The sequence below is a fragment of the Phallusia mammillata genome, chromosome 3, assembly GCF_965637545.1.
Source record: "Phallusia mammillata chromosome 3, kaPhaMamm4.hap1.1, whole genome shotgun sequence".
NCBI classification, from domain to species: Eukaryota; Metazoa; Chordata; class Ascidiacea; order Phlebobranchia; family Ascidiidae; genus Phallusia; species Phallusia mammillata.
The window spans coordinates 12,417,311-12,489,399 of NC_137254.1; the positions used below are offsets into that span (position 1 = coordinate 12,417,311).

A 72,089-nucleotide genomic window follows, 5' to 3' on the forward strand; every position below is an offset into this window, starting at 1 on the left:
GCCCACAATCTACAAGAACATTGAGGCACCTTGCCAAGCAACTTTTGCACTTTGTTGGCTGTGACACAATAAATTCCGGAACCAACCAATTTAGGTTACGAACAAGTGAATGCTTCAATGGTGACTTTTCCAACAATTTTTGTAAAATGCTCTTGATAAAATTTCTGCATTCTTTCTTAAAAGTAGCAGTCTGTAAGTCAGTGACCTTCTTTCGTAACCTTAGGTCCCGTATGCCTTTTTTTGCTATAAAGCCTACATCGACATTGGAAACGTCTTTGTAAATTAGCTCATCTTTCAAATCAACATGGTCTAAATCCAAAGGTTTTTTCACATCTTTCAGAACACTATCTTTAATTATCCGTGACAGCAAACTTTTTACCATCTTAAAAAAGTCAAGAGCAAGCAAAGGCAAAACTGGAGCATCGGTTTGATAATCTTTTAGGAAAGGTTCGACCTCCTTAGCTATTGAAAGAAATGCTTGTGCCTTTGCTTCAAACAGCAAGTCCTTCACAGTTTCTTTTACAGATAAAAATGACTTGTTTTTTGGAACAGGTACTTTTGCAGACAGTGCACCCGCTACATACTGCTTTAGGAAAGGCAGAATTTCCAAGGCGCGTTCCATCACTGACACATTTTCCAGCCAGCGATGTTTGCAAAATTTTTTTGGCATAAGAGAACATCCCGTAAGAGATTTGAAGTCTTCGCATCTAGCTGGGGCATCTTTGAACAGCCAGTATATGCTTGAAAGTTGTTCCTCAATAAACCACCCACATGTAATGCATCCTTTGCGAAATGCATTGTGGACAATATGGATACCACAACTTCCAGTGTTTAAAAGCTTTTTAGCGATATTATCTTTTTCGATTTCCGCACTAAGCTTATTGAATACCAACCAATTTACGTTAGGTCCGTCCATTGACAATTGAACCAAATTTTTCAGACCTAAGGTTTGAACTGCATCAATAAGATGCTGATGTATATCAGCAGCACAAGAATGTCCCAAAAATTTTGACCTAACGTATCTAGTTTTAACAGTGTCAAAGTCCCAGTAACGCACATGGATGTCCAACTGATTTTCCTGCATTGATTTATTGAGACTTTCATCGAAAAGAAGGACATACTGTTTGGCTTTTTTAATTCTGTCTGTCAAAAGATTTGATACGTATGGTGCAATGCCAAAAACAGCAAGGTAGTATGTTTTGTTTTCTCCACATTTAAACGTTTGGGCCAGTTCACTGTCTGGAAACATTGAAGCGAAAAGCTCATTGGCACCTTCACTAGAACGAAACGAAAAGTGTGATGTAACTACTTTTAAAGTCCACAGTATTTCTGTCTTCAGTACATCTGACCGAACATATTTGGCGAGTGGCAAGCGTGCATCAGCAGATTTTGGAGTCGAAAAACAATCTGTGACCTTTCTTACACTGGATGCTGCTTTGTGCGCGAGGTTTGATACGTGTTTCTTTCCTGACTTATGGCTTTTTAGGGCAGATTCACCCATGTTGGAAATGTCAAAAGTCGTCAGGCAAACTTTACAGCGGGCTTTATGTTTGCAGCTTTCCACCTTTTCTAGCCATGCTACATAATCCTTATTTACAAGCCACGAATTTTTAAACATGCACTTTCCAGGCATTGCAATCAAGAAAATAAGCCTAAGACGACAAACCAAAGTTAATCACAAAACGGAAGGAAAACTGATAAAACACAAACTAATGAAACTTTTAAACGTTAACTCTGCCTGCAACCTTCGCCACCCAAGACTCTACTTCAGACCACTAATGTATGAACTGTGCCCGTGTTCTAATTCCAACAATACTGTTAAACCACAAAGGCATTTATTACGTCACACATATTGTGACAAACTACTTTTGTTCCTTTGTTACCCTTCTGTTACAGTAGGCTAGCAAGTATAGCCGGCAACTAATTAATTGACCACGCAACACGAAAAGTTTGACTAGCGGTTTAGCTGCAGTGCGTATGGCATCTTCTCCACTGATTGAGCCCGTTACTCGTCACCCTTTAAACCAGGGGCGTAGAACTGTTTATTGCAGTGGGCCACGACTTACAGTTAAAAAATGCTGAGGGCCAGACAAAAAAGCAACACACACATTTTTAAAATTTTATTTAATGGCAAAGCGCACATAATCAAGTTAATGGGATATATGCTAACCTTTTCGTAGAATAAATCTCAATATATTTGCTGCACCTATAAATCATGTTAAATCAAATATATTTGCTGCTATCATCCAGCCGATTTGTTGTTGAGGCTCTATTTCTCATTATAAATCCTCTCTGACTCGGCTACTCTGAAATATGCAATCTGCTAATGAAACGTATAAAATGCTGACGCTTAGTACACCTTCGTATGCCGAAACCGTAAACTGTACTTCGAGACATCCAAATTCCATACCTTTTCAAGGACTTTTGGAAAATTCGTTTTTTTTCAAAACATTTCCAGGCCTTAAAAACACAAAATTAAATTCCATAACTTTTCCAGGTTTTCCATACCCGCGGGAACCCTGTGTACGACTAAAAGAAAACAGATTTCAGACCAAAAGCAAGATAGTTGTGTACCTGTCGCATAGGCGCCCACTTGCCAAAATCGGCGGGGAGGCAGAATTTTATAACTTGGTAAAGACAGAAATATTTCCCCCCGGTCGTCACCTAATGTCGCAAATTACACTCTTTGCCGCGTGTTTCTCTTTTTAACATACATAAGCAGCTGATTTCAGCTGAACTATAGTCTGTTTATTTTTATGCAACAACGCGAAAACGCGTGTAAATAAGCCATATGAATCGTTCACATAAATCGTTTACGTTTCTAGGTCGATTGGTACGTTTAAAACGTGTTGTCTATTATAGCAATGAGTTGTATGTAACGCATTTTTAGCTTTTAAGTTTAGTTTATTATCATAAATCAGGAGTCACCAAAGTACGGCTTGCGAAGATATTTTTTATTCATACATATATATCTTGGAAAAAAACGAGTTAAACGTTGAACATTAATTTGCTGCGAAAGTATTCCCACAACAACATGTGGGATTAAGTTTACCTAGTTTTACACTTCACAGGACGCATAACAATGATCTAAAGGCAGTTTGTTACATCACAGATAAGACTATAGGCAACAATGCTTTCGTTATTTTGCGCAAACAATTGCCTTTATTTGTCAATTGAGTAATGCCAGTCGGGGAGATAATTTATGCCAAATAATTTCGACAGTAGCGCTATCTGACTCTAGATAATATTGTAGTTTCTGATGGTCTAGTAAAGGCGCTTTGTAGACCATAGTTATCGAACGGCGCTGCGTTAGGGCTTGCAAGCTTTGTGGCCATCGAATGTCATTTTCTTATTATACAGCTCGCCGTGAAGTAAACTTGTTAACCCTTGCTTTCAACGGTGTTATGTTGAATTTGTGTCGATGTTGCTGACTAAGTTTTAGTAAACACTACTTACATGGTTTTACCCAATGGCCCTACATATAACGCTTGAAGTACGTACGTTTGTGACGTAACAAAATGCGTTTTTTTTTTCTTCAGAAAGGCCGTACTAGACAGTCGTTGGCTGAGCAGTAGTTTCAGTTAGAACAAAACCGTATGCGCATCATTTTGTAAGTTAACGCAAAACTTGTTTATGACGTAGTAAGCGACGCAGATACCCGGGGAGGCGGCGCCTCCCCGCCTCCCCATAAGTGGGCGCCAGTGACCTGTCGCATGCCGAGAAAATGTTTGGCGAGACGCTGCTGTGCTGACAAGTTTATACCACATTTTTTAATGAATTCTCAAGATTATTCGGATTTGCTGCAAGCAGATGAATGGTTAGGTGATTCGCACATCGACTCGGCAATGTACATGTTGGCACAGCGGTTTCCAAATGTTATGGGTTTGCAAAGTTGTTTGGTTTTCTCCAAGTTTGCTGACAATAACCTCGGTATAAACGCCCACAAACAATTTTGTCTCAATCGTTAATGCACACGGAAATCACTGGGTAACTGTATCTAACATTTTTTCACCAAACAAACTATTGTTGTTTAAGACAGCGCCCCTAAAGCGCAATGTAGTCCTTACGATCAAACTTGTGAACAAAAACAGTTTGCAGCCGCTTTGTGTATTCCTCCAAAAAATGTGCAAGTCGGCAAAAAAGTGTCTTGGTGGCTTCAAAAGACACAACAGTACAGAAGAAAGACTTAGTTAAAAGGAAAAGTATTTCAAAGAGGGAGGCTTTCGATTACTGTATACTTCCGATTACATAGACCAAGTACTTCAAAACTCTGGCGGCAGTGGATACAATTTGTACACGGACAGATTTTATACCAGCATAAATTTCGCCACAGTACTGCAAAAACGAGACATTCATATAACTGGCACTATTCAGAAGCACAGGATAGGGCTCCAGTAGAAGTGAAAAAAATAAACATGAAACATGATGGCTCTTGGGTGAGACTGATCCTAATGGTCAGTACCTACCACAATGCACTAAGCTTCACTCGCAATACTGAAAATGAAGGCGAGAGCAAATCCAAAAGCCAGTGGTGGTCTGTGACTACACTTCTCACATAGATGCTGTGGATACGGCGGATCACTACTGTGCTTCCTGCTCTTTCACAAGAAAAACTCTCTGCTGGCAAAAAACTTTTTTAGGATGGTTGAATTGTCCATAGTAAATTCCTTTCTGCTACTCAAACAACTATGACACACCGGCAGCTCGTCATCTACAGTTCCGAGAAAAACTGAAAACTACAGCTTGTGGGAGAAGTTCGAAACACTTCGAGACGGGGAAGAACCAGCACAAGTGACGATTCTGACCGACTGAAAAAGGTAGCCCACTTTATTACCTAGGCAGCCAGAGGACACGAAAAGATTTGCTTGGAATGCAGTAAGAGATGATAAAAAATTCACAGACTACAGCAAAACATGCGAAAGAAAGCCTGGGCTTTATCCTGGGGATTGTGTTGAAACTTTGACTTATATTTTCAAAGCAATATTATCAATTTCGATTATTGGGGTTCTTTTTTATTGTATGGTTTTTGTTTATTTTGATTATAACTGCAACAAGCTTGGTTTGGTAAAAAAAAAGACTGTTTTAGCACCAGCTACACATATTTGAAATGTCTATTTGAAGTGTATGCGCATAGGGTATTTTCAAACGCAGAAATCAAGTGGATCTCTGCAAGACATGTCGGGAAAAAATATGATCTCAAGACTAAAAAACCAGGGTACCTAATGAAGATATATCCAAACAAGTTGTTTATGCAATAGTGGTTTCACTACTCGTTACATTGCAAAAATTTTGTCAAACCTGCTGACCAACAATGCAGATCTTTCCTATCATTTTATTTGAATACCTACGGCAAAAAAAATGAAGTAAATATATAAACTTTTGCTGTTAAAAAATATGTCACCTTCAACACCAAAAAATAAGCTGTATCAATTTCAACTAAAGTCGATGCCTTACTGCAACAAGTTTCAGCAAACATTGAAGAGTTTAGTGATAAACTCAATTCAGAGCTATCTGAGTTAAAAAAAATCAAGAGTTTCTGTCTTTTTGTCCAAAAAATATGATGTATTGCAAAAAAACTCAACTAAACAGAAGTAACAAAATCTATAACTAAAGAGAACACAGAACTGAAGAATTGGTACTTAGCACAAAGGGCGTTGCCACCTACAACGGCATTTATCGCATGGTGATAAAGTTCCATTTATTTGTTGAGTTTGCTATAAACTGATCGTCAGTTTCAGAGACGGCTGATGGCGTGTCCACCGCTCGACAAGTTTAACAGGATGAAGTCTATCGCAAAAGCAGTTATGGCGAATTACTACAAGCGTAATGATCGTCGCTCCCCAGGTCTCTTTGGCTTGAAACGGAGAGTAATTTTAGCAAACGCAGCATAGAAAACCTGATCGAACTTGTATTCCTGCGCTTGAAAAATGCCATTCTTAAACATGGAGATAAACTGGTGACAAGCATTCTGTATCGCTCGCCAACATTGGCGTTTACTATATTACGATTCAGGCAGCGTGCTTTATCAAAAAGACGGAGCTGTTCATGAGATTTATCGACGACATACTTTATCTCTGTTTTGGCTATGACATTTTCATAAAACTATTAGTGGTATCAAGAGAGTATTTTTGTTTGAAAATAATACCACAACTATATAACAACCACCCAAACCGAGGACCATGCTTCATTTCTTGATGTGAACCACGCCATTAGCCGTCAAAATAAATTCAAGTTTAAACAACAGACTATGTCAAAGATACCGCAACATGCCAAACGGATGGTTTTTAAGTCGATAATACATGCAAACGACTACGAACCTGAACTTCCTTCTATATGGCCTTCTCGTGCACGTCTTTGACTTAGTAAGTAGAAACTATTTTTGATTCCAATCTAGTGTTCAGTGAGCATGTTCGTTTTACGCATACCATTTCAGCACTTGGACCGGAACAAATCGAAAAGGTAAGCCACTTTATCATAAACCGCGACGTTGACTTTCTTTAAAGTCCGCTTTGCTCAAACTCTTTGAATCTAACGTAGTTCAACGTTACGCTTACTTCTAAAGCAGATGATATTATGATGCTCCAGTCTTCCAATTATTTTGTTGCCAGTTCCCGTTGTCAATAACACCGCCATCATCAGTCGACTCTCAAATGTTGGTAAACTGAAGAATTAAATTCGCTTACAAATTCTCAGTCTTCCGCCTCCGCTGCATTATCTTCGGGCCATAGTTTTCCCATTTCAAATCAGTAATATCCTTCTGGCTTTCCTCATACGAATTCATCCAACAACCGCTTTCCAGGACTAAATGTACCCTTTTCGCTTTGCTTCCCTACGCAATCTCATCCAACTCCATCCGTTCAGTAAGAGCGCCTCGTAATAACTCCTGGCAAGTTCTAGTCAACCACCGTTTCGATAATCCCAGCAACAAAGCAATCGTCGATATCCTCCTTCTGATCTTGGTGTGCGTCATGATGCGTGGAGTTGCGTCCAGCCATGCAAATGGCACGATCGTTCAAAAGAACGAAAGGGAAGAAGTTTTAAAACAGAATGGGAAGAAGAGTTTGCTTTCACTGATAATGGAGGCAAACCTGTGTATCTGATATGTCAAACTTCGCTTAATCAACATTATAAAATGAGTAACTTGAAACGCCATTACGAAGCTAAACACAAAACATTTCCCATCAATTACCCACCTACGTCGGCGTTACGGAAAAATAAGTTTAATGAGTTAAAATTCTGCCTAAATGGCCAGCTGAAAGTGTTAACAACTTTCTGCAAGGAAGACGACACAAATACTGAAGCCAGTTTTATTGTATCATGGAATATTGCCCGGTCCAAATCCCCATATTCAGATGGTGAATTCGTTAAAAAGAATATATCTGAGGTGACTGCAGTGCTAGATCCCAAAAACACAAAACTTCAGCGGCTAATATCGCAAACTCCAGTTTCAAGACACACAGTTGAAAGACGGGTATCTCTGATAAATGTTAATGTCGAAGACCAATTGCAAAATGTTTTGAAAAAGTGTACTGCGTTCAGTTTAGCTTTAGACGAGTCAACAGATGTGCAAGACAACCCGCAATTGGCTCTATCCTCAGCTGGAAGATAGCAAGTGGATACAAGACCTTATGTTTTTTACTGACGTAATATATCATTTACCAAGTTTGAACTTGGTACTCCAAGGCAAAGATCAGTTTGTTTCAGACCTTTCTCAAAAGATTTTCAGTTTTCAAAATAAACTCAGACCAAAGAGATTATAAACCATGAAATGAAACTCGGGCCAGTCACGTGACTATTTGCATTGTTAAGCTGAATTTAGTTTCGTGCGCCGTTCCGCTTCAGTGCATAGAAGTTTTGCACGTTTTTCGCTGAAATTGTATGTACTTGATAGCAGACTGCAAGTTAATAATAAGTGCAATAATCGGTCGTCAGGAGTTAGGATTTAATTGTTGGCCGAAGAATGATGTTATATTTGCCTTGTAGTTGTAGAATTTTTATAAAATCCATAAAAACTGCGATATAAGATGGCTATATAATGTGAAACGAGAGACAAAGTTTCACTGGGTCACTGGGTTGTTTTTCTACAATAAATCATCTCTGGTATTATGACAAAGTTTTTCAGTTGAAACATTTATATAGAGTGGTTTATTACGCATATAAAGTGACAAGAATGTGGCAAAATTCACATGTGGTAGTTTCAAATTGGAGACAATGAGTTACCTTGCAATGCAATTTGTACATTTTTAACATCCTTTGGTGTGGCTTGTTTCACAACATATTTAACAGAAAGATGGTGGACAAAGCCATGCCACTGTAGAACTTGTGTTTTTTATATTTTATTATTTTTATAACCAACAAATATATAGTTTGCCAGGCATGTAAGAATATGAGGGGTTATATTTTTAAGACTTGTAAACAGTTTAGATTATGAAAACAAAAAAATGTGACAAGAGTGCATAATAACTGGTTGTTTTTTTATTCAGCATCTTGTATCAAATTTATACTATGGTAATACTGTGTTATTTTTTTGTTATTTTACAGATACTTCTGTCTTCTGTTGTTGTCAAATCAGATCTAAATATGAACAGTTGGAACATTGTGTGAAGCCTGTCACACAAATGAAATTAAAAGCCATGAACTGTATGATACATACAATATAACCAAGGCATGTTTAAAATGTTTCATGTAAAACAGAACGCTGAACTTTTTACCAGTTTCAGTGGCTCGCTCATGTTGGTAGTGTAAGTGTAAGGCTGTTACCGAAAACTGTGCTTCATGGACTAAGTGCCTCATGGTGATATCCCTGGCATGCAACTTCTCAATATGGCTGTCTTTTCCTCTAAACTGCCACTCACTCCAAGTTCAGAATAAACAACAAACAAACACTTGTTGAACTTGGTCATCTTTTAAGTACAAATTAACTTTGACGTACTGTTATACTCCTGTAAGGCCGTTAAAGAGCCTGAACATTTTTAAAATTCAAGTTTGAATCACTTTATTTTGTGCTGGTTGTTGCCTAAACCTTCTTAACATTGTTTACTGTTAATGGGTTTCCATTCTTTGGGTTTTGTTGCTGTCTTCCAAGAAATAAAGCAAAAATCATAAACAATTAAATGGTTAAAAAAACAAATACAAACTTCAGTGTCCGACAGCTGTGAGATTCACGAATCCACACTTTTTTGAGCAGCTTTGAATCCGTTGGTCCAGCCTATATGTATGTACAATATTTTTTTGTTTAGAAACTGAGATATTTTTTTATCTTTTGCAAGTAACATTAAATAGGCCTATTTGACATAATGTGGCATACAACAGAGTTTAGACACGTTTAATGAAAAATTAAAGTAATTGAACTTTTTCGCCCTGTTAGAGCTCATCAGACTGCCTGGCAGGCAATGAAACTTCAAGAATGGTAAAAAAAAACTTACCTTTGCGGTTGCAGAATTGCAGAAAGATTATGAAAATTATTTATGAAAGTCATTTTGCACGAAAGTTATATTTAACACGAAATTTTGCTTTTTTTCGAAAAAACCTTAAGCATGTAAACACAAAACTTAAGCAAAGACCTAATTCGCTTTATGTTCACAAAGTATTTTTTTCATAGTTTTGTAATATGGATTGAGTCTTTTTGCTTTATTGTATGCAAGCGTGTATGCACTGAAATCAGCAGTGGCTGTCTAAGTGAAATCAAGGTTTTTCGCCACCTCGTCCGTAAAAAGTGCGAATAAACGAAACTAAACTACATTTAGTACCACCATACTGCCATGGCAAACTCGCACTAAATTCGAAACATGCGATGATAATTACAAACACATATGGCTCGTTTTGCGCACTTTACTATAGCAAACTACAAATAAAATGTTGAACAAACTTCTATGCACTATACCGTGACGCAGGACGAAGGAAAACCCAAAAAAATCCATTGTTACGTCAGAGGTTCCACTCGCGTTTTCTATACTCTTTGCTCAGATTTGTTCAATTAATTTCTAAAACATTCAATCACTTCCCTAATCTCAAAAAGATAAATGTCGAAATAGAAGACGAGAAAGTGAAAGAATACAAACTTCAACAACTTTTTAATGATTTTCAATCTAGGTTTAAAGACTTGCAAATGCTGAAACCCTGTTTTTCCTTTCTTGTAAACCCGTTTGCTGTTGATGTGATCCACAACGGATGTCCAATTTCCGTACCGTTTGTATCTGAAGCATCTGCTGTGGAAATGCTGTTAACTACAGGAAGATGTCGCCTTAAAAATGGTACACAAATCTCTGACTACAGTTGAGTTCTGGAAACAAGTCCCAGAAGCAAAGTACCCGAACCTGAAGAAAACAGGAATCCGTCTGATTTCTATTTTCAGCACGACATACTGTTGCGAGCACTGATCTCTATAAACCCTGGATTGCGCTACTGGTCGGTTGAAGCAAATTGAAGCGTAATGGCGGCTGAAAAGGAAGCCCCAAAAATGCATTGCGGGCAATGGGGAGAGAGTGGAAAAATAACGATAATTCTTGTTTTAGGCATTTGTATAGCGATTCTTGCAGATATGATTTGCAGATTAATAGGACGCATGTATTCCAGTGTGTAATAACCTATAAATATGCGTAGATTGACTGTGATGTGTATTAGTGTAGGTGTACTGGATATACGTCATTAAGTTAGTGTTGAAATCAATCATTACTAAGTGAAAATAAATGTTTTATTATTCAATATAAGTGGTTTGCGTGCTTTTTTAAGTATTTTAGACATGAATCCAACAAGATGGCTACTTCCTTGATGTAATTCTTTGTGTCACATTACCTTGTGCTAATCCAAACTGCTGTTTTTGACTGTTATCAAAGTTCAGGAAATTCTGACCAACATGTGGAATAACGTTTCAATTAAAATCACAAAAAAATAAAATAATATTTCAGCTATTTGACTTTTTTTTCTCGATTGAGTTTGGGTCTTTATTATCTTGCCATGGTGATATTATGAAATTTTGCAATTCCATTTTACATTTATGATAAATTTGTTTCCAAACATTTCAGACATAATAGGGTTTATATTTCTCCAAAAAGCAACCTTCATTGTCTCTGGTAAAATTCCACTGGAATGTTTCAGTCTCCTCCCAAACCCTCAAGCTTTATGACACTGCAAGATTACAATCCAGCCTTTTTCGACAACAAATACACTACAGAGGGATTGAAATCAGATTAAATATTTGTTGTGTTCTACTTCCACTGTGTATGTTTTGTAATCATGTCTGACACTGCCTGTAACATGATATGCTGCACATTTTAAACTTAAACATCTTTGAGTTGTTGTTTTTTTTGTGAATGCACCATCTGTTATAAGGGTGGTCATCTGACAAAAAAATACAGGATATCTGTATGAACTTGGCTGGTGTATTTGTTGCCTTCAGTCCTGTTTAGCAAGAATTTAAGTGATAACTGGTGTACAGGTGTGTTTTGCAGAAAATTGCTTATTAAAAAGAATAAAAACAATATTTCATGATTCTGACTGAAATAGTACATAAATAGGCAATACTGCTATGATGTCTTAAATGCATTTATATGCACATGTATCCCTTTGAGATATTAGAATTTTGTTAGGAGTTTGTTGTTTGAGAATTCACAACATTAGAAAAAATTTATTCAACACATGTTGGTTGCAAACTGAAAAGGCTAGATTAAATGAGCTAATTGTGAGCTTACTAGATTTATGGTTTGTAACATAAAAGCAAAATAATGTTGAACCTACTACAAAAAAACTTTTAAATAGCCATATTTTAGCTCCAAGATTTTGCTGACAATCAAAAACAGCAGTTTGGATCAGCACAAGGTGATGCTAAATAAAGTATCACATCGTCTTGTGTGAAGAAAATAGCCATCCTTGTTGGATTTGTGTCTTAAATATTAATAAATGCATGTAAACTACTTATATTGCACAATAAAACATTTATTACCACTTAATAATGATTTATTTCAATATTAACTGAATAATGTATTCCCAGTACACATACACTAATACACATCACAATCAATCTACGCATATTTATTGGTTATAATACATGCGTCCCCTATTAATCTACAAATCATATCTTAAAAAATCGCTACACAAATGCCTAAAATAAAAATTATCGTCATTTTTCCACTCTCTCCCCATTGCCAGCAATGCATTTTTGGGGCTTCCTTTTCAGCCGCCATTACGCTTCAATTTGCTTCAAAAATCACCCAACCGTTCAGCGGAGTAGCGCAATCCAGTGTTCATAGAGATCAGTGGTTGCGAGTCAATTTATTTCGCGATGAAATTTGTGAAGTCAAAACATCGTTCAATTTTGACAAACCAACACTTGAAGGAACTGCTTCGCACTGCTTTAACGTCCTATCAGCCAAATTTTAAACACCTTGCAGCCCAGGTAGAGGCTCACAATATCACACAACAAAAGTTGTTATTTAATAGTCTACATTTTGTTGTGAGTGAATAAATTCGTTTTTGACTTTTTTGTGTTGCGGCTCTTTTGGAACTAAGTTTTGTGATATGCGGCTCGAGCATGAAGCCGGTCTGGCCACCCCTGTTATCCAGTGCATCTACAACGCATCTAATATTGAATTTGAAACGAGAACATACAGTCAAGCGAGGGACCGGGCCTGTTCGTAATGTAAAAAAATGACTGAGCGTAAATTTTTTTACTGAAATTACTTTTTTATGCTTCACATTAGTTTAGAAATATAATCATTTTTCTAAATGTTTATAAACATACGCATTTGATCGCCATGTAACATTGTGCTACATATCGTAATGTGCCGTTTTTTTTAGTGTTGCCTTTAAAATATACAGGATAGCGTGGTGCATTATTATTACTGCTTGGTACCTTTAAAACTCCTTTATATATCTTGGTGCACCTTTAAATAACCTGGTCACTGTTCACCATGCAAGTCTTCCTAGCTCAGTTGGTAGAGCGCAAACGCGAAAGGTTCGTGTCGTGGGTTTTAATGATTGATGACTGCTGATTCGGTACAACGCCTTTGTTAATCCTGACGTACTATGATTTTAGACCAACCGCCACGTGTAGATCATTTCCAGTTGGTTTGTCAGTTAAAACGCTGCGAGTTCTCTGCATAAATACAGACAACTTCGCATCCATCACATGAATTCCACTGACAAAAGTCGAGTTCTCCCACCAGCAAAAATAGGCCCTATTTTCCGTTTTTATTACAAAAAGGTAGGTGCGTCAAATACTTAAGGAGGCTTGACAAGTTAAGGGTTGTGCTCTATAAGGAAGAAAAAGACACAACACGGGAAAGATCGCGTACTTTTGATCAATTAAAAACTTCTCAGTAAACAATACTGACATTACTTTCAGATAAGTTGCTTTTACCCAGTCGCCTCCCATGTCATAATTTGCTTTGCTTGTCGCATTAAAGTGCACGTGGACATAACAAAATACGATAAATAAAAATACGATGTGTGAGAGAATTCCAAATAATGTTCAAACGGCTTTGTACATTGCTAAATGTATTCTCAAAAATAAATATGCCTTTACTGTTGTTATCGTAAAAGTCGACCGAGTTTTAAAATACAGTTCATTAATAAAATGTATTTTCACAGGAGAATATAATTTGGTAAAGAAAATCGAAGATAACCCAACTTGTGGGGGTGTCAGAAGTGCACTTGAACGTTGATGATGAATCATCTATTGCTTTTGCTAATATGCCATATTAAATATGGGCTTTCTTTGTAACAAACTAAAAGTGTTACTCTGTAACTCTCTCCATTAACTTTTTATGTAGTGTATCAACACGTGTCTTTTCAAATGTTCACCCCGTTGAAATGTTTTTTCACAAACGTCACATCGATGGGGTTTTTCATTGGTGTGCGTCAACATGTGTCTTTTTAAACTTCCAATAAGACCGAATCTGTTTCCACACACATCGCATTGGTGGCGTTTCTCTTTGGTGTGAGTCAACATGTGTTTTGTCAAATCACTTCCGCGCCTAAATCTTTTGTTACAAATGTCACATTGATGTTTTTTCTCGTTGGTGTGAGTGAACATGTGTGTTTTCAACGTTCCTCTCAGACCAAATGTCTTCTCACAAACATCACATCGATGCGGTTTCGCTTTGGTGTGAGTTATCATGTGCGTTTTTAAATTTTCACTGCGACTAAACCATTTGTCACAAACATGACATTGGTGGTGTTTCTCCTTAGTGTGAGTCAACATGTGTATTTTCAAGAGTCCCTTTCGGCTAAATCGTTTCTCACATACACCACACGAAAGCGGTTTCTCATCGCTGTGAGCAGACATGTGTCTTTTCATATTTCCTCGACGGTTAAACAATTTCTCACACACCACACATCGATGAGATTTGTCCTGGTCAGTAGGCCTAAACAGTGTTAAGTAATCATCTGACTTTTCGGCATAATCAATTGCTTGCTCAACATTTCTTTCTCTGGAAAGTTTTAATGGACGTTTGTGAGGTTTATTGCAAGAATGTTGAGGAATGATCGCAAATAAACAGAGTTGATTTGTAGAATCCGGAAATTGTTGATTCGCAAACTTAGAGATCAAACTCAGCCTCATTGTAAATTTCTTTCGTTAGTTTTATCAACAAAAGAAACAACTTTACGTGCATGGTTATCCAGTGTTCAACTCAGCAAGCTATTTTACAGGCCTGAAGTGTTACATTGACAGCTGTATAATGTCAGGAAATCGTTGCCATACGGCACAGATTACTTCGCTATTCATACCACAAAGATTTCAAGCGTTTGGCCCGCAGCTATGTTTTCATATGAGTTGATTATCATGTCGTATTTTCTAAATCATATTGGGGCCAACCTAAATCATATTGGTCCAAGTTTGGCGGAAGAAAGCCTGCACCTTTCCACCGTGTGTGGGTTTCCTCCAGTCTGAGTGCATTTTAAGTACTAATAAGGCCATGATATCCTGGCTGCTACTAATTTCCAGATTAAATAATACATGTCTTCACGGCATTGGCTGTTGTTACTTTATTGCATTATTATATGAAATAAACATACCTATTTACCTGTTTTCCATATCTAAGCTCTATCTTAGTTGCCTCTTCACGAACAAAACAGATTATCTTGTATGTTCTGACGGTCCAACAAAGATAAACTAGTGCAGTGACTCGTTACCTACAGCCTTGTTAAAAAGAAAAAAAGGGATTACACCGTTGTTCATAAGTCTGGTTCTCCAGCAGTGTAAACGTATTTAGTAAACCCTTTTTCGCCAGAAGTGTTTTATTTTTTATTACTTATTTCGAACAGAAAATATTTTATTTCCTGTTTGGGGTGACACGACCATTGACAATTTCTAGTCTTTAAAAACGGTTTGATTTTAAAACGCTTGAACTAATTGCTTTGATTTCAGATAAGGTAACGATATCATCGTATTGCGCTTTCAGTTGTCAATGCAGCACTAGCTAACATAGGGGTGGCAAACCCTTTACATACTGTGCGTAAAATATTTGACATACGGTTTCAGAAGCGCCATACATTCCTTGTCTACTTCTGTATATATGGCCAAATTGGTCAAAGAAAAAAAATGCTTAATGCATGTATTTGACCAGAAACAAGGATTTTTTCAAAGTGAGTAGTACATGCAACCTGCAGCTGAAAATGCTCTCTGTAATCATTATCCAGTTAAACGTGTTAAACCTTGAGGTTAAAAAATAAAACCGACAGCGGTAAACAAGTCCACACCATAATTCCAAAATCCACGCAAACGAAAACACTTGGGGTACATATCGTCCACAGGCCCGAACTCGAGTGCTTTTTTTCTTTCGGTTACGGCTCAGTGCATCTGTGTTTGCCTTGCGGCGGCGTGGCCTGGTCCTTTGACAGACTTCGGGTAGCCAAGCATTAGTTTTGTAAATCTTACACGAAAGTGACAAAGTAGTTACCACCATTTTAGCAACGGAGAAAGTTGACAGAAGGTATTCTAGAATTAATGAAGTGAGCATTTGGTTTTCAAGAATAATTGGTAACTTTTGAACAAAGATGACCCGTAGCTGACTTACAAGCAAAAGGACATGTTGCTAGTCTTTTTGAATCGTTTCGTTACTGATTAGTATTCTTGTTTTTGAACACTGTAGATGTGTTTTGAATTAAACATATAAGATTGTTAGACAAACCGACAGTCAACAATATATGTAAGGCCGAACGGTTACTGCAAATTTAATACAAAGCACTAGTCCGACAAGTGGCTTCACTGCTTGTGCTAAGTGCCAACCTCAAAAAAGTGAAAGCGAATTGGTATTCAAACTAAACGTTAACAGAAAATCATAGTAAGTCAGGCCCATTGAGGACGCTATACCGAATTACCCGGTCAATAAGCATTCCCATATAACAGGGGTGGCCAGACCTGTATCATGCTCGAGCCGCATATTACAAAACTAGTTTAAAAAGAGCCGCAAGACAAAAAATCAAAAACGAATTTATTCACGCAAAATAAAGTCTACGGCTCTACGCTATTAAATAATGATTGTTGTGTGGTGATGCTGTGTGTCTCCACCTGGGCTGCAAGGTGTTTGAAATTAGGCTGATATGAGGGGAACGGTTTTGTGTTTATCTTCGTAATGACGTTTCAAGTTACTAGTTTTGTAATGATTGAGCGAAGCTGGACAAATAAGACACACAGGTTTACCTCCATTATTAATGAATGCAAACTCCTCCTCCCATTCGGCTTAAAAATATTTTCCTGTTTATCTTTTTTTTTTGCAGTTATTTCTCAACAATGTTTTTTTTGCTAAAATTTGCAGTGATTGCATGTGCAACATTAAAGAGCCGCATGCGGCTCAAGAACCGCAGTTTGGCCACCCCTGCCATATAACAAGGTGTAGGCGTTTTTCTAGTCTGTGGTGATTTTTGAAACCAAGACACCGGCCTTTCCAAGACACGCGCTCTACTATTAGCACGTCAAAGTCCAACACCGCAGGAAATCGTTAGATTGGCCAGCAATCAGTTAACATGGTCATGGCACACTAGTTTCTAAATCAAGGTACACCAGGATTAATCATTCCCGTATGGTAAGGCGTGGGTAGAAAATTCTAGTCTGATTTAAACCCATGACACCAGCCTTTCGGGTTTGCGCTCTACCAACTGAGCAACACAGACTTGGCAATGAGCACGAAGACTTTGATGGGCATGATGAACATAATAATGCACCACGTTATCCTGTACATTTTAAAAGCAACACTTCTTAAGGTGCAATGAGGATAAAAGTGAACTTTTTTTTAAGATTGTAGATTTAAAAGTTTAGATTAAATTCTTGCTTTATGCTATAATTTAGTTCGACGATTTGGTTATTCCTAACTGTTTACAACTTTATTGTTAAATTGATTGTTGCTTTGTACATTATAGGAGTACAAAAGCCTGACGCGTGTGACTTTACAGCCCAACTAAATGCATTTAGATACGTTTATCAAGCCAAATGTGTAGCCAAGAGTTAAATCAATTCTTAGCCGCCATTTAACATTAAAATAAAAGCATGAAACAGAGAAATGTCACTTATTGATGTTTATTTTGCAGAAGAATAGAGTTGACAGATGACAATGGCGACACTACAATTTAACATCTAGCAAATATATGCTTTGAAGTTTTAGATTCGAAGTAATTTACTTTTTCTATGTGCTTTAAACAACATTCTTGCATGGAAATGGAACAAACTTGAACCACAACTCTGCCAACACCGCAAAGACGGGAAGTTAATGATCGCACTTAAGTGGAATCTGGTTACTGTATTGTTTGTGAGAACCGATTTGGCAAAAAGGGACATCTAAAAAAGCACATAACCCAAAGGGAGAACAACCTCATCGATGCAAAAGTCGACTTTTGAAAGCACACATGTTGTGCCTCACGCTAAAGAAAAAAACATCGATGCAATGTTTGTGAGAAACAGTTTAAACGAAAACACACTTTAAAAACCCACGTGCTGACCCATACCAACGAAAAACCTCATCGATGCAATATTTGCGAGAAAACGTTTGGCCAAGGTAGACTTTTAAAATCACACATGGTGACTCATACTGAAGAAAAAACCCATCAGTGCATCGTTTGTGAGAAACGATTTCGCCCAAGGGGAAATTTAAAACTACACATAATCACCCACACTAAAGAGAAACCACATCGATGTAATGTTTGTGAGAAACAATTTGCCCAGCATAGCCAATTAAAAACACACATGTCAATCCACACCAACGAGAAACCGTTTGGATGCACTGCTTGCGAAAAAAGATTTCGACGAAGGAGTCATTTGGATTGCCACATTTTGACTCACACTAGAGAACCCACCAATTAAACGTATCTGTTCAAAATGTTGTTGCTTTTGATTATGGAGCGCAAATAAGCCGTAATTGTAAAATCCCACCAAAAAATGTGTTACGTAAATATGATATATGTATGCTGTTTCATCCTAATATATTGTTTTTAGTGACTACTTGTAAAATGATAAACACAATAAATTGTGTTTAGGATGACATTTCATGCGGACTTTGCCCCATAGTTGCCTCCACTCCACGTGTCATTTTATCGCATTACAAAAAATAAAAATGCGTATAATATTCGTTGTTGGTTTCATGCATACACCAACTTTTGGTTTGTATTAGTTCGTTAAGATAAATACAGTAGTTGCTAGACTTTTCGTAGTTTCCCCTTTACCCACACCGTTTTACGTAATATCTGACACAGTTCTTGACAACAAAAATGTTACATTGTAGCGGCCTCTCTCACTACCGTTATCGTGTAAAAACCGAACAGATTGCCTTCTTTCTTTGACTCTCGTCTTATGCGGCGTATTCGCACATTGTTTTGTTCCATTAAGATGTATCTCAAATAAACACCTAGCTACAACATAATATATTCATGCCATGAACTACCAAAAAGCTGTAGTTTAATAAATACTATGTGTAAAAACAATGGTTTTACCAATTCTTAACAGGTATGCCGTTACGATCAACCAAAAATGCTTTATTTCTAGCAGTCAGTAATATAAAATCTATGTTAACTCTATGGTCGGACAAAGTACTTGGTCCGTGTTAAACACGTAGCTATTAAAAATGTTCGCAGGCCACACGATCTTTTTTAATGTACAGCAAGGTAGATTATTTTGGTTTCTGAAACATGCACAAGTTTTAGGATAAATTTATTTGCGACGCGATAAAAGAGTATTGATTAGGGTTACAATATTTTCTTTAAATGTGGTTTCACAATAAAGTTTGACGATTGTAAATATTTTCCAACGTAAACAAGCACCTGCAAAAGAACAGGATTGGCGTTTTTAAAAGATTTTTTGTCTTTTCAATCTTCACACCTTGCTCCACATCTCAACAATCAGCATTGGAAAGATTTCAACATCGTTAGAATAAATCTCCACCAGTTCCCACAACTCCTTTGTCGTCTCGGCGCTAAAAGAATCTTAAAATTGAAACAGTTATGTCGCTGAAAGCACAAAAACCGTCAACCTAATTAAATTCCAAGTTGATGAATCTAAAAAACGATCTGACGACCAGTCTTAACTGTTTATGACGTCATAATAAAGATTGTGACGCTTAGTGTATCTGTTTTGGGGCATTGTTTACACACAAAAGGTTACAAACAGTCTGTGGTTACTGGGCTGGTTATCAGTTTCATCATGAACATTAACGAATATTATTTTGCAACAAATTAAACGTATTTCACTGCAAGTAACAAATCAAAGTCTTGTCAGTCCACAGTTTAATATTAACTTCAAATATATTAGTTGGTTTAACTATCACAATGTTCAACATTTGCTTTTCTGAACTTTTTAACTATAAGATAAATTTAAAACGCCCTAAATCTGCAGAAAAAATAATTTCCAAATAAAAATCTAAAGTCATTAAACGTTTTACAAACAGCTCACAAGCGTGTTTTTAAATGTCTATTCGTGCTAAAAAATATTTAACAAGACACAAGCCAACACAAGTGTGTGTCAACAGGTGTAAGTTTCCACCTTGGGGCGTTTGCGGGAAAGAGACCATATGGTTGTGTGAACTGGTCCCCTATTTTCAGTGCCTTGCCTTCACACAATATGCTTAAACAATGGGTGTCGGAAGAAAGTACAAAGCAACATCCAGATTTAGAACTTGCAGTCAAGCACATGGAAAAAATATTATCTGCAACAAGATCTTATTGACAAAATGTTGCAGTAAAAACTGTCATAAATGAATGGCCGTTTTAATAAAAGGCAGAATTTCTTTTCTAACACTACTCTTTGCTAATGAACAAAGGTGATGCTCAAAAGCAAATGCTCGACAAAATGTGTGGCAACATTCAAGTTATTTACAGGTACCAATGTGGTTTTATCTCACACCAGTTTAAAAATTTGCTGCAGTTTAATGGGTGGTGTTTTTGCAGAGCATTAAAAATATGCACTAAACCTTCAGTGAAGAAAGTATACAAACAAATATATCTAGAAAAAACAAACAATGGAAAGCAGTCTTCCGAAACTTATCAACATAATCAACCTTTTGGCCGCATATTTCATGGAGGATGTTCAAGTTCTCTCCAAATGCTTTCTTGTAAGTTATATTTCCTTGCTCTATAAATGTCTGGGTTACAACAGCCAGTAGCATTAAAATTAGGTGAATGCCTAAATGTTTATGTAACAAAACTCTGTATACAAAACAATATTTATACATGTGACATAAAGTATATCTTTTGTAATTAAATAATATTGTTGGATCTTAAAAATCATTTTTTTGCACAGGGATCTCGTATGGATTGGGAACAGAATTTATAGTTATGTATGAAGGATTGAAGTTGATTTCGACAGACAACTTTTTTGAGGTCCTTGCCTACTGCTTTTGCTGTTAGTACCCTGTCCAGGTTGTGGCCACCCTGGAATTAATCGAAGGTATGTGGGTTAGATCAAAAACTTAAAAAATATCTCAAAACATTTTTGTAGCTTACGGTATTACACAAACTGAACTGTTTTGCATTTTCTTTCGGGTACTTGATAGGCATAAATTATCCTAGCAGCAAAAACTTGAAGAGTAAAAAGAATACTACTCATCCTAAAGTTTTCCATCTTGTACAGCTAATTAAGCAACTGCAATGATTGTGCCAAATACAATTTTCCAGAAATGACATGTTAGTGTGTATTAACCAGTGTTTCATACCGGAACGGAACGAAATCAAATAACGTTCTGAGGAAATTATTCGTTCTAAGCAAATTATTTATTTCGTTCTGGACCGATAAATTCATTTCGTTCCGGCCTGACCGAAATAAATTTGGAACGGTATTTCGGTCTCAACGAAAGAACATTTTTGTGGTCTTTACAGCTATTAAGCGAAAAAATAAAGAAAGTTGCAACACCCAACAATTACTGTCGGTAGTTGTTACGTCACATAACATTTGTCAATGATGGTCAAACGGATGTAAATTGTGGAGCTTCAATTTTTATCATAGTTCAACGGCGCGAAATTTTCAGCAATTGTTTCATGATAAACGTCCAGAACGGAACACCGGAATAAAAAATAACGGTATTTCGTTGCGTTCCGGTATCTTGAATATTTTTTTATTTCGTTCCGGTGTAACGTTCCGTTTCGTTCCGGTATGAAACACTGGTATTAACTATGTATCTGGATCAAAACAGACAGGACAGTAAACGTATTTTGAAATTACGAAACAAACCAAAGGAACTGCTGCCAGACCGATTTCAGTTAGTTCGTTTTACCGACTGCGTTTATAAAAAAAACTGGAATTTTGTACGTAATTTTATTTTACGAAAGTAGATTGTTTACTGACCCGTTGCCGTAAAAAGATCAAAACATTGGAACTGCTGCAAGACTTTTTCCAATACATTTTTTTTTTGAAAGTGTAAGTTTATAAATATTTCTTGGAAAAACATTATTGGTAATTTATTTCCAATATCTCTTAATTCCACATTATGACGTCAAACTTCCATAAAAATTGCCACACTTTCAACCACTTGCTATATTCGTGACTTATTAGTCACTCGATTGTCTGTTCTTGCAGTAACAAATCATTTGTCATGTGCTGTTAATTTTAAAAAGGCGATCCTTACATTGTAATTAAAAATATGTATTTGGAAAACAAGACAGATCGGTAATGGAGCTAGGGGTATCCGAAAAGAATGGATAAACTATTTTTTTAGTCGAAATAGGTAACAAATCTGCATGCCTTGTTTGCTGCAAACATGTAGCAGCAAAAAAATCAAACCTGTAGAGATGATATATAAAACCACTTGTGCTTTGGGTATTTTTACGCGGAATTTGAAAATATAAAAAATTTGTTCCGCACGAAAATGTTGTGCAATTCATGCGGCATGCAGTAGTAAGTAGTTTCCTTCCTGCCTTAAGTTAACCTTTGGCATTTAGCAAATGAAAAATCGCCATTTTTTGGAGACTATAGAACCCTAAAGTTTAACGAATATGAGTATGTGTGTTGTACTCCAATAGACCTTCGTCGAACCCCTGAGTCAGCGTTAAGAACCACTGCTGTAGTGTTAGTTATTTTGAAGCGAGAGAAAACGTCAGAACAAACTCTGTCAAATAAAGTGTTAGTTTACTTGCAGGTATTTTTAAATGTCTACGCAAACCTTCAATAGTTAATTTTCAATTGTTTCTGTAATTTGTGCTTCCTTACGGATGAATCTCGTTAAATAATGTCTTGAAGAAGCATACAAAGTTAGTGGCTAAGTATGGTAAAACAAGCGGACGAGGCGCTAGTAATAAATTGTTAAACATTTTTGGGTTGACATAACTCACGCATGAACAGTTGACACGGGTAAATCATGATTGCGACGATTGTAAGAGTTTTTTTTTTTCATCAGAAGCAAAACAAAAATTAATTTGCCCCTGGATTGTTTTTGTTCTTTTTAATGTGGTTGCCGCAATAGTGTACTGCAGTGGTTCTCAAACTTTTTTTGTTGCGACGCCTCTGGAAAAGTTTTCTGGACTTGCGACGCACCAGCAAATCAAAGTTAATGGGATAATTATTATTAAAGTTGTGTTTATAAGTACAACAATAAAAAGTTACGAAACGGAACTATTCTGCGACGCCCTTAAAAAGTTGAAACGACGCAGCAGAGCGTCGCGACGCACAGTTTGAGAACTACTGGTACAAACAGATACAAACATGTTTAGAAATCTATGGCATGTGATTTTACATACATTATTTGTCTGCCTTGTCCCCAGCTGGCGATGCACCTGTCCACTCCTGGAAGTTGATCGTCCAGTAAGTGTTACAAGTATTAGCACTGACACGTCCGGTTTGTTGCCTTGATAATTTAGTAACAACTGAAGTCAACCGATTTACTACTTCTCGCAAGATAGCTAAGTTGCGACAACTTAGCGTCGCAAGTTGGCTAAGTTTCGTTGCAAGTTAACGCTAAGTTGCTTGTTAGCTATCTTGCAGCAACTTAGCCAACTTGCTGCAACTTAATTTGTTCGACAACGGCGCCCCATATAGAAGAATGGTGATAGTAGAGTGCGAAAGCCAGAATTGTTCGGGTTCAGGAGTTTATTGAATTTTAAAAAGTTGACAATGGCCTTGTGAAGAAGTTTTTTAATTACTTTTGAAACTATAGTTGTCATTAAATGTTCTTAAGGCTAATTTGTATCGTCCCTATACGTGCTAATGAGAAGAAACGTCTTAAACAGTTTCTACCCATGTTATATTTGACGTTTCTAAAATCACTTAATGAATAATTACGGTTTTGAACTTGCTTAATCTTTTTGGAAGCATGTGTTTACAACTATGCGCTCATATTAATCTTGTGCGCTTAATAAGTCAAACGTTTCTAAAGCAAAAGGGGTAATAGAGTGCATAATAGAGTTATGTAGTAACTTAACTAAAGTACTCGGCGTCATATAGGTTTACTTAAGCTGCGTTTGGCTTGTTTCAACAAAGAGTTAGATCAGTATTCAGTACTGTTTACTGAGAAGTTATTAATGAAGTACAAAACAGCAAACGTTTCATAGTAATATTACCCATGTTGCCATTTTCTTTTCATCCTTGAAAAGCATAGGCCTTAGTTTGTCAAGCCCCCTAAGCATATGCTGCACCTTTCTTTATGTGCAAACGTACTAAAACGGTGGTACATAATCGCAGCGTTTTAAACCCAACCGGAAATTATCTACGCATGGCGGTCGGTTTTGAGCTCTTCTGCGCCTTTAAAGTACCCTTGCATTTAGGTTCGGCGATATTTTTTTCCGTTCTACAACCTGATTCGTGGTACACCACGTTTGTACGAAAGTGAATGGATAAATGAAGCGATATGTTGGCCCAGGGTATCGCGTTTTATGTAAATTGATTGACCGCACATCACAATAATTTTTAACTGGACATTTGACGTGTACAGAGTACGGCTTGCTGGCCATTGCAGTCGTGATTTATTAAACTGACAACACACATTATTTACCTGGCTGGCTGGTACATACATACGATGTTAAATAATTACGTACATATAGGCATAAATTATGTTCACTACTTTACGACTCAAACCTGAAATCATTTGTGACAAAATAAATTCCCACGTACATACGCGTCCATAACGTTAGTATTGCGGTGCAGATTTTGGTCTGTTCGAAATACAATAAAACAGCAGGTTATGGTAGGGCAGACATCTCTAAACTCGCGTGAATAGACATTTAACTGACTTTCTTCACTTTACTTCGATTAATGTGGTAAAATTTATTCCAAGGGCACCCACAGACAGAGTATAAAAAAATACACAACTGCTCTCAACTTTGTATGTACATCATGTAACATGGGACCGTTTTTACACAATTATACATCCAACTACATTACCTGTTTTATATGAGTCAACATATGTCTTTTTAGGCTTCCAAGCTGTCTAAATCTCTTTGCACAAACATTACATCTATGCAATTTCTCTTCCATGTGCGTTAGCATATGTATTTTCAAATTTCCTTTAAATCTAAATGTCTTTTCACAGACACGACATCGATGAGTTTTCTGTTGTGTGTGAGTCAACATGTGTCCTTTCAAAGTTCCAGCCAATCCAAACCTTTTCTTGCAAATATCGCATTGATAAATCTTCTCTTTGGAATGAGTTAACATGTGTAGCTTTACATGCCCACGGAGTGCAAATGCTTTGTTACAAACTTCACATCGATGCGGTTTTTCTTTTGTGTGAGTCAACATGTGTGTTTTCAAACTTCCAGCTTGACTAAATCTTTTCTCACAAACATCACATCGATGTGGTTTCTCTTTTGTGTGAGTCAACATGTGGGTTTTCAAAGTTCCCCCCTGACGAAACCGTTTTTCACAAACATGGCATCTGTGTGGTTTTTCTTCAGTGTGAGTCAAAATGTGTGATTTCAAAGTTGACCCATATCTAAATCTTTTATCACAAATATTACATCGATGTGGTTTTTCGTTTGTGTGAATCAACATGTGTGCTTTCAAATTACCATCAAGCATAAACATTTTCTTACAAACATCACACCGATGGTTTTTTTCTTTACTATGAGTCAACATGTGTCTTTTCAAAACTCCACTTTGCCGAAATTCTTTTTCGCATACGTCACACCGATGGATTTTTTTCTTAGTGTGAGACATGTGTGTGTTCAAAACTTCCTTTTGACTAGATCCTGTTTCACGAACATCACACCGATGAAGTTGTTTCCAATTTCCAGTTTGGTGTAATTGCTCATTCATGTCCCAGCTAACACACATTCAAAGTAGTTGGTTCTCATAGGTAGGTGCCAGCGCACTACCCGGCGGTTGCTTTTGCAATATTCTAGATTACGCTGTAATAAATCAGGGCTGTTGAATTAACTTGCTTTGCCAAATAGTTTGCTGTTATAAGGTAATAAATCACAATCAAACACGCATCACAACAGATTAGAAAGTTTGAATAAACAAATTACTCGACTACACCTAAATGTTATCACAAACTAATTTCACACAACCGGTTCAGAAACAACGAAAAAACTAATTAAATCTTGCCTAGCGAGCAATTCACCAACGATTTTTTTGTTTTCCTGCATCTGTCCACAGCTCTTTTTGTATTTTTGATTCCCACAAATAAATCGCTGTATGAACTAAAAAAACGTGAACTTTTAATAAACTGACAACAGAAATAAATTCTGCTTGAGAAAAAAAAGTCACCCGAACAGCAGAGCTAGGTAAGAACAGAACAATAGTCTGACAACGTTTTACTTACATACACATTATTGTGTTGCACCGCATGCTGCTGTTGCTGTTGACCAACTACCACTACATGCATTCAAATAAATAAAAACCGCTCGTAGTCGGTAGATGTAACATTACTAGCTAATTTCTGCGCGAAACATCCCGAAACGCGTCGTGAATGTTAAACTGGGCCATGCGTGGCAGCGAAAATTAAGTGTGCAGTGAACCGTAGCTGAAAGAAAAAGGCAGTCGTGCATTGCGAGTGCGCAGACAATCAGACATACGCGTTCCACTGATCTCTATAAACCAGTGGTTCTCAAACTTTTTTGACCGCGACCCAAATCTGAGTTGTATGAACATCTCACGACCCAAGCTTCAAACATTAAAAAATGTATTTTTTTCTTATATGCATGAAAAAGACGCAGACAGCCAGTTGTAGTACACAGTACTATGAAACAATGATTAATTAGAAACAAATGATTGATTTATTGTAGCGTGTTTCATTAAATTGAATTTTTTCTTTCATAAATCTTCAATGCACGGCTCTATTTTTCATTCAAGAGATCACTTGATATTGATATTCAGTAAAAGGTCTGTGATTCGACCTTAACTGTCCTGTTCGACAACGAAACGGATTGCAATTTCGAGGCCACGTCGTCGTCGCAAAGCATGCCAAAATTCGATTCGTTCGAAAACACTACATAACACAACACACATTGTGGCTTTGCAGCACCATGATCGTTGATAGAAGTGAATCCCAAATCTAAACATGTTTCGTTGTACGAATACTTGTCCTATTATTCCCCGTGTTACGACGTTACAATCGCCATGTGCGTGACAGTAAAGTTGGAAGCCTATTGTCGTCTGTATATGGTAAAGATTGGTTTACTTTACTGTACATCGTGGTCGAGTGAGTTGACTTTGCTACTGCATTAAGTAAGTTTGTTTGTGTTTACTTAATGCAGTAATAGTTCGTTCAGAATTGAATCACCATAGCGCGACCCATTTTTTTTACCCTGCGCGACCCATACTTTGAGAACCACTGCTATAATCCCTGGATTGCGCTAATCCGTTGAACGGTTGGGTGATTTTTGAAGCAAATTGAAGCGTAATGGCGGGTGAAAAGGAAGCCCCAAAAATGCATTGCGGGCAATGGGGAGAGAGTGGAAAATGACGATAATTTTTATTTTAGGCATTTGTGTAGCGTTTTTTGCAGATATGATTTGTAGATTAATAGGACGCATGTATTTCTGTGTGTAATAACCAATAAATATGTGTTGATTGACTGTGATGTGTATTATTGTATGTGTACTGGTAATACATTATTCAGTTAATGTTGAAATAAATCATTATTAAGTGGTAATAAATGTTTTATTGTGCAATATAAGTAGTTTACATGCATTTATTAATATTTAAGACAGTGCTTCCCAACCGGTGGTCCGCGACGAACTTTCTGGTGGGCCGCGAAGCTTTTCAAACTATTACCATACCACTATAGAAGTTAAAAAAGTTGCACAGTATGTGCGAACGTACTTTCAATTTTAACATTTTTCTCAATAATATAATATTACTCACTATGAAAGCCGGGTACGATTTCAACTTAAACAAACCTTTATTACACAAACAAACTGCAATTGTCGCGTCACAACAGTACTTGTACTAGTTGTAAAATCTTGATGCTAGAACTGTCTTTGTTAGCTTTATTTGGTCTTTGACTAGCTACAAAATTAATGAAGCAAGGAAAGTAAAGAAAGAAAAGAAAAAAATCTCAGAAAGTAGTAGTGATCTCATCATATGAAATCAACAAGCTCAAGCTCCACATTAACAGAACTATTGCTTGTGTGGTTATTACTTTTCTGTCTCAATTTTAGTTATTTTTCCATTGTGGTTTTGTCGCAATGTTAAACGGTGCTCCGCCCCCCCAAATTTGTTTTGAAGTGGGCCGCGAGCTGGAAAAGGTTGGGAAGCACTGATTTAAGACAAAAATCCAACAAGAATGGCTATTTTCTTCACACAAGACGATGTGATACTTTATTTAGCATCACCTTGTGCTGATCCAAACTGCTGTTTTTGATTGCCAGCAAAGTCTTGGAGCTAAAATATGGCTGTTTAGTTTTTTTTGTAGTAAGTTCAACATTATTTTGCTTCTATGTTACAAACCATCAATCTAATTAGCTCATTTAATCTACCCTTTTCAGTTTGCAACCAACATGCGTTGAACAATTTTTGGTAATGTTGTGAATTCTCAAACTACAAACTCTCAACAAAATTCTAATATCTCAAAGAGATACATGCTTAAAAATGCTTTCAAGACATCATAGCAGTTAGGGTGGAGAGGTTTAACTACCCAAATGAGTTGCCTATTTATCTACTATTGCAGTCAGAATCATTAAATATTGTTTTTATTGTACTTAATAAGCAATTTTCTGCAAAAACACACCTGCACACCAGTTATCACCAACACTACAGGCAGGGTTGCCATACCGTCGTTATTTCTAAGATTTGTCCTTATTTTGAAGGGCTATGTCTTTGAAAAGTTCATTGTCCTTATTTCTAAGAAATGTCCTTATTTTTGACTGTGGTCCTTATTTTGTCTTATTTTCAACAATTACTTTAGTCAAATTCCCAGCTACAAGTGGAATTGAACCTAGATTCGGCCTGTTGTGAGATGCACTTAGTATTTTCTACGAACAACCAGTTGCTGGAACAGATTGTTTCTTCTCAAAATATTGCAAATATTATGTCATGGCTCGTATAAATGCAAAGATTTCTTCAAAAACGTTTGTTTCGTTTCACATAAAAAAATGTTTTCTCGGTTGTCCTTATTTTTTTTTGGTTTTAAGTCGATGGCAACCCTGACTACAGGACTGAAGGCAACAAATACACCAGCCAAGTTCACACACATATCCTGTATTTTTGTCAGATGATCATCATTATAACAGATGATGCGTTCACAAAATAACAACCTCAAATTTGTTAAGTTTAAAATGTGCAGCATATCATGTTACAGGCAGTGTCAGAAATGATTACAAAACATGCACAGTAGAAGTAGAACAGTATACACACACAAAATATTTAATCTAATTTCAGTCCCTCTGTAGTGTATTTGTTGTCGAAAAAGGCTGTATTGTAATCTTGCAGTGTCATAAAGCTTGAGGGGTTGGGAGGAGACTGAAACATTCCAGTTGAATTTTACCAGAGACAATAAAGGTTGTTATTGGATGAATATAAACCCTATTATGTCTGAAAATTGCAAAATTTCATAATTTCACCATGGCAAGACAATAAAGACCCAAACCAAATGCACTTTAATCAAGAAAAAAAATTCAAATAGTGATAAAATAGTTGAAATATTATTTTAGTTTTTGTGATTTTAATTAAAACGTTATTCCACATGGTGGTCAGAATTTCCTGAAGTTTGATAACTGTCAAAAACAGCAGTTTGGATTAGCACAAGGTAATGTCACACAAAGAATTACATCATCTTGTGTGAAGGAAGTAGCCATGTAATCTGCGCATATTTATAGGTTATTACACACCCAAATACATGTGTCCTATTAATCTACAAATCATATCTGCAAAAATCGCTATACAAATGCCTAAAACAAAAATTATCGTCATTTTTCCACTCTCTCTCCCCATTGCCCGCAGTGCATTTTTGGGGCTTCTTTTTCAGCCGCCATTACGCCTTAACCGTGACGCCAGTAGCGCAATCCAGTGTTTATAGAGATCAGAGACGCGTTCGTTGCGCATCCGATTTCGCTACGGATATTGTTTTTCATACTTGACGGTCAGATAAAAATCTTACATGAAGTGTTCACTGTATCATCGCCATGTAACAGATTAAAATTTAAGTGTATGTCGCGTTTTTTGTTAAAACGTAGGTTTCTGGTGTGTTTGGTCGCAGTTTCAACAGCAGACTAATTTGTTAACTTGAAATAATTAGTCTGGGAAAGTAGCATAAAAATGGTGTACTTCTTTCACTAATCGCGTCTAAACTAGGGTTGCCATACGTCAGGATTTTCCCTGACATGTCAGGGAATTTGGGGTTTAAATCTGCGTCAGGGAGAAATGTTAAAATGTACTTAAAAGTCCGGAATTTAAGAAAAAATATAGATATACTATGAAATTAATGCACAAATGGAGAAATTTCTAGTAGTTAGCTACAACCGCGTCTATACCCTGAAACGTAGAGGTAAACTGGCGGCAGGCAGGTTAATGCTAACGCACAAGGTTACTGGTTCGTTTTGCAGTGTGTTTGCGCGCGTAACAATATCTGTTTGTTACTAGTTGTCTAACAATACCAGTTAACTACAGAGAAAAATCCGCGTCTCACGAAAACACAGCGTTCGATGCTACGTGGGAAGTTCCATTTGCCTTAACTGTGTACCTAATATGCAAGGAACTAACTAACAACAAAAAGTCGAATGTCGTGAGATATAAAAACGTGTTTACAGTGACATTTAATTTATAAAGGTCTGTAAAAGGGCGGCTCCCAGTGTTTTTGTTTTTTTTTTTGTTCTGAAAAAAAGTGAGTGTCACTCATTCATTCATTTATATCTGTTCTCTCGTCATCGTTTTTTTTTTTATTTCCTCACGCAGCCTATTTTCGGTTCGTTTACTATTTATCCACCCGCTTTCTACTTTTTGTATACATTTCGCTTTACTTATTTCGCTACTGCAATGCAATTTTTCTCTTTTCATCCGCGTGCTCTTGTCATCGTATTTCTTTTTTCTTTCGTCATCGTATTTCATTTCCTCACATATTTTCGGTTTGTTTATTATTTATCTAAACGCATTCTATTTTTGTTTACACTTTGCTTACTTAAGTTCTCTACTGCAATGTTGTTTTTCAGTCCATCATATAAAGTTACGGTTAGCAGTTTTTTATCAATTTTTCCTCTTCCTTCGTCATCTGTTTATCTGCTTTCCTTTTTTATTTCCTTATGTGCTTTCGGTTTGTTTATCATTCTTTCACCTGTACTTCTTTTCATAATCACGCCCTCTCATAATCACACACATTGTTTTTTGTTCTATGCGTATTTTTCCCCATTTGTCACCGGTTTTTGCTATCGTAGTTCGTTGTTAGCTGATCTTTTTCACTCTGGTTTTCCTACCACAATCGTCTTTTTCGTTCCGTGCCCTTTTTCGTTTCTTCAGTACATTTTGTAGTACACTTGCTTGTCGATCCATCTCTTTTTCGTTTTTGTTCTTTGCTTAAATGTAAATAGGCAAATTTTTCCGATGGCTGATTCTTTTCTTACCTTTGTATGTTTTCTGTTTTGTTTATTCATTTGATTGCCTGTTTTGAAATCAAGGGTGGCTGACAAGGTGACCTTAGGGTCTTTCGCCACCCTGCCGCTTAAACAGCGCAAAATAAGTTACGTACTTACTTCAGCGAGGGTCACTTTGATGTCTTTTACAACAATATTAATGGTGGCATGTTTGTAGCAGGTAAATTGCAGCACATCTGCAAAAACAACACCTTATGAAAACATATCAAAGCAAATTATATTGAAGTCCATAAGCTTTATATGCTCTTTGTTTATATATTCCTATGTATCAGCCATCACTGTTATCTATCACGCTTCATAAAAAAAATCTTTGACAAATCCAAGTCAAGAATACAACAAAAAGGACATACTTACGAAGTAATAGTTCGTTAAGTTTATGTCCTTTGAAAACTTGCTTTGTATGTTGTCTTTTTGGACCAAGACCCGTCCGTGAAAATTTCATGGCCAACTCACGAGTCATAAATTATCTAATAAAGTTCCTCACAGTGGACCTTAAGTTCTCTCTTTCAATTCTTTTAGCAATTTGTGCACAATCCTGCAAAACAAGAAACAATGTCACAACAAACCCTTCACTGACAAAAAAAACTTAATTCTATGAGGTACATACTTTGACATTTTCTAATAAAGAGTTTAGTTCAATGTCATTTTTGGCTGGGCTAAAGGTCTGAAAACGTATTTCTTCCTGTTTGCTTGTAAATGCATCAAATTGTTTTCCAATCGATTTGCTGCACGCAATATTTGCGCCAATTGTGCCTTTATTTACATCATTTCGTAGATAATGTTGTCAGATTGGTGGAATTGGGATTTGAGCTGGTTTCAAAAATGTTCTGAAACAAAAATACCTAATTACAAATACAAAAACACAGCCAGCAGTAAAGATTTGCACTAAAGCTTGCAGTTTGGAAGTTGAAGCACAGGTGCGCAAAAGAGTTGGTACTTTGTTTACTTCTTCGATCAATTGGCTTTCATCCGAGGAAGAAGGTACATCACTTATAGAATAAGCTTTTTTCAAGCAGCGGTCATATGAATCTGCAAATTGTAACAGAGTAATTTTCATGTATTTTAATAATCAATAAAAACACATACTTGATTCACATAAGACTTGACAATTGTAAGATTTCCAATCTCCGGGCAAACAACAGTTTTCTCGCCATTTAACACCCCCCTCCTCAGGCCATTTGCACTTGGTTTCATCTAACATCCATTCTCTACAGACAACATCTGTAGAACCACATCCCACAAACTTAACACATACATACTTTTTCATGATTTTGTTTGCAACAGTACTGACATGCTAAGTCCTGTAAAAAGTAAATCACATGCACAAAATGGTGGTTTAAAAAAGTTGCACCAACAAACCTATGAAAACATTACAATATAATTGTATATGAGCAAAGGAATGTTGCACATATGTTAATCTATGGCTCTATGCAATGGACAATTTCTATGGCTTCTATTTGAATAAGGTTGCCTATGTAGCATTATTTAAATACAAAAAAGTGATCTGCTGAAATATTGTGTGAAAACTTTGGAATATGTCTCAATTAAAGAAAAAGAAGGAAGAACAATCTTTGGTTCTTGAGAAGATAGAATCCCTGAGGGATGAGGTTCGGGAGAGTAAAACCTCCACTGACTCAACCCTAAAAGAACTGATCAACGAGCTAAGGGAGATCCGCAAGAGCCAAAAATTCTTGCAAGATCAATATGAAAATGTTAAAACTCAGCTGGTAAAAAACGAAGCTGAAATGAAAATCTTAAAAACTGAAAATAAGGAACTAAAAAAAGCTGTTAAGGATCTACAGGCGCAAGCCACCTCCAATGCCGAGAACCTAAATGATCTCGAGCAATATGGTCGGAGACCGTGCTTGGAGTTTAAGGGACTGCCATATTTGGAAAATGAGTGCACAGATGATTTAGTCATCTCTGCAGTAAAGAGGTTAGGAATCACCATCTCCAAACCTGACATAAGCATCTCGCACCGACTAAGGAGATCTACTAAAGATCATCCCCGTCCAGCAATCATAGCTAAGTTTATGAGCCGGAAAGTGAGGGATGCAATATACTCTAACCGGTACAAATTAAAACATTCCAACAAAGGTGTAGCCCCGGTCAATCAAATCTTTATTAATGAGAGCCTGACAAAGAAGAACAGGGAGAGATTTAATAACTGTCTCCGGTTCAAGAGGGAGCAACACTTCAACCACATTTGGACAAGAAACGGAGTGACATTCTTGAAGAAGGATGACGACAGTAACATCATAGCCATCCGGAGTGACAAAGACTTGGTAAGGCATAAGATTTATTTACAATAGTTGCAGTTTAATCTACAAAATTCCTTAATCCTTTTCTCACATGAAATGTAACAAATGCGCAAGTGATCTCAACAGCAACAACCCATACTTTTGTACCCGATGCCTATTGTCCAATTTACCCTTCAGCAATATCAGTAACTTAGAGCTAGTACATGTAATTTCACCCAATAAAACTACACATCCACCCTGTTTACTAGCAAACATTAGTCACAGCCATTCAGACTACTATGATTGTGCATCCTTGAACTGTACTCTGAAGCAACATAGCAACAAAGATATGTATATATTGCACACAAATATTCGAAGCCTAAGAAAAAATAAACCTGCCTTAGAACTATTCCTGTCTGATATGGTCAGATCCCCTGACATTGTTATGATAACTGAGACTAGAATAACCCTTAATGGCATAAGCACTGATGCTGATATTATGGGATATAACTTTCATCACACTGATACTCCCCATAGTGCCGGAGGAGTTGGAGTATATATAAAATCACATGTTGCATATAGTATAAGACCAGACTTGGAAATTACTGTCCCAGATACTGAAAGTCTTTGGGTCCAACTTAAATTGAAAAACAAAAATGTTATTTTGGGAGTAATATACAGACATCCAAAGCATTCATTTGAAGTGTTCCAGGATGCACTATCATCTACATTGCATAAACTAAATGATGCCAACCAAACTGTTTATTTATGTGGTGATTTCAACATAGACCTCATGCAGCACAAGGAAGCAAAAGGCATTCAAAACTTTTTAGATTCTATGGAAATTTATGGTCTATCATCATTAATATGTCAACCCACACGTATAACAAACCATAGCCAAACACTCCTTGACCATTTTTATACCAACAATCAAAATATTACCTGCAAATCAGGAATACTGACTGTAGACATTTCAGACCATCTTCCTGTCTTTGTGTTATTGCATTCAACTTGTGGTGATAGAACAGAAAAACTCTTAAGCAGAAATGAGACCTCATTTTGCAGTGAAGATTTTATTTCAGACATTAAAGATGCTGTTAGCAACATACCACTACCAAGTGAAACCATATTGCATAAATTCACTTCATTTAATCATTTATTCCACGAAATACTGGAACGACATGCACCATTAACCACAATGACTAGAAGAAGAAGGAAATTGGCCAAAAAACCTTGGATAAGCAAGGGAATTTATAAGTCAATCAAAATAAAAAATAAAATGTACCATGCATTATGTAAGTCAGGCTTCTCAAGTACAAGTAAATACAACCAATATAAACAGTACCGTAACAAGCTTAATCACATTTTACGAGATGCTAAGCACAGGTATATTGAAAAAGAACTAACAGATCATAGAAATGATATTGGTGAAATGTGGAAAATCATCAATAGATTGTTGTCCCGAAAACAAACTTTACACAAAGCTCCAACTGAACTAAAACTAGATGGTACTGCACATTGCACTACTGACCCAATCACTGTGGCCAGCAAATTTAACCAGTTCTTTGCCAACATAGGAGCAAATATGGCATCATCCATTCCACAGCCAGTAATGCCACCACCCGATATTTCCCTCACAACAAAGCCATCATCCTTCTTCTTCTATGACACTACCCCAGATGAGGTGGAAATGTATATATCCACTCTTGACAGTTGCAAGTCTGTGCCCAGTTATGAAATTCCTATTAAATACATCAAAATGGTTAAAAGCATTATTTCACCTTTGCTTTCAGAGACTTTTAACTGGTGTATACAGCATGGGGAATACCCCACTGAACTTAAAATTGCGGAAGTAATACCAATTCATAAAACAGGTTCACAAGTTGAATGCACTAACTACAGACCAATTTCATTACTGTCCCCTTTCGCTAAGATTTTTGAAAAAATTATATATCAACGTCTGTACAACTACGTTGAAAAAAATGGAATGTTAACAACTCACCAGTATGGTTTTCGATGCAATCGGTCCACATCCCTGGCAATTTATGACATACATGAAAGAGTGTTAGCCGCCCTTGACCAGAAGAAATATACATGTGCTATTTTCCTAGACTTATCAAAAGCGTTTGACACAGTCGATCACAGGGTTTTGTTGTGGAAGTTGGAGCATCAGTATGGAATACGGGGAAGCCCCTTAGAACTGTTCCGTAGCTATTTAAGTCACCGCAAACAATGTACACGCATAGAAAACGTAACATCAAAACTGCTAAACGTTACCTGTGGCTGCCCTCAAGGTTCGTCACTGGCTCCTTTATTCTTTTCGCTTTACATAAACGATTTACTCTAAATTCACAACGAAACTCTGCGGATGACACGTGTTTAAGCATGTCATCAGAGTCTCTGACTGATCTACAGGCCAACGTAAACAAGGAACTCGTTTATGTTGACAACTGGATGCGCCACAACAAACTATCTCTTAATACGAGTAAAACAACGTATTTACTGTTTTGTCCTTCCAAGCGCTTAAACACGCAGCAGTTTTCGATTTCCATAGGATCTCAGCAAATACAGCGATCAACAGAAACAAAATACCTGGGAGTTTATATCGACGATCAGTTAAAATGGGAGAAACACATAGCTCATGTGGAACGAAAACTAGCACAAGCCTGCGGTATCATGTACAAGCTGCGTGACTACTTTGGACAACAGTTTCTCCGTATTATTTATTACTCTTTTGCGTACCCCTATCTGCAATATGCGATCGCGGCGTGGGGTAGCGGATACGCTGCATCAATTAAAACCCTTAACATCAAACATAACAAAATTTTGCGAGCTATTACTCGCAGCCCTTACCGATGTCGCGCTACTCCACTATATCATGATTTGCGTCTTCTAAAATTTAAAGACATTTACAAACTTGAGGTAGCCAAACTGCTGCATTCGTTTCATACTGGTGCACTACCTTCCACATACAACTCCCTTTTCACACCTATTACGTCAGTACACCATTACAACACCCGAAGGGCTGAAAACCAGAACTACTTTCATCCACGCGTAAACACCGCGTTCGGCACAAGATCAATTTGTCATCGAGGTCCAAAAGTATGGGAAGACTTACCACGCGATATTAAGTCTCTGTCACGCTTGTCCTCTTTTAAGAAACAGCTTCGCCTGTATTTATTAAGGCAATATCACCCCTCAACAATTATTTCACTTTCCTGTCCTCGCCTATACCAGAATTCATATAATACAGCTTGTTCTCCTACGTCATAACTACCAGTTTTCACTTTTTTTCTTTCGTGTTTTTTTTTGTGTGTGTTTCAGTTTTATCTTAGTGTGATTTTACTTTTTGACTTTTTATTCCATACTATTACATCATTAAACTGGATAACTTGGTCACATAAAAAGAACAAAATACTGCCGTAGGATTCGGTTTTTTCAGATCAGCCATCCGGGTCGAAGACAGTGCAGCACCTTCCCCAGCGAACAACATCAGAGATCTCGAGATCGATCTTACAAAAGCAGAGGAGGAGATGCTCGACGACAACAGTTTCATCGTCGCAACGAACTGTCCTCGGGACACCCGGGTCTGCCTACGGGATCACAGGAAACGTTCCGAGGAACCGAGCTGGTGTTTCCGTTTAGGCGGGTTTCATTTGGCCAGCAGAACCTGCGGGTTCAAACACCGTCTTATGCAACCGGACGTACCCCGCCAGGTTCGTGCGGTCGGTTGCGATCCTACGGCAGGACATACCCAAAACGGAATTCAACCACAATTCAAATAACAGGACACTTGACTCGATAACCTACGGTTTTTTCGGTGTCCTTGCTGTTTACGTATCCGTTCAACAATGGAACTGTAATGATGAAGTGACTATGCAAATAAAATTTGACTTGACTTGACTTGACTTGAATTGACTATGGCAACAAACAATTTTTTGCAAGGAAGAACAACACATTTGCTTATGCTACAAACACTTAAATTGTCAATTGCAAAAATTCCCACATCACATGAATTTACAGGTTTGGTAAAAAATGGTTTTACATTTATGTACTTTTTAATGATTATGTACTTACTGCCATCATGCAAGAATATGTCTAAAAGCACATATAATACAGTCAGAATACAATCGCAGCTTATGATAATATACTGCACCTTCGAAAGATTTAATGAAAAACTTTTTTCCACAATATCAGCAACGTCACCTCTCTCTATGCCCCCATATTTGTCATATGCCATGAACAAAATATTTTCATTGCAATGATAGGCATAATAGCCAACTTGTTGTAATGGTTTAAACCCAGATTTTACATACTGTTTCAAAAGTCCATGGTAACTTTCAAAGCAAAACAGTTCACTAAATCAAGAGACCCATAATTCTCACAATCATCCACCAGGTGAATGAGACTGTGTACATTGTAGGAAATAAAACCTTTTCCATAAAGTGTGGCACACTTTGTAACAAAGACACAAAGCAACTCAGAACACAAACTTAACCTATGTCCATCACAGGATGAAGATAGAAATTTTAAAATGTCGATATCTCTGCTTTGATAAAACATTTTTATGCTTTAGTACTACAACACCAGCATAAAGTAAAAACAATTTAAACTCTGATGCCTTCCAGTATGGTAGCTTAAAAAAACTTCTCATCTTGCGATTAAATTCCCTTGGTATGAAGTCGTCCTTAAACAGCATTTTTTTATTCATAACATATACAGCAGAGGGGGAAAATTTGACACTGTATTGCCTGAAAAAATAAAACAAAACAAAACAATATTTGACAACCGACATGCAGAACTGTTAGATATCAAAGTTGCAATGTACACAACTTAACAAGCGCTTGGTAACAACACCACAGCCTTCTATCACGTTCACACCATGTCAGGCAAGCACAGAGTGTCCTGTATGATGGCTTTCATCAACTTGTGATAGAAAATCTTCATAGCTTCTTAACGTTGCAACACTTCCAATCAGACACACATGACGAGAATATGTATCATACACTCCGACTACTGAACAACGTTCACAGCTACTATAGCCAGTATAGAACTTGATCTTTTTTAATGCTGATCTTGCAGGGGCATCACAAACATATATTTCATTTGCAAGCCATTTCAAATATCAACTCACCACAGCATATTGTATGGTCAATGAGATCCTGCATATCGGTTAGAAAATCTTTCAAGAATATATCGGAAGTCGGCATTTCTCGACACTTTTGACTTCTCAGATGAGTATAATCCAACGCAAATTGGTTTTCTTTCGACTTTATATACAATGCAGAGGATGGGGTACAGTTTAAAGTCAGGGGAGTGGTTAAACAAGGGCAATCCATCAATATTAATTACTAGGGAATATTTGATGGTCCCAGTCATGTGACTGAAAGAGTTAAACAAAAGAGCTTTTAAAGATGATTTCCAATTTGTAAAGTGGACATGTGTTCCTTCATTTAGTGATTTGTACTTGAGCTTTGGTCGTGGAAGCAATGTATTATATGAAGTGGGTAAATTGGGATGAATAACATGAAGGCACTTTAGCAATCTTGAAATAGCAATTTTTGGTGTATTGATTTCTCTTATGGCCCACGACCTTATGATTCTGGGTTGGCAACATCTGTCTGTTGACTAGACAGTGGATTTGGAGCAGCACAGTGTGGTTTTGTCTTTATTTGAACAAACTTCTTCAAAACCACCAGCACTGATATTTCAGTCTCACTCTCATTGTCAGTTGTAACTAAATGTGATGACACACTTAAATTATTTTCATCACTAGACATAGGTGATTGATAGTCACTGTGAAGAGGTTGTGAATTGCTTTCATTTTCTTCAGCGTTAACTACCTCACCATTTTCAAAACTTTTCGGCAACAGATGCCTTAACGCCGTTTTGTCACGAACCCACCCCTGTTTTCTTGACAACGACGTATATGGCGTGTAGAAAGTTCTCTTAATCTCATGACGTGTCATATGTTTCACTTCGGTCGTTCGTAATTCAAAATTTAACAGCGGTTTTACTATTAATCTTTTCTGACAAAAAAACAACATTAATGTAATTCTATTTTAATTCCCTATCTGATTACGAAGTGTAACGTTCTACACTTTTTGACGATTAGAACCGATAATTATACAAACCAACACAGCAACATTTTCACCACGAAAAACGAGCGACAACCAACGTGCGACATCTCGAATCCAAAAAATAAACACAGAAATCATAATCGTTACACGAAGCACTTTTTTCCAAGGAATGTAGCCTGACTACTGTGAATAGGAAATCGCGCATTGTGACGTCACAATAAACAAAATTCAAATTGGCGCTAAACTTTTAAAATGTGTTTCCTTTAATGGATAAAGGGTTAATTGTGAAAAGAGTTAACCTGCAATTTCGTAACTGTTTAAAAAATATGGATTACGAACAAGAAAAAGTAAGCACTAAAATGTAATTATTAGCGGTATAATGTTTGTTTAACTACCGTAAACTGACTTATTTCAAAATTAAACCGAATCAAGTCACCCGAGATTAATTTTAGTCCAAATTGTTTATAAGAAAAGAGGTAATAAGAACTTTTATTCTAATTTTATCACTGAAAAAGAAGCAAAATAAATATATTACCTTGTTTTAAATATGGCAATAAACTGCAAGCGTTTTTGTCCCACTTTAGTGCTTTAAATCGAACGACTAACTGGAACTAGCACTCTCAGATTTTGAGATTGCGACCTCGACGCATTTTGTCAAATTTCTAAATCATTACCACAACATGTAAACAACGGCCATCTAAAAAATCGTAAAATATGTTTTTTATTACGTCTATTTATATTAGATAAAGGATCATTTACACCCCAGAAGATATCTTTGCATACAGCAGTCCAAAAAGGTTAACTGTTTGGCCCGTATTCAAATTCGCCATGTAATCTCATTTCCAAGATACCAGGTATTTTGCATGTACTTTACATTAATTGTATTTGTTATTTAAACAAACTAACTAACAAAGACGAAACGTAGATAACGGAAACGTTAAAAGCCGCATTACTAACAAAACAACAAGATTTGTTTTAAAATTGACAAATTATGGTGACATTTCCTCTTCAAAAATATCGTACTGGTCACGTGGTGGGACAGATAGGATAACAATGTTATAAGTTTATGATAATCATAAACAAATTGGTTGCATTGCATTAAGGCTGCAGGCATATTTCAAACATTGGACAAACGGATTGTTTCTAAAATTAGTCAGCTCATGGAGGACGGCGTGTCTTCCACACAGGAATTTAAAATGAGTTTAAAATCGTGACACAGGAACTATTTAAAGGAACCCAGGTGCTCGACAAGCAAAATCGTAGGTTTTTTTCCCACAAAACAAGACATAAAGAACCACTTTTACAAAGCATATTGCGGCAGAAAGTTATCAAAAATTGATCAGGCAAATGCAGCGCAACACATTGAAGAATGGAAAAAAAAATCTAGGCCCAGGCGACAACATTCTATTTCGACCTTACGTTGCTGGCGAAGATGACGTAGGCAACGTAAATTTTTCAGTTGATGGAAACATGCCAATCATAAAAAGCAAAAAAACCTTGCTCTTTGTCCTGGCAAAAGAGACTCCTTCGATACGGCAGTGATGGGGAGACTCGAGTCACCTTTTTAAAAGACTCTACTTGACTCGAGTCTCAGTTGTGAAAAGACTCGACTTGGACTCGTCTTAGTAGAGACTCGACTCGGACTCGTTATTTTACCAACAAAAACGGAAATTTCTTATAATTAATAACTTGTTCAGTTGGCTTTAACCAAACAACAACAGCAATTTACTGTGCGCTGCGATGTTATTTCTGCTTAATTTTAAAGTAACGAAGTCGCTGCTACATTTTGCTAAACTTTCATACGCTGGCATTAAGCGTTGTACTTATTGCTTGGATTTTAAGGTAATCGAATTTTAATAAGTATCAATTATCAGGTTTTATTAAAGTTAACCCTACTCTAAGAAAAGGGACATTGATGGGATTTGTACATTGTCATGAAGCGTTGTCCGTTTTTGAAAGGAGCGATGAACCATTAAAATAGAATAACTATCAAACCATTTTGCAAACACTTTTTGTGACTTGCCTTGACTCGAGACTTGAACCGCTAATGACTCGACTCGACTTGAGACTCGAACCCTTTCTGACTCGACTTGGGACTCGAACCCCTACTGACTTGACTTGAGACTCGACTGATAGGACTCGTTACCCAACCCTGCGATACGGTCATAAAATTTGTCTTTTGGATGCAACTTATAAAACTACAAAGTATGCTCTCCCCCTTTTCTTCCTTTGTGTTGAAACCAACGTCGGGCACCAGGTGGCTGCAAGCTTCATAACCCAAAACGTAACAAGCTCAGATATTTCAGAAGCTCTGCAAATAATTAAACAATGGAACCCAGATTGGAAACCCAGCTATTTTATGACATATAAATGCGAAGCCGAAATAAGTGCAATCGAGGCTTCTTTTGACGGTAATAATTAGTCAACGAGTTATCCTCATTTTCGTAAACATTAAACTAAGCAATTTAAACTATTCGCATTTTTCTCTTACACGTTTTCATGTTGTATTCGTAATACTTCATCATTTGTCTTACCTACGATCACATGCGACTTCCACCGAGAACAGGCCTGGGAACGGTTGGTCAGAAAGACCGGAAATTGCCCACCTGAACATCGCCTACTTGTTCTGTCGCTTTTGAGATCAGTTGCATGTGCAACTCATGAAAAAGATCTGCAACTCGCACTACACAATCTTCACATTACAGTGTGTACATAGAAAATTGCAAGCTTAAAATTTTTTTTGAGAACACATGGTTGTCAGAAAAAAAAGTAACTTAAGTTGTGGCATCGCACAGACTAGGTGATGCATGGGGTTGTACCCTGTGCTCCCAACAAACTGGAGTGCCGTTGAATGGCTACACTAGCCAATGCGGCCGATCTCTCGTCACCAGCTGCACTGATGAGACCTTATAGGTCGAAACAGTGTGCACTGTCTGCAACTTAAGTTATATTTTGTTACATATATACATGTTTTAACAAAAGTCATGTACTTTGGTTATAGAGATGGGTTTGGCTATATCGAAAAAAAAAACAATTTGGGGCCAAATTCGGACAAACAACGGTGTAGAACGCCAAAACAGAATTTTTAAACAATCCTACTTAAATTTAAAACAGACAAAGCATTGACAAGTTTGCTTTCTGTTGTGCACACACTGTTTCTGTCAAAAAAATTGCAACAGTAAGTAAAATGTGCATTTAATAAATTAAACAATGTTCAAAAATACAAACAATATCAATGTTTTAGGTACAAAAATAAAAACCAATTTGCCCATGAAGGGTACAGACGTTACAACACGGAAGTACCCTCATACCTACACATTAACTCTGTGTATATGACACTTGACCCGGATATAATCGAACCACTTAAGAGTGCCCCCAACCCGGACTTGAACAATTCTGTAAGACAAACGCAGGAATAGGCGGAAGTTTCTTTACAAGAAAGTTCAGAGTTAAACAAAGGAAAACCGAAATCACCAACTAAGAAACACATAAGGCAGAAAACTGAAATGTTAGAAGAAATTAAAAACTTGGTGTATGATGTTCCGACAGAAGATGTTCTCACAGATACAAAACTAAATCTGCAAAAAGTTATTGTAAATTTAAAATCTGCTTGCACCAATTTAGGTGGTATACGTTTAAGAAACAGTCCACAAACAATAGAAACCGAAAAAGAACACTTCCACAAAGCATACAGGTATTCGATCAATTGTCAAGGAAAATATCTCACAAGTTCAGAGCACATCTACTAATGTGAATTCCACAGCAACTGATCCTTCCACACAACCTGTGAACATGGTCAACGACACGAAAAAATCACCCAGTTTGTGGTCAGCAAAACAGATCTGCATGCAACAAGTCTCAAAATAGGGCCCCATCACATATCCTACCTTCAATTAAAGTCATTTGAGTTAAATATATCCTACTAAGAAATACTGTATGAATCATTGGACAACCAATTCCGAAGTGGGTGGCTGTATGATGAAATTATCAATGGGTGTTTGTTTCTGTTTTGCAACTTAAACACCAACTGTGTGTATGCATCATCCACAATTACACACATTTTAGAAAGTGGTGGTTCAATATCCAGGCTATGGAAAAACCAACATCTGGATGACAAACAGTTTATCTTTATTTCTTAGAATCCCACAGGAAATCACTGGGTTTTACTAACTGTGGACATGCTTAAACAAACTCTATTTTTTTAAATCCAAATGAAAACTATACAGTGGCCACAGATTTGCATATCAATAGAGCAAAAAAATTTGTGAACATACTTTTGAGCGAAAAACTTAACATGACCATACACACTACAAAGGTACCTGCACACAACCTTCAGTTTGATTACAGCAGCTGCGAAGTGTTTGTGAGCATGTGTGCGAATTGCCCAGACAGAAAGTTTACTGCAGCCACCAAAATCTGCATTAGAATATAGAAAAGAATTTTTAAAACCATCTCTGGAAACTGAAATTTGAATTACAATAACAAAACAACATGCACAATCTGCAGGACAGCTGTAACAACTGACCAAATTTCCTGTAGTCGGTGTTATCAACAGTTCCATGTTTCTTGTGGAAACACACAATCACAAGAAGCAGGTTTCATTTGTTCATAAAAACGGTTAGCTTGGAGTTAGAATCAGTACTGTTGGAAAAAGCCTAAACTTTATAAATGTTAAGTTTCCAAAAACACACAGTATGTATTATGGTAAGTATATTGTTTGTAATATATTTTTGGTTAACTTGACGTTTTTAAAAAAAAGTTTCTTCAAAAAAAGTTGTTGCTGTTACTGTTGACTTTCTTTCGTGTTTCTTTGTTGTGAAATTTTTGTTATTTATGTTCGTTTAAAGTGTGACACATTAAAAACTATCTCTTGTTTGTTTTGCCACCTGTTACCTACCTTACACCTTTATTGCTGTATTTCTTGTCCCATATTGGATTAACAATTTTAAAATCAGTTCAAGCTTTGTAGCCTGTCCCTCACTCCAGGTACAATATGGCTATTGGCGAAGGTCCTGAACTACAAAAAACCTAACGACCACTACGGATTGCCTTCAGGGCGTGGTTGGAAAATCCAACCATGTTGCTTTTTTAAGAGACACAAGCCACAAAGTATTGCTTTAGTTTATGTCCCGCAAAAAATAACTGATTTGACATTCTTAAAAGCTAAAACTTTTCGGTGCATCCAAAATATACAGGATCGCTTGGTGCACCTTTATACAACTCGGTGTGCCTTTATGTCGTTTGGTTCACCTTTATGCAATAGGGTGCACCTTTATATGGCTTGGTGTACCTTTATACAACTAGGAGTGTCTTTATATCGCTTGGTGCAACTTTATACAACTAGGAGTGTCGTTATATCGCTTGGTGCACCTTTATATAACTAGGAGTGCCTTATAATTGTACACCAAGTTGTATAAAGGTGCACCAAGCCGTGCACCAAGCGATTCGAGCGGTGCACCAAGCGATCCTGTAATATTTTAGATGCACCCAAAACTTTTAAGTTTAAGACACAAAAAATAATGTTTTTAATTTTTATGCTACTCAATTAATTAATTGGGCAACACGAACTGCATCACACTTTTTATAGCAATGTGTAAACAGCTAACATTTTAAATATGTTGTAGACAACGTTTACGCAGCAGTAATCACAACCAAAGTTACTAAATGTCAGTGAAACGTGATTAAAACAAAAAAAAATTACTCAGTAAAAACCACTTGTTTTCGCCTTAAATGAAGCCATTCATCCTAGCATCACCACGCGCCAAACTTAAACCGTCCACCCATGAAGGAAACAATCACCTGGCTATGGTTACCGTAGTCAGGCTGCATTCCTTGGAAAAAAGTGCTTACCCTGGAAACTATGTACATAACATCTCTATGCTATGACAAACTCACATTAAAAAAATAATAATAAATTGCAAAAGAAATTCTATAGTCGGCAGGAGAACGGTTAATAGCTCTAAGAATAAAGCCCAGTGTGATTTGTCGGTTGCTTGACGTTTCAAAACCAACATATACGGACTCTGATTTCGGTGCTTTGCATTTCCTTTTTCTCATTTTACTAAACGAACTTTATTAAATTGTACTTCATTGGAGCCCATTGGCGCTAGCAGTTTATCGTTCTGATAAGTGATACTTTTTCCAACATATCTTTCCAGAAAGGGGAAGAAATTTTTACTTCACGCATTGACAAAGATCACTGTTAAGTCAAGTCTGAAAAAGTGCAATATTATAAAGTTATTGGTCCACAGGAACGGAAAGAACAAAATCTCCCGCAATTCCCTTTTGTGTTGCGAGCTGCACATTATGGAGGTATGTAATGCCTATGACAAGCTACTTTGTTACATCGCAGTCTATTTTAGCAAATTTGTTTTATTTATGACTTCGTTGAATGCCAAAACGACGGCGTCCACAAACAGAATCTGTCAGCCAGCCTAAGGTGGAAAGAATGTGGATATTTTGTACCAGAGCGGTACATGCTCTGTCACTGAGAGACGTACAGAGCTAGCACAATCCAAGTCAACTTGGGTGGTGGGACCTTAAGAGTACCGATTCGTTTGTCGATGTTTTGTCGAAAGTCATACTTTGTCTCTGATTGGCGGTTTGAATCAAAGACAAACTGAAAGATGGGTTTTCTTAATCGACCATACAAAAGCGAAATATCGGGGTGATGACGAACGGGATTCCATCAGCACCATTTTTTTGTTTTCTTTTTTTAAATTTTGAGACAACTATTGGTCGCAGTTCCTTTGAAAGAAGTTTTCGACAGCAGGCTGGAAGTCTTTGTTATGCTTGCAGGGTATTTGCAAACTGTTTTTCTTTAAATAACCGTTTACCAGAAACGTAGTTTTTTTTTTAGATCACCAAAATGTTGTTCAACTATGCCCTGCGTTTTGCCGTATTTGAAGATCGATTAAAAGCTAGATGAACTGAGTTTTGGCGTTTTTTGATGTGTGGCGAGATAAATCATCCAGCCGAAGTGCGAAGTCGCACAAATTCTAGTCAAAATGACTTCAATTGCCTTTCGACACATTGTCTGATTATTATTATAAAATTCTCAGAGGCGTTCTCGAAAGAAAAGTGAGACTTGTATGTCGGACATAATAAATTGCTTTTTAGCATGTTATCGTCTGCCAAGGAAGCATAAAATTGATTAGTTTTAGGTGGATCAGATCCTTCATCGCCTTTATAATTTTTATTTAAGTGTTTAATGAGCAATGGCTGCTTTTTAACAAAGGAAGAGTTGGCTTTACAGTTGGTTATGATGACAAATCTATTCACCACCTCATCCAACTTGGACTGTTAAAGTGGTAAACATCAGGTTTATGCGAAGGCTTTTAGCATTTTTGGTCGCAAAACTTGTTTACAATTTCTACTGCTGGTTGCCGCTCTTTTCAGATGCATCGTAATCCGGGTTTCGAAACCCGTTAAAAAATATTGCGTTTATTTCTAACATAAACGACTATTTAATACGAGCCTAGGTTATTTACAAATAGGCAATGGATGTTGTTGTTGTTTTTTTGTATTTTGCACCGCAAGAAAATCACTGCAATGGAAAATTCACACTTGATTAATGAAAATATTAAAATGGTAACATGAATGTTTTAAAATATGATTTATTAAAGTAAATGAATCAGAAATATTGCTGCACATTTTTGTCCAAAGAATCCTACAAAAAAAAGTTTTTTTAGATGAAATTCTCAGCGACGACATGGGTTTGTAAAGAATTTTGAGGTTTCTTTTCCGGTTTTGCTGATGCAACATTCAAATTGCTTTAAAGAAGTTACTGAAACATATTTAGAAAATATTTTTATAAGAAGCTTCTGTTGTTCGCTTGCTGAGAAAGAGTTTTATCTGGGACATGCGCGAGGCCGGGATTGTGCAAAAAAATAGCAGCCCAACAATAACATTGTTACGCCGTCGAGTCAACTTATAGTTGAGAGAAAATTAAATAAATGGATCCATCAGCTGTCATCAACGTGGTATCCCGTCCCACCTGGTTTTGCAATCCAAAGTCATCTGCAGTTTGTTGCCCAACGCCTCTTTGACGCAAATTGTCCATTTTCAGCAGAGAATGTTATAGACTGCCAAGATTTACTGTCTTAAAATGGGTAAGGGGACACTTTCATCCCTATTCTCTTTCCATGCCGAAACTTTTGACAAATCGTCCGTATCAAGCCTTTCCATACTGTTTCAATGACATTAATGTCACTTTAGTTCCGGTTGTGCTAAGGCAAGATGCAGGGCATGAAGCATTGTTGGTGTTGCCCAGGCGCCAGCTCGCCAAACTTTACCATCACTGCGGCCCCGTCTGTTACGCATACACTTATACTTTGCAGCTGAGTTTTTTCGCCGTTTCATGCAAATTGAAAACTACTTTTCCACTAGTAAATTTGAAGCCTTGTGTTACCAGAGCCTTTCTTATAAGTCGGCTGTTGTAAATTTTGCGAAATGTTAGCCCTTAAACAGCAGCTATCCTCGCTACTGTCTCTTCAAGTTAAATATTTTCTTTTGATTTAAACATTGAAGGAATTGAGCGCGATTTCCGGTTCTCCACTGCTCTTTTGTTTGATCTGATGCTTGAATTCCAAATATATCAGTAAATTGCAGCCACACACACGATTCTCTCTATTACCACTAGAACTCTGCATGTTGATTTAACAGTAATCTCAGATATAAACGTGTTGGTTTGACAAGTAACAAGGAGATTATCATGACAAAACACAGTCAAATGACAAAACCGCGCTGTTAATTGACCTAAAAACTTTTCGCTTCTTCACTCCCATAACGATTAAGTAACCTCTTCTCTGTTGCGTTTTTATACAGGACCGAAAGCGAATATTCGGCCACGTAGCTGGCCAACAAATCTAGCAAAAATTCAACAGATCACGTCAATAAATAGGAACAAATTTCACAGACGGCAGTGTTAAGTTCAAGTATTCACCAGCAAGTTTGTGATGATGATGTTCATTACAATGACAAAGAGTACGAACATGTCATTCCAGAATAATTTGCACCTGGTCTTGGAAACCAGTATCGCTAGAATGTAAATGAAACTTTAAAAAAATGATATAACTTTGGAAGTAGGAAATCCTAAAAGAGTAAACCTGATATAACTGAAAAAAAAAACGGTCAGTTAGCAACCCTATGAGTTGTAGTCATACCAACCCCCGAATTTCGGTGGCGCTTGTTTTCGATGATTTTGGCCCTGAAGATGTTGGCAGCCACCAACTTAGTACAAATATGGACTGGGTATGCCAGCAGTGCCAATGTTGTAAAAACGTTTTTGGTGCTATTTCGTTAGCAAGGTAAAACTCATCGGAATATAGAACTGCATCTTTAACCACATATTCTATGCCTTCATTTGTTTGTTTTTCACAAACTCTGTTTAAAAAAATTTCTACTACGAAATGCGCTGTTAGTTAAAAGCAGAGGCTTCTATTTGAAATTAGTATTTCGCTAATACTAACACAATATAATTGATGAAAACACGACTTGTAGTTTTACACATACAAAAAAGAAAGGTGGCTGGCTATAATGGTAGTGACTTTATTGAAAAAAGAAACGAACGTAGGAAAATTCAATAAGAAAAAAGTTAAAGCTTCTTCATTAAGCTATCTGAAAATGTTGGGGCTGTAGATTGAAAGGAACTGCTTGCACTTCCTTCTGAAAACCAAATAAAAATTGTTAGAATCAATGGGAGATCCAACACCTCAAGATATTGCCAAAAAGTTAACTTGCAGGCAAGCTTAAAATTACCTGGTGTTGGTCTCCACCTTTTGTCCTCGGAGCATGTTTAAGAAACTCTTCCATTTCTCTTTTCATGGTTTTTATGTACATTCTTGCAGGATCTCAAACATGCCTCTGAGAAGAAAAAAAAATTCTGAATGCAATGTCGCGACAAATAAGTTAAGAAAAAAACATACTTAAAACAAATTTGTTGCATATTGTTTTGCAAATGGGTGTTTTCCTATATCGACCTTTATAACTATACTCTGATCACATTTTATTGGTCCGAACCAGCTTCATGATCCGGCGTACACAATCTCCAACTACCTAAAAATAAAATACCAAAAGGCTTTATAACACTTAATACAGAATTCAGTTCTTATTTTTTCAGTTTTTGATTGAAACGTTCTTTTCTGAGATTTAGTGTTTGGTACAGGATCTATCCCGCAAGTAGTAGCCATCTTTTTTATCGACGATCACTGATTATATATTAAATTATATGTAAGAATAATCGACGAAGCAACAGTGCTTCTTACTCAAAATCAGTCAGGCCAATGTATTGTTGTTTACACATACGGCATGTGGCCGCATACACACCATGGTTTTTGCAGTCCAGTTTTAATCTAATTACACACAAAAAAAACTCCTGGGACACTAAATAACACAAACAGGCGCACAACCGGAAACACAAATGACTTGACACAAGTTACTAAAGAAAACAGCGACGAGCTAATCCCCAACACAAATCACACACGAAATGAATGACTATCATTTTTACATTTTGATTCCTACAAATAGCCATCTGGGCGCTTTGATTTGGTAATAAATTGTTTCTCTTTTCCGAAGTAGAAATGTTGATAAGTTCTTCTTTATATTCCGGGTTCCTATGATGATCCGTTACATTGATAACTTCTGCTTATTGAACTACCAGTGATGGGGAGACTCGAGTCACCTTTTTAAAAGACTCGACTTGACTTGGACTCGTTTTAGTAGAGACTCGACTCGGACTCGTTATTTCACCAACAAAAACGGAAATTTCTTATAATTAATAACTTGTTCAGTTGGCTTTAACCAAACAACAACAGCAATTTACTGTGCGCTGCGATGTTATTTCTGCTTAATTTTAAAGTAACGAAGTCGCTGCTACATTTTGCTAAACTTTCATACGCTGGCATTAAGCGTTGTACTTATTGCTTGGATTTTAAGGTAATCGAATGCAGTACATGTCATAGCCAAGTATTCGTTTTTAAGCACTTATATTACTGAACAAACGCTCCAGCGCATGCGGTAAAATATGAATTTTCGGTTTTCAAAAACTCCGCACTGTTTAATAAGTATCAATTATCAGGTTTTATTAAAGTTGACTCTACTCTAAGAAAGGGACATTGATGGGATTTGTACATTGTCATGAAGCGGTGTCCGTTTTTGAAAGGAGCGATGAACCATTAAAATAGAATAACTATCGAACCATTTTGCAAACATTTTTTGTGACTTGCCTTGACTCGAACTGCTAATGACTCGACTCGACTTGAGACTCGAACCCTTTCTGACTTGACTTGAGACTCATCTGATAGGACTCGTTACCCAACCCTGTGAACTACTGTATAAATACCACGATCAATATCGCATTTGCTATGAATACGGGTGTATGTGAATACCACTTGACCGCTGTGGCCAGCCTGTAAGACCACTGTGACCGGTCTGTAAATACCGCGTGCCCGCTGTGGCCGGCCTGTAAATACTGCGTGGCCGCTGTGACCAGCTTGTAAATACTGCGTGACCGCTGTGGCCAAACTGTGAACATGAATAACACGTGGCCACTGTGACCTACCGCTGTGGCAGGGGATAGTTTAAAAACTATCGGGTAAACTTAAAAACAAACTATGCCAACAAGTAAATTAAAAGAATAAGCGTCCACGTTAAAAAATCTCATTACCCTAGAAAATGTGCTAGACTAAATTCACTCAGAACTACTTTAAATTGTGTTTTTTTACTTGTGTTGTACAGGGTATACATAAATAAATTTATGTGTTTTTGTTTTGTTATTAACTCATTTTTTAATTTTATTTCCTACTGTTTTTAACGTAGTGTTAAGGGTGCGGTTGCTGCATCTTATGTTGCGTCCTCTATTGTACAAATTTATTTTTACGTTGGCGTATTTTCAACCGCGAGGTTTTTATAGCCGTTTCCCGATTCTGTGGCGCTAGTGTAGTGTTTCTGTACTGCAATGTACCATTTTCATGCCCGGTTTCAAAATTAATACAATACAATTGTCCATGTATCCAACCATGATGTGATTGCATGAAAAACCGACAGGTCGCTATAAACTCAACTATGTTAGCAACCGTGCCATTATGCCGACCAATAGGTAAGTCAGGTTAGGAGTTATTTAGAAATTAGATTGCACAAGTTTACACAACATGATTGTATTAAACGAAAATCGTTTCGCCGTTTACCATAGAAAAAGTAGAAATTACACAATGCAATGTCAAGTTTCAAAAAAACACATAAAACTTAACTAACTAAACGAAACAACCCACTAAAAACGAAAGGGTAAAAATTGACAGTTGTTGGTTATTAAGTGGCATTAGTCCGAGTAAAAAACACCAGCTCCCTGATCAAGACGCACCATCCTTACCTAAAAAAACGGGCTAGGTTAAGTGACTTCCACTCAAATTAAACATACATTACCTAAAAAATTGCCAATATTGTAAACTACCAATAGCAGGCAAGTAGAATATTGTCACAAACAAAACAATAGTGTTTCAACGCAACAATGGCGTTTATGTTATGCGCCAATAAAACCGAGGGTTAGGATTTAAGTGACATTGAATGCTAGCATTATAAGTGAGGGTTAAGATTCAGTGATATTACCTGCTATTTTGGAAGCTTATATAAAATAACCAGATAATAATATGGCCACCGCAACAGATACTTGTAGAATGTGCAACTCCATTGTATCGAGTGTTCGGGTTGTAAACATTGGATTCATTTTAAAAAACACTTCCAAGTTAATAAATGCTAATGATTGGTCCGCACCAGACATAAAATTTTATTGTCTGAAGTGCTGCTTTTTGAAAGATAAATTTGTCTTTGGAACAGCACTCTTTCGCATTCTAACGGATGTTTCTGATGACATCATTTCGGAAGACAAAGGCAAACGCTTTTTGCACCAGGAACAACTTTTTCATAAAGTTTATTAGATTAAGTAACCAGCGTTTGCAACAAGCTCTGATGTTGTTTCTTTAATCACAGATCAAACTGCAAAAAGCATTCTACTGGACGCATCATTTCTTCAAGATTACAGGCCAGTTAAAATTGTAGGCGACGGTAATTGTTTTTACAGAGCGTTGTCGCAAATGCTTTATGGGGATCAAAGCCACAACGCGCAGCTTCGCTATTTTACGTCGCTGGATATTCTTGGTAACTACACGAAGTACAGCCAAGAATTCCTGAAAGATCATAGAATTGTCCAGCCAAACTCTTCCGACTTTTTAGTCTCCACGAGGAAGGCGAATGGGCAGGTCTGTCACATGTGTACGCAGATTCGTCCGCCATAAATGTGAGTTTTTTTTCTTATACGATGAGCGCTGTGCAGCATACACCAGACTCATCGGAAACAGTTTGTGTAACGCATCATCGGCAGGTACAATTATGTGGTCGTCAAGCAATGTTTCACCATACAAACCCAATCACTTCGTCCCTTTGATACCAACTGCAGCTGATGTAGAAAGTAATGGTGGTGATCATTTAAGTGACATGTCTAATAAACGTGAAGATCTAGCTGGCACACAGAATCTGAAAAAAGAGTTTTTGAAGTCCTTTAACTGCAAAACAAGTCTTATCATTATTAACAAGCAACTCAAATGAAATTTTAAAAAGTGTACCTTTAAGATTAAAGGAAAATGTGTATTGCCTGGTTGACAATAAGAACAATGCAGATAGAAAAAATAGTAACCAGAGACGCCAATTTCCAGATGATTGTGGCAGCTGGAAAAAAGGAAAATTTTCAAAGCTGCAAATAAACAACATATTTATGTTTCAAAATGAATTCTGTCACAGAATTAGGATCCATGGAAAAAAAAACATAAAAATTGTTCCGCAACCAATAAAAGATGTTATGGTGTTTAACAGTTACTCAACAGTTCTTTCTAACTCTCAAACTGGCAATAGACCTTACAGAAGAAAAATTAGCTGGTTGGACAATTCACTTTCTTACTTTGCAGTTTATGAGTATCAGGGTTTATTTTCAGGTCATAGTGCCCATGGAAACAGCAAAAACAAGGATACCCAGCGGGCACCGGGCGTAGTATAAACGTCATTTTCACGTCGAAAATCCATATCGACGTCTTTCTGACAAAAATCGACCATTGTGAAAAACTAGGACGTCGAAATTACGTCAAATTGAGGTCGAAAATTAATCAAAATTTTAAAGGTCCCGAAACAACTGGTATTCGACGTCAATGTAATGGCATATTAGGCACGTTTAAGTAACGTTGAATTTTTCACGTTTTTCGACGTCGTAATTTAGTATCTTCGCAACTTTGCCGTAATTTGGATTCAATTTCAACGTCTTTCTTTTCACGTTAAAATCATGTGCACTACGTTTGTTGGTTTAATAATCGACCACATTTCAACGTTGAAATCCGACCAAAAATCAAACCAAAGTAAAACTAAAACGTCAAAACCATTAATAAACGTCGATTCTTGGACAAATTAGACACGTTAATGAAACGTTGATTTTGTCGTGAAAATTCGACGTCGTAATTTAGTGTCTTCGTAACTTTGTCTTAATTTGGATTGAATTTCGACGTCTTTCTTTTCACGTTGAAATTATGTGCATTTGTCGACGTTGAAATAAAGTCGCCTTAACGTCGTCGATGAAACTACGTTTGTTGGTTTAATAATCGACCACATTTCAACGTTGAAATCCGACCAAAAATCAAACCAAAGTAAAACTAAAACGTCAAAACCATTAATAAACGTCGATTTTTTGACAAATTAGACACGTTAAACAAACGTTGATTTTGCCGTGAAAATTCGACGTTGTAATTTAGTGTCTTCGTAACTTTGTCTTAATTTGGATTGAATTTCGACGTCTTTCTTTTCACGTTAAAATTAAGTACATTTATCGATGTAAAATGAAGTCGATTAAGCGTCGAAGAAGTAAAGGCATTTGTTGGATTAATAATTAACCGCATTTCAACGTTCAGAACAGGCTAAAAAGCAAACTCAAGTAAAAATTATAAGTTAAAAACATTTCTCAACGTCGATTTTACGACATGTTTCGAACGTTCAGGAAACGTTGAATTTGTCGTTAATATTCGACGTCGTAATTTAGTGCCTTTGCAACTTTGTCGTAATTTGGATTGAATTGCGACGTCTTTCTTTTCACGTTGAAATTATATGTATTAGGGAACGTTAAAACAAAGTAGATTAAATGTCGAACGAAAGGGCAGTTACTCAACACAACAATTAACCACATTTTAACGTCGAAATTTAAACCATTTTGAACATCAATCTAATAGCATATTTTAAAAGATTTTATGTTGAACTTTTCGTGTGTACTTGTCATCGTCATCGTAATTTAAACTACTAAAGTTTCAATCATATCCACACATGAAGAAAAGAAGAAAGCACACAATTTTTGAGTAACTCTTACTACATGTTGCCAGTTTTCACACGCTGATTTGACAAAAAAAATATCGATGTATAATATAAAAGCGTGATTGAAAAACATGGTCAGTGACGTTTTATTTTAGCTAATATTACTTCTTGAAGAAGATTGTAATGCTAACCACAAAAAATACCGGCGCGCCTTTGTCGATTAGGCTCATATGACTGTAGTTTCATAAGTCTCGTGATATTCCTCTCCCATGGGATCCAAACAATGGTACTTTATAGGACTGGGCGTTCGAACTCCCGCTGTTAGTCACTTTGATGTCAGTTTTAATAAATTCGATTTTGCGCTAATGCTTTCGCGCCGTTTTGTTCTCCCGCGCAAGGGCCATGTGACCACGGGATCCAATAAGCGCAAAGGGCATGTTCGTCATTTTGTTCGAATCTACGCAAGTTTAGCAGTAAGACGAAAAGACGAGCGTGAGTATGGCTGCATATTAGGCTGTCAGGCTTTATAGGATTTTTCGAGTTCTTCAGTTTCTGACGGCAGGGAAAAATCAAAGTAAACATGTAATTTTTCATGTCAACAATGAACGTGGGACTATTGAAAGGGATTTATTACAAGCTCGCATTGAAGCTGAGAGAACTGATAAGTAGCATAAGTAAATGACATAAAAAAGTTTGAACTAACATTACAACTTTGCTAAATCTGTCCCTGTATAACTGCTGCGTTTGCTTGTTTCAATAACTGTGCTCTTTGGGCACTATGATGCCTATTATTTACAATAAATTTTGCCCATTAAGTATTTTATATTTCACAGTTTATAACTGAGATAATACCGCTGCTATTTCACTGCCTTGAATGCGTTCGCTTTTGTCCTGCCATTCTCAAGTTAAACCTTTTTTTGCAAATATTTCCAAAAAAAATAATATTTACTTTCAAAAAAACCCTTAGTTTACCTTTCAGTTGCATCGAGTCAGTAATGTAAAATTAATGTAAAAATTTTACAGACCGGTCACAGTGACCACGTGGTATTCATATTCAGTTTCACGCGTTGTCCACAGCGATCTTTGGCCATCTACTAAAAAAATCTACTATTAGGGTCTGGGTGAGGGTTTATAATAAAAATAACTATATAATTTTATCTCAGATACCTGTTGGGCTTACACGCGTGTTAACATGCGGCATCTAAAACTAAACTATGGTGTTATTTTTATTATAAACCCTCACCCAAACCCTAAAAGCCCTAACCGTCAACATTTTTCAAAGTTGCATACGTTTTAAAAGTAGATTGCGTAGATTGCATATTTTAAAGGAGCCCGTCAAAGCGGTCATGCAGTAATTACAGGCTGGCCACAGCAATCATGGCATGCAGTGAGTTGGTCACAGCGGTCACGCAGTTTTTACAGGCTGGTCACAGCGGTCATGCAGTAATTACAGGCTGGCCACAGTGGCCACGCAGTATTTACAGGCTGGCCACAGCAATCATGGCATGCAGTAAGTTGGTCACAGCGGTCACGCAGTTTTTACAGGCTGGTCAAAGCGGTCACGCAGTATTTACAGGCTGGCCACAGCGGTCACGCAGTGCAGGGCCGGATTAAGCTTTTTATGGGCCTGGGGCTCTATGATAGTCAGAGGCCTATTTTTTATTCTATTCGTTGTACTAAAAACTAACCACAATTGAAACGAAAAACAAATATTAATACATAAACAAAGTATATATTTACTTTGTATGCAAACATTCAAATGACGCATTTTCTGGATTTAGACAATGCAAAGCTCTTAATAATGTCATCGGTGTCTATTTTTTGCAAAATGTCGTTTTCGATGCAGAGTATAGCTAAGGAATTCAACCTTTTCTGACTCATAGACGAACGCAAATGATTTTTTACTCTTTTTAGCGCTGAAAATGAGCGCTCGCCAGAGCAATTAGAAATCATCAGACAAAGATAAAGCTTGAAAACAACCGATACATTAGGAAATGCATGCGCGAATTCATTTTCATTTATGAACTTAAACATCTGAATTTCTTTGCATTCACTGTTGAAATGGTGTTGTTTTATCAGTGTAGAAAAATGAATCATCTCCTCAGGCAATGACTCCTCCAGATCATCTGGATAATATTGAAGTAACGATTTCGCACTTGCTTCAATTTTGCAGTTAGACATGGTGTTCAATTCTATCAGAAACGAAAACTTTCTTTGGAGACCGTCGTAAGCTTCTAGTCGGGTTTTCATAGACGAAAGAATTTGGTCAATGATCGGCAGATATGAGTCTACTTTGAATCTGCTCGATGGATCAAGTGATGTGTCTTCAGATTCACCTTCGCTATCCAACCCTACTTTTCTTCTTTTCTTTCTTGAAATTTCTTCAGTGTAATGATGACAGCCACTTAATGCTTGACCTCTTCCTTCAAATGTTTGAAATTGGGGTCTGAGAAGTTGAATAAAGTTCTGTAGACCCTGAAGCAAATTTGTTGCCTTATTCAAAGTCATTTTGCTGTCCTGCAGAGCCTGACTCGTCTTATGGAACCGTTCCATTATGCACGACCATACCACGACTAAAATACCAGTTTCAAGCTTTTTCATCGATGAAACAAAACCCCTGGCTGTTTCTTTAGTTTGATATGTTTCATCATTGTCATCAGATATTGCCGTCAAGACTTGAAGAACCGCTTGGTAACCTTTTCTTAGTGCATGTAGCGCATCATATCGCGCCTCCCAACGTGTATCAGACAAAGGCTTAATTGTTGGACATTTAAGTGGTTTCAGTGCATCAACAAGAAGATTCCACCTGTGTGTTGAAGCTGAAAAGAATACATAGAGTCCTTGAACAAACATGAAAAAACGAACCGCGGATTGGCAACACTCAGCAGCACATTTTCCCACAAGATTCAAGGAATGTGCTACGCAAGGAATATATTCTGCTTGGTGGTTGCGTTCTTTTATTATAGCTTGCATACCTTTATATTTTCCGCTCATGTTAGCAGCGTTGTCATAAGATTGTCCTCGGAGATCTTTCAAACTGATCCCATTGTATTCTATAAACTCCAAAAGTATATCAGCCAATTGGCGACCAGTGTGTCCACGGGTGGGCATAAATTTGACAAATCGTTCCACGGGACCATCAGGTAAAACATACCGAAAAATTATTGTTAACTGGTCAACATTTGCAATGTCAGGTGTTGAGTCCACGGACACTGAATAATACTTTGCTTGTTTTATTTCGGAAATAATAATATTTAATACTTTTGTTGCAATTGCGTCAATGAATTCCTCACATACAGTCGATGAGAAATACGAAACGTGTCCCTTGCCTTTGTTCACTCTCTTTTGAATATGCTCAGCAAGGAAAGTATCGTATTCTGCCAACAACTCCAAAATTCCAAGGAAGTTACCGTTTTGTGGAGAACCAACCCTCTCACTACTTCCGCGGAAGGCTAGCCCTCTGGATGATAGGAATTTTATCACGCTTAAAACTCGAGCTAATACTTTGCACCAATATTTTCTGTCAGATTCTTTTTGCTCTTCCAAATCTTTGCAAATGCTACCTTTTTTTGCTCTTCGAAAGAAATATGTTGAAAGATAACTTAAGTGTTTGTTAGAAGATTCGTGCCTGGCCAGGTCGCGTGGTGCATGTTTCCAGTCGCCATAACCAACTGATGCCAGCGGCAGCATGATTTTCTCAGAATCAGACGCAAAAAGTTTGCAAAAAAAGCAGTAAAGTTTCTTGGTTGAAGGCGAATAGCACAACCATTCGCGTTTCACTATTTCGCCGTTCAATTGTTCTCGCCAAAATAGCGATTTAGAACAACGCCGTTTAAATTTATCGCCAGTAATACATTTCTCTGAAGTTGAAAAATCTGCATCAAGATGTTGAAATTCTAAACTTCCTATTTGGCAGCAGTAATCTCTCAGCTGGTCAGAAATTCCTCCCCAGCATCCAACATCCATGTCGTGTTGAATAGTTTCTTTTACCCCATGTGTTTCATCCTCAGCAACATTAGATGACTTGGTTTTTAAATTTGGTTCCGATGAAACAATATTTATATGTGGCTCCGCAATACAGTCACTCGAAGTCGAAGTAGATGGTCGCAAAGCAGTTGCATTAGGCCTACTGGACGTCGTTTCTGCAATGTTGCTTTTCGGTTCGCTTACAACATCAAAAAAATTAGTCACTTTTTTTGAACCTGCTACAACTTTTTTCAATTTAGCTTCTGCTTCTCTTCTAGATTTCTCCTTTTCCCAACCGCTTTTATACTTCTTCATTTTTATTTTTAAATTAATTTAGCCAAGCTAAAAACAAAACAACTAAAAACAATATGTTGCTATACTCTAGGCGTAGCTAGATTTAGATGACCCTATAGTGGTCTTTCACTACTGCCTGCATGCGCAATATAGTTATGTGCGTTATTGCAACAATCCTGCCTAACAGCCGAGAAAAAGCGATTGTTGCGTCATAGTGACCAGGTTGGGTTTTACAGTGCATGGACAGTGTTTTCAATAATAGCTGGGAGATTTGTATTAGCCTAGGCTACCTTAGTTGTTTCATTGACTTAGTGCAGTGGTGGGCCTATATTTGGGTGTGGACCTGGGGCTGCAGCCCCATCAGCCCCCGCCTTAATCCGGCCCTGCACGTACTTGAACAGTACATTCCAGGATATATCTGCGGAAAAACAAAATGTAATTGGCGAATGCCCGTTCTTGGACCATCACTTATTTTTACCGTTTTGAATTTCAGCAACGTGGCACGTTAAGGATAGGAAGAAAATCGATCTTTCTCGAATTGGAGCTTCACTGAGAGTTGATGATGAAAAACTTGCGAATGCCGTTTATCGACTTCAGCAGAGCAACGCAACTTCTGAAGGGGTGATTGTCAGCTGTGAACCCACTCCCTTCGATGAATCGGACAAACTTGTGATAAAACATTTGACGAAGGTTTGAATATTCGTGGTTTCATTGACTCAGTGTTGCTTTCTCTTCAGTGCAGCATGGACTTTCAAATGGGAAATTCCAAAGCACTTCTACTCAACTACGTTGCAGGCTATGTAACGAAATATAAAGAATCGTTTTTATCTGTAGGAAATCTTTTGTCAGGCTTCGACAGTCATTCAATGGCGGAACGTTATATTAATCACATGACATCTTCGGAGCCAGAAATGGCGATGGCACTCAGTGGAATATTTGTCCAGTATCACTTGAAAGTGCGAAGAACTGCAACACTACTTGAAACGGCGCGGGCATGACACAAATTTGACATTTTTGCAGTTTTTGTGAAAGTACACTATTGTGAACGACCAAGCAAAAATACAATAAAAACACAACAGTTTTGGTTGCATGTAAAACAGTTTCTCCATCAAATGATACATACTTTTTACAAGATTGCTTGCTTAATACACCTTTCAGATACTTTGCAGCTCTGCAATATTCTGGTCCACTGCCTGAAGATTTAAGTTTATTTGCTTCCTCTGTCAAGAATAGATTTCGTTTGTGGACTAATGAAATCGAAATACGAAAAACTTTGGAACTTCGTGGAGACAAAGGGTTCTACATCAGAAACATTTTAAGCATGATCAGGAGTTACTGGGTTACATGGAGACAGTGGAAAGATAACCTTCTGTCTTTTGACGAACTTTCCATTCGATTGGAAAATCACAACAAGTCTATTACTTTCAATGCAAGACAGAAAGCTTTTATTGACTGTGTCCTAACAAACTTGAAACGTTTTGATAGCATCGAAGACAATCTTCACGTACGTGAATTTTTCCTTTCAAAAGGACAGCAAGGGACCGGAAAGACAGCTTGCCTAATGCAAATAAGTCGTCACGCAATCTGTCCATTCTTTTTGCAACACCGGCCGGAATGCTTTGTAGCACCTTTAAGTGACACTGTGCATAGTGCATTTTTTTGCAGTCGCCTTTTTATGATTCATCGAGCATAAGCTGGTGCTTGAAAAAATACGATCTGATTGTTATTGATGAAGTTTCTATGTTGTCAATCAAGACTACGCGACATATTTTGACAACCCTCGAAGCTGTGTCATCCAATGCCACTGTGGTTTTCTGCGGTGATCCCCATCAGTTGCAACCTTTCGGGACAAAAACAGAAGACGTTACACCATGTATGTCAGATGAAACTTTTTTGCACATTTGTAGCACTTTTGTGCTGACGCAGGAACATAGAACAACTGAAAATGAACTGAGTTTGTTTTTGCAAAACGTTAAGTGCTTTGCACCTTCCACAAACCAACTACCTGTTTTATAAGGGACAATCTACTTGATACGATTAACCCAACAAATGAAGAAATTTCACAGGCTTTTAAGGCCACTTGACAACTGGGTCGTACTAACTTATACAAATCATGCTGCACATCGTGAAAATACATATTGAAGAGAAGTTTTGAGGACAACAGGAGCTGGACATTGTGCAGTTTGCAGACTTAACGCAGCCTACTCAAACCTGTTTACAAAGGAATGCTGGTGCGATTAACAGAAAATGGCGACAAAAAAAGAGGTTTTGTGAATGGACGTATTGGGAAAATAGCATCGCGAATTGGACGAACTTTTCTTGTTCAAACTGAAAACAACATGTTAAGAGTTTATCCTCTTTACAATACGGACTGTCAACTTTACTATCCATTACTTCCAACCTATGCAGTGACCGTTCACAAATGCCAAGGACAAACCCTTCAAAATATTGTTATTTGGTTTGATACTCAAAATTTGCCGAAGGGCTTGGCCTATGTTGCAATTTCTCGAGTCCGAAAACGGGAAGACCTCAAATTTTTTACAGTACCTAACAAACATCACTTTTAAGATCTATTGTTTCCAACACATTATGTTTGAGTTCCGCTTTAAGCGCTTTTTTTAACTGGCAACTTAAAAATTGCTCATCACCAAACCTCTAATTGGCCGCACTATGGGCCAACAATACGCGGCCAATCATACAGGGCTTTGGATCTGTATCACATCGCCTTTTTCAGCGTTCCTTTCCGAGCCTCTGATTGGCCTCTATATGAGCCAATCGTACAGGGCTTTGGATCTGTGTTACATTATTGTGTTTGTTAGTCTCCGTTTTTCCTTTGTTCATACGCCGTGCGCGTTCCTTTCCGAGCCTCTAATTGGTCGCTCTATGTGCCCCAATCATACAGGGCTTTGGATCTGTATCACATTAATGTGTGTTTGTTAATCGCCGTTTTTCGTTGGTTTACACGCCTTTTTCCGCGTTCCTTTACGAGCCTCTGATTGGACGTTCTATGGGCCAATCATACAGGGCTTGGAAATTGTATTGCTTTGTTGTGTCTTGATTTTTGTTTTTTATGCGCTCTTCTGCGCGTTCCTTTCCCAGTCTTTGATTGTACGCTCCATAGGTCAATCATACATGGCTTCTTTGTTTTTGTTCTCCAGCGTTTCAATTATTATTGCCATTTTGCTATATTTTGTGTTTTGAAAATGTTCATGTTTGTTGTTCACATATCTTGAATATCGGCTATGAACCCTCTCTGGTACTTGTTTTGTTCGGTTCTCTTCGGTATATTGTGTGACACAGGTTCGCCAATAAACAAATATCACCAAGGCATTTATGTAAATGTCATCACGCGGACTAAAAAAAGATGCGCTGTAAATGTACTACATTTCACCTTCAGTTTACGTGTATATGTAACATCAATAATACATTTCTCACCTAATTTATCTCTTTAAATTTGAAATTGAGTTGTGTCATGAACACAATATCACTGCCGTCCATTTTTAATGTAACTATTTGCTATCTTTATGGCATGTGTATAAAGTAAATGTAACATAAAAGGAGAGAAAGAGGGGAAATCGGAGGATCTCAAAGCAACGTGGCATTGAACGCTTTGGCTGCCACAAAAAGGTATCCCTGTTATGCAGGGTGGGCTGGGTGGGAGAGAACATGGAAGAAACGCATATCTGCAGGAAATTTAGAAATGTTTCCATCTGTTTTAAAAAGGAATTGCCAAGAAATTAGGCTACTGATTTTGAACCATTTGCACACTTTGTTAACAAATCTTTACAAATATTTTCCTTCAATATCTGTTGACCAGTATGACTGGATTAGAAAACCATTTGTAGAATTTGAGCTGTCTGAAGAACAGTTCACTGTGACAGAAGAAGAAGAACTTGCCAGTGTTCTAAATGACCAGACATTAAAGCTAAAGCATTCTGAACTTAACCTGAATGCGTTTTGGTTGCTGGTTGAAAAGGAAATCCTGTAATCGCCCAGAAAGCGCTACGAATTCGTGTGCATTTTCAACCTCCTACTTATGTGAATTTGGATTTTCAGCTCTGAAAACCATCCATCACAAGAAACAAGCACAATTGCTGTCTTTGGAAGACGAACTTCGTGTGTGTTTGTCAAAAACAAGACCCAACCTTAAAAAGTTGTGCAAGAAAAAACCGACTCAAGTTTTCCATTGACTTTTTTATGATAATAAATGTAGTCTATTCAAATATGTACAGTTTTGTTTTCATTTCATGTAGAATACTCTTAGTATTTTCATTTAAACAAATTATTTTTTTTGTATAAAGGTTGAAAATCACTGACTGGCTTAGTAGAGCTGCTACTCCAAAGAGGTTCTGGAATCCAAGAGATGACAATGGGTCGAATGATTTAGCCTTCCTCACAGATAAAGTATATAGCCCCACCGTGTATTCGAAGTGTCTTGTAGCTGTCTGGTAGCATTAAAATGTTTAAAAATGGGTTCCAATAAAGGTATCCTCAGACGCCTCAAAAGAAGCTCTTGGTGCGGTACTGCTTCAGATGCATGACAAAGAGTGGCATCCTGTGTCCTACGCCACTAGAGCAATGATTGATGCTGAAACGCGCTACGCACAAATCGAAAAGGAACTCCTTGTGGTAACATTTGCGTGTGAGCGGTTTCATCAGTTCATATATGTTCCACACATATGCATAGAAAACTTTTTTTTGAAAAAAAAACTTAAGCAATTGTCACATAAGGGTACAACGTCTGATGATACGTCTGCATTCGTATGACTTTAATGTAATCTATACTCCAGGAAAGATATGCACACAGCCGATGCTTTGTCGAGGACTGTTTCCCAAGAAACCGAAGATTTGCAATCACATGCTGATGTGGAATGTTTTGTTCATTTGGTTGTGTCATCACTTCCAATCTCCTCCAATGCTATGGCGCAACGTCGTAAAGAAACTGAACGAGATCCTCAGTCAATAGACAACTTGCATTACGTTTACAATGGTTGGACGTAACGTTCCGCAAATTGCACACCAGACTCCCAGGTATTTTGGAAAGTCCGTGATGAACTGTCCGTAAATGATGGTGTCAAAATAGTCATTCCCCGGAAAATGGGACGGTCAATTCTAGCAAAACTACATGAAGGTCATTTTGGGAAAGTTAAATGCAAATTAGTGTATTGGCCTGGAATTAACCAGGACACATCAAATTTGGTGTCCACATGTTCGACATGTATGCGTTACAGACCGCGTTTGCAAAAAGAACTCTTGAATCCCATAAAATTCCCAAGTTTTCTTTTGAAAAAATAGGTGTTGATTTATGTGCGTACAATGGTCGGTCGTATCTAGTAGTTGTTGATTATTATTCAGGTTATCCCGATGTTTATTGTATTAACAACACTTCTAGCGATGCAGTTATTACCTGTCTTAAGCAAACGTTTTCTCGCTTTGGTGTGCCGCTTAAAGTATTTAGCAACAACGGGCCACAATTTACCTCCCGTAAATTTAGATGTTTTTCGCAATCTTGGGACTTCTGTCATTTAACATAAGTCCTCATTTTCCGCAATCTAATGAACTTGCTGAAAAGACGGTACAAACCGTTAAAAATCTGTTAAAAAATCTGTTGCCATTGCCCAGGACTTTGATTTGAATTTGTTAATTTATCGTAGTTCGCCTTTGCAGTGTGGTTTATCACCGTCACAGTTGCTCATGGGAAGGCAAGCCAGAAGTAATTTGCCTATTTGTGAAGAAAAGCTCAGGTGTCATAACTTGCCCAAACGCCCTTGTACAAAGACGTTATTTTGACGTGGGTGCAAAACCATTAAGTGTTTTAAAGCCTGGTACCACTGTAAAACTGTTTGATTTTCTTCGCCACACGTGGACAGAGGACGGAGTTATTGACAAGGTTTTGTCACCCGGCTCCTATATCGTTCGTACTCCTGACAATGTACTTTATCGTCGTAATCGTATGCATATTCGCCGCAACATTCAATTCTCATCTCGAAGGTCTTCTCTGTTGCAAACTTTACCTTTATCGCCGCATCATGTTTCTGATCATTGTGAAATTGTTCGCAACTTTAATGTTCCGTGTCGTTCCAAAAGAAAACGTAAACCGACGAGACGACTAATCGAAGAAATGTAGACTTGTGTATTTTTTCGTTTTCATACTGACGTTAGTTTTCTCCTTTTGTTTCTTCTTTTTCGTAAAGGGAAGATAGAATGTATATTACGCCACCTTGTGACGCACTAAGTATATTGCCCCGCCTTGTGACGACCTTGTCGCTTACCGGCAAGTGTCTTGTAGCTGTGGGCTTGTTGCGTCGCTGTTACATTGAATACATAACACAGTATCTCTCTGGTCTAAACTGGAAATAACAAGAAAAAGTCAGATTGTGAATAAGCTGTTTGAGCATCAGTGCTTTTGAGAATAAATTAAAATTTTCCAATTTCAGTTGATTGGAGCTACTTTGATCCATTTCACTTGTCTTGCAACCAGGAAACGCGAATTTCCTGATCTGGATTGTGCTAACTATGGAGCAAGTGTGCAAAAGCTGCGTGATGAGTTTGGAAACAAGTTTTCCAATTTGTCCCGACATGCAAGGGGAAGAATGACTCCCCTTTTTGGTAGCGCCAATTGCTGTGAGCATTTTTTCTCTAAAATGAAGCACACGAAAACAAGATGTAGAAGTCAGCTGACTGATAAAAGATTAGTTAGTCGGTTAAGGAAGGCTACCACGTCAAAGCCCGTATTGACAAGCTGTGTAAGGACTCTCAACTTCAAGTGTTCCACTAAAATTGCCTGTCATAAGAATTTATAGTGTATCGTACTTACTCGACTGTAAGCCACATGTGGTAATGTTAGATACTGCTGTGTAATAAAAAAAAACAAAAAAAAACGTGTAAATACGGTACACGAAAAAAAATGTGTGGCCCTCGCTTGATGTCCGAAATTGGTTACATGGCCCACCGACGAAAAAGGTTGCACACCCCTGTTGTAGATGATCTAAAAATAACGTTAATGTAATGTTGTGTGGCATTCGAATTAAAATATGCAAAAAATAGTTGACATTTGTGACGAATTTGGTTGCATAAGGTATCTGTTTGCTAGTGTACTAAAAAAATCGCAATGTGGCGAATTTAACTCGTTTCTGCGGGTTCCGTTTAACTCGTTTCTGCGTTTCTGCTTCCCAACACGAGGACTTTCAAAAATGACAAGCATTCCAGCGGCGATGTATCGTAACACTAGTTGCGACACGTAGGGTACAATCCTAACATGAACTGCACTGCCCTACTTCGTTTTTTATAAATAGACGTGGTGTGTCAAGCAGGACATGAGGTGGTAGTTGCAATGATTCTTTTATGGAGTGAGGGAAACATGGTAATGCTGCGACGGTTATCAATAACCACGCTACAAAGATCAATAACCACGCTACAATACTACAAAGCGGACATCAGTGTTCATTAAAGCCCTATTCGATGTTTGGCTAGATGTAAATTTTGCGATTTGTTACGTTTAATGACGCATGAAAATCGGTTATGATGCAAATTAAACGATAAAATTAATTAAAACCGCACATACTTTAAATTTACAGAATGCAATGGCGGAAGTTCGTACGTTTTTTAGGGCAAAGAAATTAGCGCACAGAAGGTATTCTAAGTCTAGTGGGGTGAAATAGATGAATTTTTACAAGGAATCGTTTGAAATATTATACCGACTCTTGAATTATATTCACTTCACAATCATTGTTCATTAGAGAAAAACAATGTATTAGTGTTATAACGTGTTCAACTAAACAAATTTGTTTGTTTTAACGCAATGTTTGTTTCACAGCAAACAAATTGTGATAAAAAATTTAACAATCTTTGTTTTCTTACTTAAGTTGAACATTATGTTGGAGTGAGCTGGGTATCTGAATATAATGAGAACATTTAAGCGTCGTTCAAATATTTTATGGCTGGATGAATGGCCAGGGAACGGAGAAGATTGCGAGATCTGGAAGGGAAGACCCGCTGTTTCGGATAAGATACCTCGACTGGTAATAAATGAGACAGGGCCGTTATGACACACTCTTTAAGTTTGGTAAAGGTGCAAAGAGGTTCTCAAACAAAGAAAGGGTTTGACAATATAAGGAGATTGCAAAACGATGAATTTGGCAGATTGAATGTTGGTATGTTACGAGGTTTTTGATGCACAGGTTTTTCTTTGTTCATAATGCAAATTAGACATTATTTTTTGATACTGAGCACTTTGTTTCCAATGAATTGCTTTAAGGGTTAAGCATCATAAGTGGAAATATCAAACGTATGAAATGCAATCTATTAACAACAAGAAGTAAATGAGATTATAAAGCAATTTCGAGCCAAAGAAGGGTGAGAATGGAGTTTATTAAATTTAAACAGGAAGTGGAAGAGGCAGCGGTCAAAGACGACCCTTTGCCGGTCTACAAACCCTGGCCTAATGTTGAGGATGTTGTTAAGGGAGGCAAAACAATTTGTCCTGTTTGTCAAGGACGATTGCCTGGATAATGTGGATCCTGAACCATCGCAATAAATTGCAAAACATTCATTTCTACTGTTTGTTATTTGCTTTCCTTCCACTGTGTTATCCTCATGTTTGTCAATCGTTTTCCTTCCACTGTATTTTTCTCATGTTTGTCATTCGTTTTCCGTCCACTGTATATTCATTCCTCCTGTATGATTTGACACAAAAATACGCAGACGGACAACAGGGCATTTGACATACCTGAAGTAGGAAGTAGGGTAGTTTTTCGTGCAGTTCGTATAAGTACAAATTCAATGTTAGAAATGTTTTTTTGTCTGATGTTCACCACCAACCAGTTTGCAACTATATTGATTTGAAACAACTGGTGCAAATAGTTGTAACGAGTAAGTTGGCACTGTGCACGGTTTGGTTTAGCTGTCTTGTTTTCCATTAGATGTTCTACGTAAAAGTGTAAACTTTTTTTTAAACTCCTTTTAAAAAGACAATTAATCATGGTATCTTCTGAGAAAATATTTAAATATTTTTGACATGAGATCATTTAAAGAATCCTGGACAGCTGATTAAGGATTTGTTTCTCAATAGAGCAGTATGCGCGTGAAAACGTTGTATGCAGAACATCGAGTATTAAGCGACATTTTGAAACAAACCACAAGAAATCCTTCAGGGGCAGTGCAGATAAGGGCGAAGCTTTGAGAAAGGCAGTGTGTGTTCGTATGGAAGGCAGAGCAGGATTTTTAAAAAAGAAACAAGTGGCAGAAATAAAGCAACTGAAAGTGTTGCTAAACATGGCATAAGAGTCTTAACAGCAACAGTAAACCTTGGCGGGAATCCGCGACGGGTCGCTCCCACGTGTGATGGACAGCCGAGGCTTGCTAATACCTCTGCCACACACCTAGGCATTCGGGATGCGGGTGGCAAGACTCTTGCCATTCGTTGGCTATAAAACCGAAGAAAAGATGCACACTGGATCACAGTTAAGTCACTGTTGTTACAAGAAAATCGAAATTCTTAAACAACATTATGGCTATGCAAACCAATTCAAGTCGCATCAGAAAATTTGCGCAAATCTTATGGTTTGTGCATGTGGGAGGAGGTAAGACACCAAGCTTGTTTTGTATTTTTTTTTCTATTTTTAATTTTGCTTTCTCACTTACGATTTGTCTTTTTTCAGCTTTACCCGAATGTGTAACCTACGCCGTCACAAGACGAACGTCTGCAAGATCCGCAAACAGGCTAACAAAACGTAAGTACTTTAAAACACCTTGACAATTAGTTAGTTGAAATGTAAATAGTTGCATGTGCTTGGTTGCTAAAGCCTAATAAAATGTATTTTGTGTTATTGTAGAAAAGTTAGCAGAACGAAAGTGAAACGCGGCAGTGTTGGCGCCCCAAAAGACCAGATTAAGGTGATGCACAGATTGAGCTGCACAATGTGACTGTACTGTTTATGATGTCAAAATTACTATTGTGACGTTTTTTTCGCATTGTTTGTACACAATCTGCGCACGAAAAGTATGTCGCATATGGCTACTTGGTTGGTAATATTCTTTTCAGTAACACAAAATCTGTTTAAAGTTTAACATTTTTGGCAAAGGAGTTTTAATTACGTCACGGCCGCCAGTATACATAAAATAAACATGCTCACGGCCGCACAAACTGTCTCAGCGGTACGGCTGCAGGTTGTACACCCTTGACTAAAACTTAACGCTTTGAGGAACGGTTTAATTACAATTGTTTCTTATTTCTAACATATAAACTTTTATGTATGAATTAATTTTCTGAAATGTCTGTTTAAATAATACCTCACTTCGTAAAGTACGAAAAAAATATATAATTAGATAAAAATCTGACAAAATGCAACAATTGTTGTTGAGTGTTCGTGGGGCGCATTGGAAGCTTTCGGGACGCGAGTTTGACACCCCTGGTCTATAATAGCATACGGATGTTACACAGGTGGCGATACTTCTAGCAATGGTAAAGCTGCATCGAATAGTAGCAGCCGTGATCACGTTCAGCAGCAAGATAAAGAATTAACATGGGTTGCGGAACTTAAATTGCCGAAAAATGATAAAAAAAATGATTGCTGAAGGCAAACCGCTTACGAAGGCAGTGAGAAATAAGATTGTCCAAGTGTTATTTGGTACCTTAAAGTGCCAATGAAATGCAGGTGTTTGTTGTAGCAACAGCAAAAGATTTCAATAATCTATGATTTTGGCCGTTCTAGATACCCATCACCCCCGAAGAAAAGATGCACACTGGATCACAGTTAAGTCACTGTTGTTACAAGAACATCGAAATTCTTAAACAACATTATGGCTATGTTCGTGTGCTCTGTATGTGAGGGCAAATTCAGCAACGCAAACCAATTCAAGTCGCATCAGAAAGTTTGCGCACATCTCATGGTTTGTGAATGTGGGAAGAGGTAAGACACCAAACTTGTTTTGGATTTTTCTATTTTTGCTTTCTCACTTACAATTTGTCTTTTTTCAACTTTACCCGAATGAGTAACCTACGCCGTCATAAGACGAACGTCTGCAAGATCCGCAAACAGGCTAACCAAACATAGGTACTTTAAAACACCTTGACAATTAGTTAGTTGAAATGTAATAGTTGCAGGCATAGGCGCCGAGTTTTACAAAAATGTAAGGTGGCGGACGTAAATTATGACGTCACATGATGTGACGTCACCAATGCGTACAACCACATGAGCTCCAACTAGAAAATAGAATGCAACGTTCGTCAAAATTTTTTGAAATAATATTTGTTTGAAATACTTTGCTTTAACGTTATCATTGGTTTAGCAAAGTTTAAGAACGCTTTTTCGCCAGTATGCTTGTTTGTGGAAACATGTGGTGGAGACTAACAAAATTGTTTGTTTTCTTTAGGGTGACACATGTGATGCACCCACCATTGCCACCAAGCGTCGCTATCAAGCCAGCTTGGGGCGTAGGTACATTGCGTTTCTCCTCCGATAGTATAGTTCTGATATTACTACAACATGGTATTTTCGTTTCTAGTCTCCGTATGATCGGTCGGGGACGACGAATCACCGCTGGAGTCCGCCGCCGACTGGCTGTCACCGACCGCGACACTGTGGAATGACATCCGTTCCCACCATCGCATTAGTAGCGTAAAAGGGTACATTTCAATTCCCGATTTTTTCTCAGCGTAATCTTTCAGTTGACGGGTCTGCCGGGAGACCAACACCGTTTACCAGTTCCACGGTTTGGGCAAATTTCCTGTTCAACTTTGCGTTAGACATCCTAGGAAGGCCTCTAAAAAACGAGAAAAAAAGCTAACACAGCCTTTCACTCGCTTATGAATTGGTGGAAATGTGGTTAGCTCAGCGTAGGTGCAAAAAGGCGGTTTGGGGTTTCAGTTTATGCGTAATCATGCGATCAACAATGGATGCCTGATCAGGAGCATGAAAGGCGAAAGATTGTACTCACCAACCCTCTTTCACAATGATATCTAAAGCATGGCCTGGTTGTCACCCATTTCTACCGTGTGATATGCTATGAACCAAATGCTTGTTTTGCCTCTTTCGCTCACAACATCTCTGCTGCCTGTCAATAATCGTGACTCAATGAAGTTGGTAGGCAACTCGAGTTACGAAAAGGTAGTCTATAACAAGCTCAAGCACAGCCACATTTTCTATTGCAATGAGGAAAAGGTAATAAAATTAGAGGAAATTGACGAATTTTTTTTTATGTCCAATCCCGAAAGCGTAGCTTTATTCACGATCGGCCCATTTAGGTTCGGTATTTTGTCTATCAAAACGCAAAACTTTGTATGCTCGAGTTTTATTAGGATTGTCTTGACCTCTAGACCATTCCGATTTTTAGTTAGTTCAAATGGATACCGATTCGGTTATCATGGCTCTTTCGGCTTTTTCGCTTGATGAGGTCATTTACCCTTAACTGCGTCATAATTTCTATGCTCATTTTCACCACTGGTTTCCAGCCGAGTCTTGCAACCACCATCGCAAAAGTATTCGCAAAACCTCGTATCTCGCATTCGCAAAACCTCGTATAGACACGATTGCGCATTTCGAAGGGTTTATCTTCAGGCCCCATTTTTTGCAAGCCACCGATTTTTGCGAATGTCCGGCTTTGTTGCGCAAGCTTCACGTTTGTCCATTTTCAAGTATGGCAAGTCTGATCTGGTACAGACTCTCGACAAAGACACTACGGTGTTATGTGAAAACAAAGTGTCTCAAAAGCCCAACAGGTCAACAGATGCTCGATTATG

At 37.5% G+C, this 72,089-nt stretch overlaps 3 protein-coding genes and 2 long non-coding RNA genes across 6 annotated transcripts; 1 reads left to right on the top strand and 4 right to left on the bottom strand.

Annotated features, from left to right (window-relative positions):
• Window positions 1-17,262: 17,262 nt before the first annotated feature.
• On the bottom strand, window positions 17,263-20,626 carry LOC145218800 (uncharacterized). Its single transcript, XR_013857748.1, has 3 exons — window positions 20,481-20,626; window positions 19,307-19,410; window positions 17,263-19,248 (listed from the first exon to the last, which is right to left on the bottom strand). It is a non-coding gene; the product is annotated as an uncharacterized LOC145218800 (long non-coding RNA).
• Window positions 20,627-24,303: 3,677 nt separating this feature from the next.
• LOC145220310 (uncharacterized) lies at window positions 24,304-26,435 on the bottom strand. Its single transcript, XM_080087559.1, has one exon. It carries the CDS (start codon window positions 25,679-25,681, stop codon window positions 24,782-24,784), a length of 900 nt encoding a protein of 299 aa, XP_079943685.1. The 5' UTR covers window positions 25,682-26,435; the 3' UTR covers window positions 24,304-24,781.
• Window positions 26,436-32,915: 6,480 nt separating this feature from the next.
• Window positions 32,916-33,746, top strand: LOC145220063 (uncharacterized). Its single transcript, XM_080087360.1, has one exon. It carries the CDS (start codon window positions 32,970-32,972, stop codon window positions 33,744-33,746), a length of 777 nt encoding a protein of 258 aa, XP_079943486.1. The 5' UTR covers window positions 32,916-32,969.
• Window positions 33,747-42,933: 9,187 nt separating this feature from the next.
• Window positions 42,934-45,223, bottom strand: LOC145218418 (uncharacterized). 2 transcript variants are annotated; one of them, XR_013857599.1, is made up of 5 exons: window positions 44,652-45,223; window positions 44,280-44,395; window positions 44,074-44,170; window positions 43,482-43,596; window positions 42,934-43,332 (listed from the first exon to the last, which is right to left on the bottom strand). It is a non-coding gene; the product is annotated as an uncharacterized LOC145218418 (long non-coding RNA). The 2 variants fall into 2 exon arrangements; XR_013857598.1 differs by having other exon boundaries at window positions 43,482-43,641.
• Window positions 45,224-56,845: 11,622 nt separating this feature from the next.
• LOC145219540 (zinc finger MYM-type protein 1-like) lies at window positions 56,846-59,371 on the bottom strand. Its single transcript, XM_080086892.1, has 2 exons — window positions 58,066-59,371; window positions 56,846-57,909 (listed from the first exon to the last, which is right to left on the bottom strand). Exons 1-2 carry the CDS (start codon window positions 59,369-59,371, stop codon window positions 56,846-56,848), a joined length of 2,370 nt encoding a protein of 789 aa, XP_079943018.1.
• Between the last annotated feature and the right edge of the window lie 12,718 nt (window positions 59,372-72,089).

Coding starts and splice junctions, on each gene's coding strand:
- LOC145220310 (XM_080087559.1), bottom strand. CDS start 25,681: ATGTGTGTTAGCTGGGACATGAATGAGCAATTACACCAAACTGGAAAT.
- LOC145220063 (XM_080087360.1), top strand. CDS start 32,970: ATGTCTCAATTAAAGAAAAAGAAGGAAGAACAATCTTTGGTTCTTGAG.
- LOC145219540 (XM_080086892.1), bottom strand. CDS start 59,371: ATGAAGAAGTATAAAAGCGGTTGGGAAAAGGAGAAATCTAGAAGAGAA. Junction 57,910..58,065: donor CATGAGCGGAAAATATAAAG/GTATGCAAGCTA, acceptor TATTCTTTTCAG/CTTCAACACACAGGTGGAAT.